This window comes from Acomys russatus, chromosome 29 (assembly GCF_903995435.1).
Source record: "Acomys russatus chromosome 29, mAcoRus1.1, whole genome shotgun sequence".
Lineage (NCBI taxonomy): Eukaryota > Metazoa > Chordata > Mammalia > Rodentia > Muridae > Acomys > Acomys russatus.
Window position 1 is genome coordinate 1838393 of NC_067165.1, and position 72089 is coordinate 1910481.

A 72089-nucleotide genomic window follows, 5' to 3' on the forward strand; every position below is an offset into this window, starting at 1 on the left:
TTACTCACATAATGGATTAATGAATAAAATAATCCTGAACCCAATGAGCTATATGAATATTTGATTAAGATAATCACGTTTCATTAATTCGGTTGGCAATGTTTTTAAAATAGGTGCATTTCGGCCTAGCAGCAGTGGTGCACGCTTTTGATCCCAGCACTTGGGAGGCAGAGGCAGTAAGTTCCAGGCCAGCCTGGTCTATAAAGGAAGTCCAGGATAGCCAGGGCTACCCAGAGAAACCCTGTCTTGAAAAACCAAAAAAAAAAAAAAAAAAAAAAAAAAAAGGTAAATTTCACATTAAATCTGAATTTTTGGCTTTTGTAGAAAGGTTTGAAACATTTGACAACATAAAGGACAGATCCTGTCACATTGTTGGGCCTCCTGTGCGTGACTGGGGTTGTTCACATTCCTATGGCTTTGCCAAAGTTACCGGCATCTACCATACAGCCCTGTGCGGTCTATAAGTCCTTCTATTATCTTTAATACAAATAAAACCGACTATAAATTCTGCCCTTCTGATGCATCTAGTCATATGCGAGGGCTGCCATATTGGGCAGCACAGAGAACTTTTTTTTTTTCCCCCAGAAAGTTTTATGCAGTACTGCTTTTGATGGTGGACTTTGCTTCTCCTGAAGTCCTGTTACACTGAAGATCTTGTTTTAAAATAATCCTGAGCCAGGTGTGGTGGCGCACGCCTTTCATCCCAGCACCGGGGAGGCAGAGGCAGGCGGATCTCTGTGAATTCGAGGCCAGCCTGGTCTACAAAGGGAGTCCAGGACAGCCAGGGCTACACAGAGAAACCCTGTCTTGGAAAAAAAAAAATCCTGAGCTTCTCTATGACTTAAGTGCTGGAATGCAGGCCTGTCCTGTCACGCTGGGCTTTGGGGCTCTTGTGGGCAGCACTTACTGCTGTTGTTTTTAGGTTAGCATAAACATCTTAGTTGTGAGCTCTGTACTTCAATTTAACGTACAGTCTGTAGTGGTGTGACTTTTTTTGTGACTCCTGGGGTTAGCGTCTGTTAAGGATTGCTTTAGGTTGCCTGCAGGAGGGGTTGGCAGTGAAGTGCAGTGGTTAGAGGGGATAGAATAAAATCTGCTCTCAGGGTCACAGAGCCCAGGGCGAGCTGGGTTAAAGTCATAAGGAAGTGATTGGCAGGACTGACTTGAAGTGACCTTTGGCCTTTTGGGTGTTAAAATCCTAGGGCTGACTGCATATAGTCTGTGGAGGATTGGAAACGACATCTAAGTTCCATGGTATATAACATGGAAAAAGTAACTTGCACATGAACTTGTGCAGCTGCCTCCTACCGTGAAAATGTCTTTGAGATCAATTATTTGTAAGACACAGAAACTGGAGGAAGGGAAGGAATTACTTTCGAGAGCTTCTGAAGCCCAGTCACACGGGGGGGGGGGGTGCATACGGGGGGGGGGGGGGGTGGGGGTAAGGGGTGGGGGGGGGCGGGGGCTGTGTCTCAGGAACTTGGAGGCCTTCTGGCGTTCCTGTGCAGGAATGGGCAGTCAGTCAATCAACTGGTCTTCCACATTCCGCCCCCCCCCCCCCCCCCCCCCCCCCCCCCCCCCCCCCCCGTTACCACGTGTGCATTCCATCTTCCTTTCTGTGTGAACGCTTGCAGAATTTTCCTCACTGGTCTAGCTTGCATTCTGTTTGCTGCAGCACTGGCTATAGACCCTACATACCCACGCCTTTATATTCGTAGGCCAGATACTTGCCTGAGGTGAAGGGTCTTTGTGGTAGGTGTCTACTGCTGCCTTGGAGGCCACTGGCTGTTAGGGACCAGCATTATTGACTGGCCCATTCCCTAAGCTGAGGCCATGCCCAGACAAATGTCAAAGCTTTATGACAGTAAATCATCAGATTTAAAGGAAAGGAAGTATAGTCATATTGGTTTTGCAGTTTTCTAGTAAAAGAGCTTACATATACTTTTCCATGTGAAACAATTCTTTTTTTTTTTTTTTGTCTTCTATCCAAATGACATAAGAATGACTTTTATGTAATTAGTCCACTGCTCTGGAATACTCTACTCTTTGTTTTTTAGAATACATTGCATTAATAAGATATTTTATGTATTTTTCCCTAATAAACTCATTTTTGTCTCCTTGATTAGAATGCTGCCTCTACAAAGATAAGGACTGTTTTCTCTTCTTCCTGTCATTTCTGTACCACTTAGCCAACGAAGGAAACAAGCTGCTCAAATACACAAGGATGACCCCATTAGTTCTCTACAGAGCCAGACACTCCTGTTGCCTAGTGACATAGTTTCTGACTTAATGCAGTCCAAAGAATTACTCACCTGTACTGCCCGTCAGGTAAAAATCAGGACCTGCCGCTGTGTATAGCACATAGCACTTGCTAATGGTAATGATGTGCTGTCTATTACTGCTGTAGATGGTATTGCTTCTGCGTTTGAAAACAGTCACTGAAAGACAGGATGCCGTGTGGTGCCAGCAGCAGCCCCACACACCTGTTCACTGCATCTCTTCAGTGTGTCGAGAGCACCTGGAGTGACTGGCCCGTGCTCTCTAGGTCTGGGGATGTGCTCCGTCTGCATGGTGAGGAGGCCTAACCGCAGTTCTCAGTCACTGCTCCATGAATGATAACATGACTACAAATTTGAAATGATTTAAATTGTTTTTATTATTATGCCACTTCTAAGCTTAGTGCCAGACAGAAGAAAGAAAGCTAAAAAGTATCTTGTTAATGTCAAGCTATTAATAGGTTAGGTTGACTATTCATTTTTAATTGGGCTACCATGGGATTAATTTTCACTTAGCCTTACCTTATTCACTTCATAAATTAATAATAATGTACAGGCATAGTGTACAAATCAGATAAAAGTACAGTCTAATAACCTTCATATTGTCAACTATGCAGCCAAGACTATTCATTAAAATTAGCAGTTTCGAAGTCCTTGTGACTTTAGGTATTAATTCTGTATTAGTAAATTTAATTGTGCCACCCCTCTAAACATTTTAAAAATATTTAGAAAAACTGAAAGAAAATGTACATATAGCCACATAGATATGATTATCAGTACATACAACATTGACTCTGCATCCTGTGTGTGCACATGTGTGTGTGTGGGAGTGCAGGTGTGTGGAGGTGTACATGTGTGTACGTGTTTGTAAGAGCACTTGGAAGTAAGTTTCATTCATGAATAGATCCTTTGACAAGTACCTCTGGTGTGTACATGTTCACTCTATAGAGTGTAAAGTATAGGCCTCCTAATGCTTTCCAAGGGAACAGTGTCAAGTTTGACATTTTCCCTTTGATGGTGCTCAGATCAAGACGGAGGTGTGAGAGCTGGTTCACCGTGGCCAGACATTGGAACTAGCTTTTGGTAAACAGGTCATTTAAAAGCACTAGCCACCATGTTGGAGACTGGAACCCAGAGTCTCACTGAAGGCGAGATGCGGGGAACAAAAGGAACTCCTTTTCTAAGTCTGCTGTGTGTGTGTATGGGATAGGCGCATATATGATTGCCATTACAAGGAACACCTGGCCGGGAGGCTGGGCAGTTGGGAGGCATTTAGATGAGAAAAAGCCTGGGCATGGACACAGGATGCCATTTCCTGTAGCTGTGAAGGTGGAGGAAGGAACCTGGTAGCAGTTGCTGCTCCACCTGTAGCAGGAGAGCGACCAGGGCTATAGAAGTTGCTGGAACGCTACCCCATCTTTAAAGTGGCAGGTCCAGAATTGGAGTTTCCTTTGGGCTTTTCTGTGTGGATCATTGGACCTCATGGTTTTGGGCTTACAGCTGTCATTCACTTTGCGTAAATTCTGGCCACAGCCCCTTTGCCATCTTTTTCTCTTACCCATCCTTGCCTCATTCGAGGATTGTAGCCACGAGGGGATTAGGCTGTCATCAAAGCCTCCTGCCTTCTCTCTCACTCAGTTTATTTTAGCTCTGGTCAGTCAGTAAGTTCACAGGTCCCTATTTCCACAGTGTCCAATTTGCTGTGAGTGTCACCCAGTGTGCTTTTCATCCTCCGTTTTGTGGTTTTATTTAGAAGGTGAAGGTAGTCTTTTAAAAATATGTATTCCATGTCTGTCTAAAACATGCTCAGAAGGTTCCTGTAGCTGCTTCGACACATGGAGTATAGTTATAGTAATTCCTTGCCTACTAATACCGCCACTTGTACTGCCTAGGAGCTAGCCTCATTTGATTAATGTTTCTTCTCCCTGTGGATCTAGTTTTCTGCTTGGTAACTTTAAATTGTATGTTGCTAAGTGTTGGATGCTTTTTGATTCTTGAGGTGTTTTGAAGAAAATCCAGGATGTGGCTATCAGAAGCACCTGGATATTTTTGACAGCTGTTTTTTGTTTTTGTTTTTCCTTAAACTTTCTTTTTTTTTTTTTTGTAATATTTTATTAATTTATTCATATTACATCTCAGTTGTTATCCCATCCCTTGTATTCTCCCATTCCTCCCTCCCTCCCATTTTCCCCCTACTCCCCTCCCCTATGACTGTGACTGAGGGGGACCTCCTCCCCCTGTATATGCTCATAGGGTATCAAGTCTCTTCTTGGTAGCCTGCTATCCTTCCTCTGAGTGCCACCAGGCCTCCACATCAACTGTTTTACCAAGCTGGTAAAGAAGCCACTCCCTGGGTGTTGTAGACTCTGTTCCTGGGGCCTGAGGGGGCAGTTGTCAGTACCGTGTTCATCCTCTAATACTGAGGCCAGGCTCTGGGGAGTTGCCCAATGCCAGTCACAAATGGTAGGTGTGTTTTCCACTTTGATTAGTGGGAGCAAGCAGTGCACCCCACCCTGCGCACTGTGCTCTGTGACTGTGGTTCTTTCAAAGCTTCCAGGGGAATTTCTCACTCACATGATTAGTAGTCCTCAGCTGAATAGGGAAGGGCTGCACGAACATTGTTGGCTCCCGTCCTCTGCCCGTGAGCTCTGGCCTCCTGGTCCACAGGAGTGCCCAGTTTCGGCTCTTCAGTTTAAGGCAATTAAGGGCCTAGTCTCTCTTGTCGGTGTGTTTGGAAACTCATCTGCTGGTTCCTTCCAGCAGTCTTGGCTTCATTGTGGGCTTGGGGTTGGGGGTCAGGGGTGGAGTGTGAATAAGGTCGGGAAGAAACTGGGAATGTGAAAAGATTTCTGGCCCAGATTGGGCGGGGTCTCTGGGGCAGTCATAGGCCCCTCCTGTTTCCCACCTTTCAGTCCTCCATTGCCTACTGCCAAGTGTGGTGAAAGTCTTGTTTTATGTATTCCATTTTTTTTGTTTGTTTTTGTTTTTTGCTTTTTTGTTTCTTGCGACAGGGTTTCTCTGTGCAGCCTTAGCTGTCCTGGACTCGCTTTGTAGACCAGGCTGGCCTCGAACTTAGAGCTCCGCCTGGCTCTGTCTCCCAAGTCCTGGGATTAAAGGCTTGCGCCACCATGGCCAGCCGTATTCCATTTTTAAGTGGCATTAAAGCCCCTCTCCCTACATTCTGATTCCAATCAAAAACCTCACAATGTTATTTGAAATAATAAATTAGAATTAAAAAAAATAACTTTTTGTAAGTTAGGCTTTTCTATCCCATTATATTCTTCTTATTGTCAGCTGATACAAATTTATTGTTGGTTTCTCTAAGTTATTTCTCATTTCCCCAAATGATTTGCTGCAAGTAAAGAAAAATAATGACATGAAAAAACTGAAGTGTTGAAAATAAGCACCCTGTAGTGACCTAGTGTGTGTGCAGCCTACTGCTTTGTCCTGTTGAAGGTGCTGCTGGGCAGAAACACAGGCGTTTCTCCTGAGATGCTTCACACACATTTCTTAAGCATTGCATTCCCAGCGTATAGATCCATATTTTCCATAGGTGCTTATGTCTTATTTTTTGTGTTCTAGATAACCAAGCAGAACCAAGATGAGTTTTCTTTATGGACTGCAGTCTGCCACAAGAAACCGTTTCCTCTCTGGCTTGAACTCACTGGCCAACAGGAGACAGTGGAACACAGCAGCAGGCTGGCCACAAGCACCGAGGCCCTTGGCCGTAAATGCGGGTCATGGACATAACACTGGCAGTCGGTGTCACTCGCTGATTTCGCTGCCTGGAGACTTTCATTTCTGTAGGACTCTCAGTAACGAAAAGTCAGGGTGCCTCCCAAGTGCCCAAAGCAGGAAAGTGCGGGTACTTACTTACAGACATACTGCATGGGGTAACGCTTTTTCAAGACAAGGAGCGAGGAAAGAGGCTGGCATCCCTGTGCTCTCAGCATCGAGTCCTCCGAGCTGCCCTGCGGAAGGAGCCGCCAGGCGGTTCCACAAGTCTCCACCGGTTCAGGCCGCCCCGGTGCCGCTCTTGCTCCTCATTCTGAAGCCAGTGCAGAAGCTCCTGGCCATCATTGTGGGCAGGTAAACATTCTTCGGGAGGAAAACATTGTTCGCGTTAAAGTTCTTGAATTTTTATATTCACATTTGTATCAACTTTTAGTAATTTTAAATAATTAAACCTTAGTATTTATAAAACTGTACTTTTAAGGAAACCTTCCCCTATACCATATCCAGCTCAGAATTTGAGTTTATAAAGGTAAGTTCTACCAGTCGTGTTATGTGTGTGATTTAACAATCTTGAAATAATTTATTGTAAATTTAGTGTATAGAAATATGGTCCTTAACTTTTGTTGGTAGAGACATGCCTAAAAGATTGCCCGTTTCTAATGGTAGGGATAGCAAGTTGTGTAATAACAGCGCTTACGAACATTGCTTTTTGATTTTGTGGAATGTTAGGCAGGAAGCATGAAATGGAGGCCTCCCTCATATAATTAGGGGCTCAGGCTTAGCCACATTAATCGTGCGCGTGCCTACCATTCTGCTTTCAGTCTTTTTGCTGTGCTTCTCTTGGTGGTCTTTTATAACTGCTCGTTGTATAGCTAAGCGGTTGCTCTCGACCCTTTCCTTATTTCATGAAGTGCAAGAAGGCAAGGCTGCCTCGTCATGAGGTTTTGATGTGCTTGGCAAACAGGCTGCCCTCCCCACCCCCACCCCCCAGCCATCTGCTTCCTTCCTGCTAACAACCTAGTCTGCTTCTATGAACAGCTCAAGAATTCCTCTGTAACCTATGTAACTCGACATGTTTGATGTTGACAGAAAACAGGTATCTATATTGGCTCATTCTTATTTGTAGGGATGTTTGCTTTGTGAGCTGTATTCCTTTAACATTTTTTTTTTTTTTATTTTGGCCAGGCATGGTGGCGCACGCCTTTAATCCCAGCACTGGGGAGGCAGAGGCAGGCAGATCGTTGTGAGTTTGAGGCCAGCCTAGTCTACAAAGTGAGTCCAGGACAGCCAGGGCTATACAGAGAAACCTTATCTTGAAAACAACAACAACAAATTGTTTGATTTTGGTGATGATTTTACAATTATAAATTTTCTCTTGTAGTATGTTGTGCAGATATTACGAATAAGTCGTAATGTTATAAGTTGTAATAGGAACTATGTATACTTCGTTGCTTTGTGGCCCCTCTGGTTCAGTTGATTTTCCCCCCATGTCCCCGTGCCAGCCTTCTGACACTGTGATGAAATAACTGAGGTAATAAGGGGCAGAGACTTAGGTTGGCTCATGCTGTCCACGGTTGCCTGGGCCCCAGGCCACTCAGTGGGATGCTTGGCAGAGAAGACTTGTCCATTTCATGGTGGCCAGGAAGGCAAAGAGAGAAGCAGGCGGGGGCTACAGTGCTAATATCCCCTCCAAGGACACACCCCAGGACCCCCACATCCTCCTTCTAGACTGTGCCTCCCAAGGGTCATACCAGCCCTCTGTCCCACAGGACAGAGACCCAGCCTTTGATATTAAATAGATAGACTTTTGGTGGATACTTCCAAATAAATGATAGCATGGGCTTAGTACAATTATACTAGCTTTATAAAGTTGCTTTACAAAGCAACTTTGTAATGGATTCTTGTCAAGGGAGTGAGAGGAGGAGGGAGGGAGAGACACACAGAGAGACAATGGGAGAGACAGAGAGAATGTGTGTGTGTTAAATTTTTATTAAGACTTAAAAAAATGTATGCACAATGAAATGTTTTTGTCCCACTGTTGAGAAACATTTCTTGTCAAAATGCTTGTGAACCTGTATTGTTTTTAAAATTGTATGTATTATTAGTATTATTTGTAGGCCCAGCTAGCAATCAATCAAGACACAGACACTTATTATATTTTAAAATAGCCTTGGCTAACCTGGGGCAGGGCAGATATCAATCTTCTAACCCACCTCCCATAGTGGGACAGGCATGGGATCCCTGTCTCAATTTTATGTCATTTGCTCTTAATAACTTTTATCAAGCTCCCTTTCATCTATAGTCCCATATACTTGGTTATTTATTTTATTTATCTGGGCCGGATTTTCCGTCCATGCCACCCATGTGCTTCTTCTTTAGCTAACCCATGCAGCCTTTTCTCTCTTCACTTCAGGCCTCTCTCCTCCTCTTGGCAGTCCTTTTTTGCTTCCCAGAATTACTCTCTCTCTCCTAGCCCCACCTATCTCCTGCCCTGCCCAGGTGGGATGGCTTTTTATTAAGCAAAAGGTGGGTCAGACAGCAAGCAGTAATTAGCATCAAAATACATCAGACCACCCCCCCCCCCCCCCGCCCGCCCCAAGAAACCCAGCCCAGCATTTGAGGGAAGCTTGCCTGCTAGCAAGGCCCTCCCCAGCGGCATATGTAGCAGGCCTGTTTCCACACTCCCGTGCTTCCATCTTCCCTCCCTCCTCATGTTCAGATGGTAGTGGAGCTGCTGCTTCTGTGCAGAGCTGCTCATCGCAGGCTGGCGCTGAGGGAGTGGCTCCTGTGCTTTGCTGGAGCACTGGCAGATTGTGCTGGAGTCACAGGAGCGCTGAGAAGTACAGTGGTGGAAGGTGCAGACTTATCCTCCGTGACTCCAAGATGCTTCTTAAGTGGTCAGGCTCAGGACTGGAGTTCCCTTTCCTAGTGAGTTTTCCTCTTGGTACCTTCGTGACCTTGGCTAGGTTGTTCTCTGTAACAAGGCATAAGAAAGAGCAAGCGAGGTGACGTGTGTAATGATTAGAGCAGCACTTTGAGTATGACAAATAGTGCTGGTTAGTGGGAGGTGTAACAGGACAACCCTTGTTCTAGTGTTTGCCTTCACACTAGTCAAGAGGGAAACTTGAGTGACCCTTAGGATTTGTAAGTATAGCTTTATAGAACTGATGACTTTTCCATCCTCTAGCTAAGAGTTTTATGACTTAAGAAGCTATGTACAGAAAGAAAACATAGGCTGAGCTGATCGGTGACGTAGAACCCCTGCACATGAGTCTGACTTTGGTGATACGTGAGCACGCGCTCACCAGAACATTCCATTTCTGATCTGTCACAGGGGCATAAGGAAATGGTGGCAAGCACTTCCTCCCAACAAGAAGGAGCTATTTAAAGACAGTGTGAGGAAGAATAGGTGGAAGGTGCTCTTTGGGCTGAGTGCGTTTGGACTGCTGTTTGTAGTGTTTTATTTCACCCACCTGGAAGTGAGTCCTGTCACTGGAAGAAGCAAACTCCTGCTGCTGGGGAAAGAGCACTTCCGACTTCTGTCAGACCTGGAGTATGACATGGTGAGTAAGAAAGAATTGTATCTAACCAAACTGCATACACACTGCAAAGCAGAAAGCTTTCTTAAATATGGAAGATGCACTACTTTTAGTTTTTGGTTTTGATAACATTAGCAATTTTTTCCCAGGTCTCAGACCTGGGAAAAGTGTTTGCACCATGTGCAGTGGTTTTCCTTGAATGCAGCCAGCTCCTGCTCTGCCCAGATCTGTTCACTATCTCCCACTTAGGAGACTGGAGCAGACAGGGTGACTGGGTCACGCTGAGGTGAGAACTGGGTGTGGTGACTGTCCCAGGCCTGGCTGCTCTGGCTTAGGTTCTAGCTTCCTTTCTTTTTCTGTATAGGAGGGCACTTACCATGGTCTGCGCCCACTTCCCTGTTTTAGATTAAGCTCTGTGGGACCAACGGTCTCATTGGTTGTTTTTTATTTTATCCTAGGAACTAACAAACCATGCAGACTAATGCTTAGTTTTTATGTCTCAAATGAGTAAATATGCTGTGAGAATTTTTATACCTTGAAATTCAGGTGTAATAAGATAGTTGTGATTTTTCTAAACATCAGTTTTGGCTTTTGAAATTTTATTGTATTTTCTGCCTTAAAAAAAAAAATTCCTAAAACAGTATTTCGCTGTGTAGCGTGGGCTGCCTTTTAACCTGTGACCCTTATGTCTCAGCCTTAAGTGTTGAGGTGTGTGCTACCATATCTCCTGTTTTCCGAATACAAAATAAAGGTGGGATTCAGAGACTCTGACTCCCTGAGAAGTGTAATGCGGATACATTTTTAACAATTATTTTCATTTTGGTTTCTTAAATCTCTCTCTTCCTTCTCCACTCTAATTCCTTCCAACACCCCAATACCAGGTAGGAGAGAAAAAAGGTTAGTGGGGAGAGGGGACATAGTTTTCTTCAGCTGCTTCCTGCTGTGTAGAGTCATCAGGTTCCTTGGGGCAAGTCCAATCCTCGCTTCTGGGTGTCTTCAGCAACTTCTTGTCAAACTGCGTCAACCAGGAGCAGCGGTGGGGAAGCACCAGCAGCCTTCCTCTTTCTCAGAGCCCCCAGTCTCTCTCTGGGTCTGGCATTTATTCCCACTGGCAAAGACTATGCCCCCACATGAGGCAGTTCCCAGCTGACAAACATCACATGCCCTCTCAGGAGGCAGTTATCAGCTGTGGACAAACTGGAACAGCCCCCATATTCCACTCCTGGGATTAAAAAAAAAAAGAAGCATGTTTACATATAAGCCAAAACTTCCACAATAGTATAGTAAGTTAGGGAGTGCCACTACACACTTTGTGCCCTCATGTGTCTTCAAGGATGGACTATCCTTGCATTCGAGTACTTACAACAACAGGGATGCACTGGATGCTGTTGGTTGAATAGGTGGTGGCCACAGGGTGCCCAGGTCTTTATATTTGTTTAAGGAAAATGAGCACAGGAGCTTATCAAAGGAACATTATCATTAATAGCAATGGCCTTTTGCTATAAAAGTTGTTCTTAGTTAAGATTATAGTCTCTTAGAAGAATACATACAGAAATTTAAAAAATCTTCTAGGATTTAGTCTTAATAGGAAGACAGCTGTGGGAAAAAATATTTTGGAACAGGGCTGGAGAGATGGTTCAATGGTTAAGAACACCGCCTGCTCTTCCAAAGGTCCTGAGTTCAATTTCCAGCAACCACATGGTGGCTCACAACCATCTGTAATGTGATCTGATGCCCTCTAATGGCGTGCAGGTGTACATGTAGGCAGAACATTGTATACATAATAAAAATAAATGAATCTTTTAAAAAAATATTTTGGAACGATTGGAACAAGCCTTGTAAGAAATTGGTGTATCTTCTACTATTCAGATAGTTTAAAATGTGAAAAACACATATATACCTCTGTGTGTGTGTGTGTGTGTGTGTGTGTGTGTGTGTGTGTGTATACTGTATATATACAGGTGGATCGGTATATATGTGTGTATGTATGTTCATATGAATAGGCATTTTTATTGCTAAATCTATTGGTCTGTGAATTTAAACATTCTTATAGAGCTCTAATTACATAGTGTGCAAAGTAGTGTGTTGTTGACTTGACACAAGCTAGAATCACGGAGGGAGGCTCAACTGAGAACATGCCTGTATAAGCCTGGCTCTTAGACAAGCCTGGAGGGCATTGTCTTCATCAGTGATTGATGTGGGAGGACCCAGTAGGTGGTGCCACCCTTGGGTAAGTGATCCTGGGGCATATAAAGAAATAAACAAATTAAGCAAGCCATGGAGAGCAGCAGAGCACCCGGGGCTTCTGCTTGAGTTCTTGCCTCCAGGTTCCTGCCTTGAGTTTGTGCCTTGCCTTGCTTCAGTGATGGACTGTGGCCTGAGAGCTGTAAACTGAAATAGTCTCTTTCCTCCCCAACTGGCTTTTGGTTGTGGTGTTTATCACAGCAATAGGTAGCAAACCAAACTAAGATATACAGTCTTTTAATTCTTTTAGGATAGTTAATAGAGGACCTTTTAAATTTGTTTACAATTGTTGAGTTCTTTAAAAATGATAATTGATACAGTCTTTTAATTTCATATTTTATGAAGTTGTATGTTTTAATGCATCTTAAAAAGTTATCAACTTGATTTATATGTTAATTAAACTATAGATGTTATGAAAATTAAATATTTGTAGAATATTCTTAATGTTTTCAGTGTATATGAAAGAATCTTTTAGAAAAATTGTTTCCATATATGAGCTGCCTAGGCTTTTTAATCAGCTTCACATAGAGAAAACGATTTGCCTATTAGCTCTGAGATCTTAGTGATTTTTCTTTCAGTCTGTGTGGATCAAACAGTTTACGCTTAGTGAGATATTGTCCCTTTTTGTAAAAGCTTAAGTCTATACTATAAATAGGATGTTCTTCCATTTACTGGATTATGAAAATAATTCATTTTCTTTGACATTTTTTTCTTTCTTACTTTCCCCCCTTGAGACAGGGTTCATTGTATCCCAGACTAGCTTGAACTTACTGTGCAGCAGAGGGTGACCTTGAACTTCTAATCATCTTGGATTCACCTCTCCTGTTTGGATTACAAGGGTGTGCAACCACACTAGGTTTATGTGCTGAGAACCAAACTGAGCCTTTTTTTTTTTTTTTTTTAATAAGAACTTTTTAATGTGGAGTCTTTGTTATCTAGGCAGTTTTGTTTTCTGAAATTCTTAGGAAAGTAGAAATTTTAAGCATTTTACTTGTATATAGATTAATAGAAAAGAAGAATAAAATTTGAATTTAATAACATTTATATAAAAATCTTATAATCTATTCCTTTGTGAGAAACCACACTGCTTTTATATGAGTAATTTAAATTTCAGAAATTTGAGTCTTTAATATATGTAAAATTTTGCGCAATTCAAAATTGAAATGTCCGATGTTAGTCAGATAGTTCTCCATGAAGCGGCATATGCATTTTGTAGTTCAAAAACTCTTAAACAATACACTTTAAAAAATCTTCTAGTGGATGGAAAAATTTAAAAGTGATCTGCTGCCTGAGAGAGACCCTCGATACCTGACTGTTAAGGAAGTGGTGAATCACCTAACACAGTGCAATCAAGACGTCCCGGGAATCCCTGAGATCAACTGGGCGATTCATGTGGTCGATTCCCCAGATGTCAATGCCTTTGTGCTTCCAGTGAGTAAATGCTTTATATTCGTTACTGTTGCTAGCTTTAGTGTCTGTAAGTCTTACTGTGGACTAATTGCTTATACCATTCTCTTTGCGTGCAGAACGGACAAGTGTTTGTTTTCACTGGGCTTTTGAATAGCGTAACTGATGCGCACCAGCTTTCCTTCCTTCTGGGCCACGAGATCGCACATGCAGTACTTGGGCACGCTGTGAGTACCCAAGTGACGTACAGCTCTTGAGTGTTGCCTTCATATTAGCAAGTTGTATCCTTTAAGGAACCCAGTCTTTTCAGGGTTTTTTCCATCTTCTTTTAATGACGAAATGTAATTGTATTCTGTACCTGAAAAAAGGTGTTGAGCTAATTTTGAGATTTCTGCAGTCTTTAGTGTATGATACTGAATAATTAGTATTTCTCTTAAATACTGTTTTTATCGCCTGTCTCTTTTGCTAAAAAGTAATTAGTCTCAACCTTTAATTATTTCACATTAAAATTTAAACTTCCATAATTATTAACATACTTGTAATCTAGTCAAAAATTAATTGTTGGAAAATGGTGCTACTGTTTAAGTGGTAAATCAATTTTATTCTTACTCATTTTCAAACTATGGTTGGAATATTGTTGAAAAATGTCTAAATAATATGTAATATGGGATTAATGCAGAGCAATAATGATACCATGCCAGATCAGTTTACTGAACCTCACGTAATATGTCCTTCCCAATCAGAGCTTTAACTTATGAGAATGTATTTATCATCCCTGCCTTATATATGAGGAAGCTGACATTTAAAAAAACTAACTGTGGCCACATAGGTCTTTAATAAGGGATGAAACATTTTTTGAACTCATTTTTATTGCTATTCATTAAAAGTATAAATGAATCTTTTGTACATACAACTAGAATAAGTATATTTTTATTTTTTAATTAGACCATGCAGATAAATATTTGTGAAAAGAATACAATATGCTAAATCATAAGTACAAATGTTATTAACTTCAAATGGAAACTATGGTGTTTATTATTAATCTTTCTGAAAGTCATTTAAAATTCTATCTATTCTGTAGAGGAACAATAAGATAAGATTGGCCAATGTAGCTCTTTTTTGAAGTATCCTGATTTCTTTTGATTTATAGGAAAAAATGTTTCCTAAATATGTACAAGAGTAAACGGAATAATGGAAATAGTCATTTAGTGTGTTCTAGTATCTCTCAAATGGTGGTGGCATAACACATTGTGATGCATTAATGAATGAGACAGAAACTTTCCCTTGGATTAGTTTTATAAGTGTAAGGTCAAATTTGATTTCTCCACTTCTCTCCCTGTGTCTTCCATCTGCCTGTAATTTGTGTATGTGTATGAGACCTGTCTGTCTCTGTTGCCTCTGCGTGCGTGCGTGCATGCGTGCGTGCGTGTTTGTATATCTGTCTCTGCCCCTGTCTATAAAAAAGGACTTTGGTCTGTATTTATGAACAATATAGAAAGCATGTTAATCTTTAAACAGAAATCTTTAATGGTTTTTAAAGAAGAGGTGACATTACTGACCACATCTGACCCAGAGTAGCACCCATTATTGCAAACAAGTGCTGCCATTCCATGTCTACATGTTACTGCCAACGATTCTGAGACATTTTTGTTCATGGCTGCTTTTAACCTATTGGCTGCTTTCAGCAAATGATCACCACAAGATATACATGCATTATTCTGGGTCAGGGCATGGAGTAGTAACATAATTTAAGATTAAAGTTGTGCATTCCTTTAGATTGTAAAAGCCTATTGCATTAGAACTCCAAGGCATAATAAGCTTGGCTACACTGTTTTTTAAGGGCAGCTTAAACTTGAGCAGGCTGTATACACAGTAGGACAGCAGGTTACGTGCATGGTGTTAAATGACCTTAAGGCATGTTCTGTTCTTAAATTGACTATGGCAGTTCCCATCAAAATTCCAACACAAGTCTTTGCAGACTTTGAAAGAGCAGGCCTCAACTTCATAGGGAAAGTAGGAAACCCAGGTTAGCTAAAATAATCCTGTACAATAAAAGAACTTTGGGAGATATCACCATCCCTGACTTCAAGCTATAATATTGAGCAATAGTAATAAAAACCACATGGTATTGGTATACAAACAGACAAGTTGATTAATGGAATTGAATCAAAGACCCAAAAATAAACCCACACACCTACTGACACTTGCTTTTGACAAAGAAGCCAAAACCATACAATGGAAAAAATAAAGTATCTTCAACAGTTAGTGCTGGTATAAGTGATGTCTTCATGTAAAAGAATACAAGTAGATCCATATTTATCATGCTGCACGAAACTCAAATTCAGGTGGATTAGAGACCTCAACATAAAACCAGACACACTACACCTGTTAGAAGAAAAAGTGGGGATCAGCCTTGAAGTCATTGGCACAGGAGACAACTTCCTGCGCAAACTACCAACAGCTCAGGCACTAAGATCAACAGTTAATAAATGGGACCTCCCTCATGAAACTGGAAAGCCTCTGTAAGGCAAAGAACATCTCAGTAGGACAAAACGGCAGCCTACAGAATGGGAAAAGATCACCAACCTTACATCTGACAGAGGGCTAATATCCAAAACAAGGACTCAAAAATTAAACACCAGTAAACCAGATAATCCAGTTGAAAAACGGGGCACAGAGCTAAACATAAAAGTCTCAACAGAGGAATCTCAAATGGCTGAAAAGCACTTAAAGAAGTGTTTAATATCCTTAGCCATCAGAAAAATGCAAATCAAAATGATTGAAATTTCATCTTATACCTCTCAGAATGGCAAAGATCAAAAGCACAAATGACAGTTTATATTGTCGAGGAGGTGGAGCAAGGGAAACACTCCTCCATGGCTAGTGGAAGTGCAAACCTGTACAGCCATTTTGGAAATTAATTTGGTGGTTTCTCAGAAAATTGGGAATAGTTTTACCTCAAGATCCAGCTACACCACTCCTGGGCATATACCCAACAAATGCTCCATCCTACCACAAGGACACTAGTTGAATTATGTTCTTAGCAGCTTTATTTGTAATAGAAACTGGAAACAACGTACATGTCCCTCAACTGAAGAATGAATGAAAAATGTGGTACATTTACATAAAATGGAGTACTACTCAGCTATTAAAAACAAGGGCATCATGAAATTAACAGGCAAATGGAACTAGAAAATATCATCCTGAGTGAGGTAACCCAGACGCAGAAAGACAACTAAGGTATGTATTCACTTATAAGAGGATATGAGTCATAAGGCACAGGATAACCATGCACCAATCCACAGACCCAAAGAAGCTGAGTAACAGGGAGGGCCCAAAGGAAGACACTGAAATCTCACTCAGAGGGGAAATAAAATAGAGATCTGAAGTTGATGAAGGGAGGGAACAGGGTGGGAGAGGAGGGTGTGGGGAGGGGAACGAGGATGGGGATCAGGTGTGGGGAGAGAGGGGATGGGTTGGGGGAGGGCTGGGAGAGAATGGAAATCTGGTGAGGGTCATCTCTGGAACTAGCTGGAGACCTGGGATGGGGAGGCTCCTGAGAGCCTATGGGATGACCTAGCTGAGACTCCTAGCAGCAGGAGACAGGGAACCTGAAGTTGCCACCTCCTGTAGCCAGGCACTTCTACTCGAGGGAGGGCACACCAACCCACCCCCAAAACTTTTGACCCAAAATTTGTCCTGCCTACAAGATTTGCAGGGATAAAGCTGGAGTGGAGATTAAGGGAATGACTCACCAATGGCTAGCTGGCCCAACTTGAGACCCACCCCATAGGAGTGAGCCAGCCCCTGACACTATTAATGATACTCTGCTCTGCTTGCAGACAGGAGATTTGCATAACAGTCTTCTGAAATGCTTCATCCAGCAGCTGATAGAAACAGATACAGACACCCACAGCCAAACAACAGGCCAAGTCTTTTGGAAGAGCAAGGGGAAGGCTTGAGGGAGCTGGAGGGGTCAAGGACACCACAAGAAGACCTACAGAGTAAACTAACCTGAGCCCATAGGGATTCACAGAGACAGAACCATCAATGAAAGGGCATGCCTGGGCTGGACCTAGGCCCCATACACAGATGTACAGATGTGCAGCTTGGTCATCATTGGGTCCCCTAACAATAGGAGTAAGGGCTGTCTCTGACTCTGATACCTGCCTTTGGATCCCGTTCCTCTAGCTCGGCTGCCTTGTCTGGCCTCAGAGAGAGGATGAGCTTAGCCCTGCTGCTTAGTCCTGATGTGGCTTGATGTTCTAGGGCTGATTGGTACCCATGGGGGAGGAGTGTCCCATTCTATTAGGAAAAGGAGAGAGGGGATATGTGAAAGTAGGAGCTGCGATTGGGATATAAAGTGAAAAAATATATAAAACAGTGAAGAAAAAGCTGAAGATGGACAGGAAACTCATGACAGAGATGGACTGGGAGTCAGGGAAGGGCAGGGTCTCAAGCAAGGTTATGAAAGATTCAAGACAGGTACCAGAAAGTAATTGTCAGTTCCTGTCAAGGCTCAGCTTCTTTGCTGCCTACAAATAAATTGCCTATCACCAATAGGAGGGAAATGCTCCTGTGTTAATATTTACTTAAAGTAGGTTCCAGGCCTTTACATGGAGTGTATTCTCACTACAATGTTCTATGTTGTTTAGGGAGAAAACACAAGCGCAAGGCTAGACTAGACCAAACAGTTAACAGTAGTATCCACTAATTTTAGATTTAAAAAAAAAGAGAGAAAGAAAAGCCATTGACCATAAGGTCTAGAAAAGTTCATTCTCTTTGGGGTCAGGAGATATTTTCAGGAAACAGTTGGCTTGATGTCTGACATCCAACCTGCGCCTTCTCAGTGTTGGCTCACCACAGCTCCAGTGCAGCATGGCAGTCTGAGATATAGGGAGCATCCATGGTGGAAAACAGCTAACATGTCTTTTTAAAAAAATATATTTTATTAATTTATTCATATTACATCTCAATTGTTATCCCATCCCTTGTATCCTCTCATTCTTCCCTCCCTCCCGTGTTCACCCTACTCCCCTCCCCTATGACTGTGACTGAGGGGGACCTCCACCTCCTGTATATGCTTATAGGGTATCAAGTCTCTTCTTGGTAGCCTGCTATCCTTCCTCTGAGTGCCACCAGGCCTCCCCATCCAGGAGACGTGGTCAAATATAGGGCACCAGAGTTCATGTGAAAGTCAGTCCCCACTCTCCACTCAACTGTGGAGAATGTCCTGTCCATTGGCTAGATCTGGGTAGGGGTTCAAAGTTTACTGCACGTATTGTCCTTGGCTGGTGCCATAGTTTGAGTAGGACCCCTGGGCCTAGATCTGCCCGTCGTAATGTTCTTCTTGTAGGTTTCTAGGACCCTCTGGATCCTTCTATTTCCCCATTCTCCCATGCTTCTCTGTCCCATGAAAGTCTTCACCTACCAGGAAAGTGGGACAGATAGGAGGACATCCTATTGGGACTCTAGCTGACATGTTTTTGATGGAGGTCTATTTTACCAGTGAAATATTTTCTCTTTTGGGAATCTTAGTTTTGGTTAAATCTGGCTTTTATGGTGTTTAAAATTATTTCTAGGCCAGGCATAGTGGTGCACACCTTTAATCCAGCACTTGGGAGGCAGAGGCAGGAGGATCTCTGAGTTCAACGCCAGCCTGGTTTACTGGGTGAGGTTCAGGACAGCCAGGGCTACACAGAGAATTCCTGTCTCAAAACACAAAAACAAACGAACAAACAAAAACAAAAAACCAAAAACAACAACAACCAAAAACCTCACAAATCAAACCAAACCAAACAAAAAAATTTTATTTTTTTAAGACTAATAACTGTTGTACTCTTTAATAATTCATAGTACGTTTCTCTTCATAAACACTTTGTCATTTTGACTTCAGTCTTTCATGGTAAAATAATTAAAAAGCTGTTATAATGTGGTAGTTTGCTTTATGAGGAGAGATGATGTTGATAAGGTCACAGTCTGATTTCAGTGTATGGTGATTAAGCTTATATATATACCTTTTACTGGAGATTTCTGTGAAAAACACTTTTTTTTTTCTTTTTTCAAAACAGGGTTTCTCTGTGTAGCCTTGGCTGTCCTGGACTTGCTTTGTAGACCAGGCTGGCCTTGAACTCACAGAGATCTGCCTGCCTCTGCCTCCCTGAGTGCTTGGATTAAAGGCGTGCGCCACCATGATGGGCTCATAACATACATTTTATATAAACCTTTTCTGATTACTGCTATGATGATGTTTGAAACTCACAAAACCCAGCTCTCAGTGAGAAATACCAAACTTATAAAATAAAAAAAACTTGTATAAATATGTTTTGCTTTCATGTACTAGTGCATAAACAACAAAACAATTATTTAAAGTAAGTTTAAATTCTTCTTTGGGTTTTCTTGTGTTGAGTACATTATCTATTATATATACTTAGGCTTTATGTGACAACATAAGTACAGTGAACACTTTTATTTGATTTGTAGAACATAGTGTCTACATTAGAAACCAAAATAGCCTTGGCTTGGAATTTTGGTCCTTTTACTAATAGGTATGTGAATTGGGGCAATCATAAAATCTCCATTTCCATTTCATTATCTATAAAATAAGCTTCATTGTACTAGAAAAATTGTTTTATTTGCTAATATAATAAACTGTAGTTCATTGTCACTGTCTGTGACAATGAATAATTAGCTCAACAAAAGTAGTAAAATATTAGTTAAAGGCATAGTGACTCATAAGTGTAAAACAAATAAAAGGGGACATTCCAGGAGATGGCATGAGCAAGAGGGAAGAGATACGGGCATTTGGTTGATGAGGTGGCTGAGCAAGTAAAAACGGTGGCCCCAGCCTGACCGCATGAGTTAGTTCTCTGGTCCCACACATGGAAAGAGGGAAATGACTCCCACAAGCTGTTCCCTGATCTCCTTGTACTATAGCGTGCCCGTGCCCCAAGTGTATGCACACGAGCAAAACACAAACATAACAAAACAATAAAAAAAATCAGATCTTGACTCATGTTGGCCAGTTGAATATACAGTTATTTATAAGTATGATTATTAATGACTGGAAAGTATAAATGTGTATATTTCCATTTACTAATTGTTTTTCCTTATTTTGATCATTCTCAGGCAGAAAAGGCTAGCATGGTCCACTTGCTGGATTTCCTCGGTATGATTTTTCTCACAATGATTTGGGCTGTTTGTCCACGAGATAGCTTGGCAGTCCTGGGCCAGTGGATACAGTCAAAATTGCAGGAGGTAAGTCTGAGATGGCCTGTGGTGAACATGCAACAGTGTTCATGTAAAGCAGCGTGTATGAAAACCGTTTTAAAGCCTACATTGAACTACAGGACTGAATTTTAGTGTCTGTTTTTCTTCTATAGTATTTAATTAAGGGATATTAATCTGCCCAGTGATTTATAAGGATTGATTGAAAGGGCTTTGGGCTAATAATTTTTGTAAAAAATTCATAGTTTGTTGATATTACAGAGAGAAAACCTAGTCATTGGTCCTTCTTTTATCTCTGGGAGTGATTTCCTAACTGATGTTTCCACAGAGAGCTCTTCCAGGAAGCGTCATGCCATTCTCCACTGTTGCTAATGCTCAGCTAACCCAGCACTGCCTAGGACACACCGGAAGGACGGTTTTACTAGGCTTGTAGTGCTGATAGCGATAAAGCCCTTAAGATGAGGTCCCACGTTACTTACTGAGGATCAGTCTTGGGGTCCTCACAACCACCTCAATCAGATTAATTATTTTATCTTATATCTTCCTTCAAATATTTCCTCTTGTTCTGGGAAGTTTGGTTACTTAGCAACAGTCTTTTGTTGGCTTATTTAATGATTTGTTGGAGCACCGTGCATGTACCATCTGGGGGAAATGGCTCCCGCAATTGGGGGAGTCATCTGCTGAGTGTTGGTGTATCATTTGGCTGCATTTTGATCGAATCAGTGGTTCTCAGATTGAAGAAGAAGGAACAGTTAGGTTCAGAGTATGGGACCTTAATTTGGAACTTTGTTCTGTCACTGACCTGCTGGGCCATTGGTGGACTTGATGTATTTTCCTCTTATGTACAAGCAGATGCTTTTTAGAATAATAGAATCTTAAGAGTTGCTGACTACAAGGGCAGTGCAGCTGTTTTTCTCTTGAAATACTAAATGATTCCCACCTCTTAAGCATAATTTTTCTATTTAGTAATTAAACAAGAGAGAACATGGAAGCCTTTAGTGTGGACTCTTTTCTCCTAAATTGACTTTATTGTCAGGAGATGCTTTCTCTGTAGGCCCTGCCGGTCGTGTTTTGAGAGCAGGAAGGAATGCTGGCAGTGCTGCGCTATAGGGTGGGAATTGCCCTCATTCCTTGCCATGCACGTATTTACTGTGCTGATTGGGTGATGCCCCAGCGCTCTGTTAACACTTCTGATTTTTTAAAAAAATATTTTATTTAATTTTAGTTTATGTGCGTTGGTGTGGGGGTGTTAGATCTTGGAGTTACAGACAGTTGTGAGCCGCCATGTGGGTGCTGGGAATTGAACCCAGGTCCTTTGGAAGAGCAGGCAGTGCTCTTAACCACTGAGCCATGTCTCCAGCCCCACTTCTGATACTTTGATCTGGGTTATTCTTGCTGTTGGTCGCGTCCTGGTATTGTAGGTTGTTTCTTGCATGTTCAGCCTCTATTCAGTCGATGTGCGTGGTTCTTGCCTGTGTTCCTCTTGCAGAGAGGACCTAGGTTCAGGTCGGTTCCCAGAACCCATATGGTGGCTCACAATCATCTGTAAGCAGGGGATAAGATGGCCTCTTGGCTTGCATGTGTACCAGGCATACATATGGTGTGCATACATGCAAGCAAAACCGCTTATACACATGACATGAAATAAATCTAAAAGGAAAAATTTTAAAAATGCCTCTGGGAGGTGGCATGGCAGCACACAACTCTAGTCCTAGCTACTTGAGAAGCTCAGGCAGGATGTTTGCTTGAGTTCATCATGAATTTGAGAGTACGTAGGTAACAACATCATGGCTTTATAACTCCAAATATTTACAAATGTCCCCAAGAGTCAAAATCAGTCAATCAATCAGTCAGCCAGTCAGTCAACCAGTCAATCAGTCAATCACACCAACTCAACCACTTTTAAAAAGCATTATGCATAGTACCTGGCACAAAGCAGGAACTCAGTGAGTAGGAGTGGCTAGTTTGTTATTGGCCCATGCCGTCCTTGGTACAAATAGAGGCTTTTGTTATGGTTATCAGCCTCATTTTGCATATTGCCCTGTGACTTCTTCTGTGAAGTTGGTGCTTTGTCAGGTTGGCACACTCTGCTGCGCACTTCGTGCTCGTATCTGCGTGGGAAGGAAGTCATGTTCAGTGCTCACCTCCTGTGACTGGAGGTCTGGGCTGCTCGTATCCATCACAAGCCGCCTGCTGTGTTTGAGAACTTGCTTCCTGGATTAATAGCTCCTGTCTCAAAAGTCTTGCTTATTGATCCAGCTCCTACAAAGTTTTAGTACTTCCTGCAAATTAGAAGTTAATTGGAAAACATGCTCATAAATACAAGTAATTAGGAAGATTAAAGTTAGGATAGCTGTTTCTGTTTTTTTTTAAAAAAACTGAAGCCAGAAGAAGATTTTATTTTCCAAACTAATCAATATTTAGAAAAGGAAATGAGGATAATTCGTCATAGAAGAGGCTCATCTCCGTGGTTACTTTTCTCACTGAAGATCTCTGCTAGTGTCGTTGGCTCTCTTACACCTACCTGTATTTTATTATTTCCCCTTAGAAATATGAGTTGGATGTTCCTTGGCCATATAGCTTGTACCAGTGTGCATACTTAGGCAGCACTTTGTTCAGCAGTGGAGATTATAAATAGAAATTAAAAGAGGCTGACGGCAATACCGGCTTTCTGGGAAGGCATATGCCTAATTTTTCCTAATTTCACGTTTAAAGTATGACTATAATGGAAGAAACAAAGGCTACATTTACAGTTTACACCTTAGAGGATAGATATTTCATACTAGATTTTTCTATGAAATTAATTTAATGTTTATCTTTAGATTCCTTTGATCATGAAATAAATCTGCTTAATGGAGTTTATCTGTCCTGTTTCTTTGTAGTACATGTTTGACAGACCATACAGTAGAACGTTGGAGGCTGAAGCTGACAAAATTGGACTACAGCTTGCTGCAAAGGTAAAGCAATCAGTAGCTGACAACACAGAGTCCTTCACATAGCTGGCAATAAGTGTGTGTTGTCTTAATGTTTGGCACAAGCACAGGCCGAACATTAAGACATGTTCTGTGTTAACCCTTTGTAGTACTTATCTTTGTATTACTATTAACAAAACGCTGGACACAGCTCAGTTATGATAAAAGATTTGTTTAGCCCACAGTTGTGGAGATTCAGGGGCATGTTGAATGCCTGCATTGGCTCAGTTCTGGGGAGAATAGAAGAGGGTGGCACATGCAGGATCATGTATAAAAGGAAACTGGTCACATCTAGAAGCAGAGAAGAGAGAAAGAAATGACAATCAGGGCGATACAGTCCCTTTTCAAGGGCATGTCCTCAGTGACATAAGCAGTTTCCTGTGTGGCTCTGCCATCTCCGGGAAGCACCATGTTGGGGCTACACCTTTATGGTCACAATGGATCCTTTAGCTTTACTTAGATTTCACCCAAGGCGTCGTACTTTTTATGCAGTTTTCACAAATCTATAATACTTGAAGGTTGTATCACTTAAAGGAATGAATAACTGAAAATATTCATCAACTCTTCTCCACATGAGGCTGTAATTGGCACTATATAACTAAAAGTCTTAATCTTTGTTAGAAATAATTTTTTTGTGTGCATGCAATTCTTGGTTATAGATATGAAGTATGCAATTTGAAACATTAAAATCATATGGCTATGTATATGCCTTAGGCCCTTACTACTCTGTGTACCTTTTGGGAGGCCAGTGCTGCCTCTGTTCTGCGCTCCTTGTCTCTCTGAGAGGGTTTGAGAAAACAAGACCATGGGTAGCTGCCTCCCTGCCTGGATAGGTCAGTCCTGCTGCCGCTGTGATCCAGGCCGAGCATCTGCGGCTGACCACTGAGACGTGCTGGGGAGAGCAAGCGGGGCCGCCTCCTGCAGCAGTTGGCTCTCCGAGCACTCCAGCAGTGGTGCTCAGGCCTCATGGGCTTCGTGCTGTTTCCCTGTTGGGCAAGACCCTTCATACCCAATTATTAATTTAGCCACCTGTGAGAGCTAAGTCATCATTATTAATAGAACATTTTTAAATGAGCATAAATTATGCAGTTTATATATTAAGTTAAAATGTTGTTTGGCCCTTTGTTGAGTTTCCAGTAGCTATTATTAAACATCACTATCATTCTAACTTCTCACTGTGAATCTTAATGGATTTGACTCTGTAAATGATATTACATATTTACAACAGAAAAAGTATTGCTTGGTGTGTTAGGTAGGATCAAGTGAATTATCAGGCTGCAGGCTTTGTTACTCACAATTCACTGGTATGGAGTTTTATATATTGATGCAAAATAAATTTAATTTTGATACATTGGTATAGAATTCAAATTTAAGATTATTATTCACATACATTATATATATTTCTACTCTAATATGAAGTATTGTACCCATACAACTCAAGCAGAATACAAGGCTTACCTCCAATAGTTTGAAGGTGCTGTTATAGGCTGTTTAGGATAAGTACATTGTACAAGTTAATTGTTAATTGATCAAACCATGGTCATGTCAATTACTAGTCTATTTATATGTCAATATACATCTTAGGTTTAACAGATAGATATGATTCTATAGATAAGGTAAAATAGTTAGATAAGGAATTCAAAAACCTCAGAGACCTACAGAATATGGCATTTAAAGATGTTTTATTATTTTAAAGATACATTGACAATGAGACAGGTTAACTCCTGGCAACACCCAGCCCACCTCAAAGAAGATGATGAGCATCAACGAGCCTCCTAATGGAGATGGCGTCAATTGTGGCAAAGCAGCCACTGGGCAAAATGGCCTCATTTCTGCCATAGACAGAATTCTGCCTAAAAATGGGCAAGCTTGGATGCAGGCAGAGTCGACAGCCAAACTCTGCCAAGACAGGGTAAGCAAGTCCTCAATAGTTCCTGCCTCACAAATATGTCTGTCAGATATATTGAGCCAGAAGGCTGAAGATGATGCTCCAATGTTACAGAGTTTTGGGTGACTGTTCAGGCAGCAAATTGTCTCTGTCACTTTTTTTTTTTTTTTTTCCATTTTGGAAGCAGCTAACCTGCACTTCCTGTTTACTAGGCAATTAATTTTATTCCTTTTCAAGTCTGTGATGGAATTGAAGACCAGGTAGTTTAGTTTTATAATGAAGCTTAGTTGTTTAGGGGTTAAGACGTTTTTAGGTCTAGATAGATGTTTTAAATTGATAATGATGAGATAGGATAGATGTTGATTTACATTCAGAATTTTAGATGCACTAAGATAGGAAAGATGTTTTCTTCAAGGCTGCCAAATACAAATAGCCAAAACACTATGAATGTAACTCAGCTTTAGGGAATCACCCTCTTCTGGAATCTGTGGGCACCTGCACCTATGTGCGTACGTGTACACACAGGCAGGCAGGCAGGCCCACACAGGCAGGGAGGCAGGCAGGCAGACAGGCAGACAGACAGATGTATCTTTAAAAATAAATCTTAAAAAATATTGTTTTAAAAAATTTTAAAGAAAAATATACTTTGTCTGTGATAATGCTTCTTGCTTAATATCTGCCTTTCTCTTTATTTTTGTTTTCATCTCCTCCCTTTTCCTACCACATTTATTTTGAGTGGTGCAAGAGTGTTGTGTGTGGGCTTAGAGTTTTCACAAACCTACTTTATTTAGGATTCTTCAATGCCTTTACCTCTCTTCCAATTCCACAACCTCAGGCAGGAGAAAAAGAAGGTTAGAAGGAGGAAAATGGGGTGTAGATCTCTTTACTTCAGCTGGCTGGGTCGGGTCATCGGGTTCTTTTAGGGCAATGCCAATCTCAGTTGACAGCAGCGAACGCAGCAGGCAGTCCTCCATTAGTGTCCTCCAAATCACTGCTGCTCTCTGCTCTCTCTTTAGGTTCTCTCCATTGTCTGTCTGTCTGTCTGTATTTTACATCCTGGTCATAGCCTCATCCATCCTTACCTCCTAGTCCCACCCTTCTTCCCTCTCCCCCATTCCCTGTTCCCTATCCCTCAGAAAAGGGGAGTCCCCCTTCCTATCCACCCCAGCTCATCAAACCACATCAGGACTGAGTATGTCCTCTTCTGGCAAGGCAGTCCCCATAGGGGCAAAGTGAGTCCATGTCAGAGAGAGAGAGAGAGAGAGAGAGAGAGAGAGAGAGCGCACGAGCACGAGCGAGCGCTCCTGCTCCCCTTAATAGAGGACCTACCTGAAGCCTGAGCTGCCCATTGGCTACATCCTTGTAGGGAGGCTAGGTCCAGTCCATGCAATGTCCTTGGTTGGTGCGTCAGTCTCAGCAGGCCCCTCTGGGCCCTGGTTAGTTGGCTCTGTTGGTCTTCTTGTGAAGCTCCTGCCACCTTCAAGTCCTTTTCTCCTTTCCCCCTCTTTTCCACAAGGCTCCCTGGGCATCGCCCAATGTTTGGCTGTGAATCTCAGCATTTGTATTGAACTACTGCTGGGTGGAGTCTCTCAGAGGACAGTTCTGCTAGGCTCCTGTCTGCATGCATAGGCGAGTATTGTTAATAATCTCAGGGGTTGGTTCTTTCCCATGGGGTGTGTCTTGATTGGGCCAGGCATTGGTTGGACTCTTACCTCAATCTCTGTTCTATCTGCATCCCTGCACATCTTGTAGGCAGGGTGAATTTTGAGCCGAAGTTTTTGTGGGTGGGTTGGTGTTCCCCTCCCTCTACTAGGAGACTTGTCTAGTTAGAGGGTGTCCTCTTTAGGCTCTCTATTTTTATGCACCTTAGAGTCCTCAGAATTCAACTAGCTCCAGCTGGCAAAGACCACGCCCCTGTGGATAAACTAAAGCTCAAACTAAAATCTCACACTTGGGATTAAACAAAAACATATTTACATAACATAACTGAATTTACAAACAACCCAAAACTTCCATTACAGTTGTGTCTTTTGCATTCTCTTGTTTTCAATCTCTCTGTGTCTTTGTATGTATCTCTTATAAGTAGAACATTCTTTCACCCTTCAATCTTTCCTTTGGGTGAGTGTGCTCTCTGGTTTGCTTTTCTTACTAATCATGATGTAGGACACGTTTCCTGTGCATCTCTGTCTTCCTTTGTGACTTGTCTGGTCAGATATGTTGCCTGTTCTTAAACTGGGTTGTGGTCTTCCTGAATTTATGTAGTTTTTAATGACTTGCCAGATACAGATCCTTTGATGTACGTTTGTATATGTGCATGTATGTCTGTGTTACAAGTACTTTCTCTCAACATGTAGCGTATTTTAATTTTTTAAATGAGTTTCTTTTGAAGAACAAAAGTTTCATGTTTTTTGTGAAGTCTAATTTTTTGATTTTGGGCTTTATTATTGTAGTTTTCTAAGGTGGGAGCTCAGATGGTTGCTTTTAGAGTTTCTCGTTCCTTAACATAGCAGTAAAGCTAAAATTTCCACTCCTCATTATTTTACCTGAACTTGAAACATTTTGATATGTGTTTTTGTCATCGTCATTTAAGTAAAAATGTTTCCTAATAGCCTTTGTAATTTTCTTGTTTTATGTATAGGTTATTTTAATTCAGTTAATGTCTAGATATTTTGGGATTGTGTAAATGTTTTGTCATTGTTTATTGCTAGTTTATTTTCTTGTAAGTCAGAGAAGGTGCTCTGCAAATCTTAATCTTTGTGCCAGCTGCTTTTATGTCAGCTTGACACAAGCTGGAGTCATCTGGGAGGAGGGAGCCTCAACTGAGAAAACGCCTGCATAAAACTGGCTTGTAGGAAAGTCTGTAATGTATTCTCTTAGTGATGTAGGGCGGTCCAGCTTACTGCAGGCAATGCCAAACATGGATTGCTGGTCCTGACTGAGAAAGCCGTGAAAAGCAAGTGAGTAAGCAGCCCTAGCAGTCCTCCCTGGCTTCTGCATCAGCTCCTGCCTTGAGTTTCTGCCCAGCTTCCTTTGGTGATGGACTGTGACCTGAGAGTGTAAGCTGGGCTGTGTTCCTCCCTAGGTTGCTTTGTCTTGGTGTTCTCCCAATAGAAACCTAACTATAGAAACTTGGTTTGGAGGAAACCCTTGGCCTGTCTTGGTGACTGCCTATTCTACAGTAACTGAGTAGATTTCTAAAAACCAATGTTAGGCTAAATTGGTTTACTGAATCATTCAGGGTAATGTTCTGATATCCTTTACAGAGAAGACTTTGAAACATTTTAACTATAAATGCTGAGTTGTCTGTAAGCTTTTGCTGAATGTTACTTGAAGTCTGTTTTAGACACATATATATTTTGGATTCTTTTCTCCTTTTGAGTTATTTGATTATTTTGGAGTTCATCTGTCTATCTATATCTGTCTGTTTGTCTGCCTATCTATCTATCTATCTATCTATCTATCTATCTATCTATCTATCTATCTATGTATTTGATTCAGGATGCTACTACTCTGTAGCTCTGGTTGGCCTAGAACTCACATGGAATGCAGTCATCCCAAGAACTGGCATTATAAGCATGTGCTGGTTTAGTCTCTAGTAATGCTTCTTTTTTAAAATTTGAAGCCACTGGATTCTTAATGTATTATTACTCAGCTATCTTATTGATTTATTTGACTTTTGTTTTTGCTGGGACTTAGAAAAGCCTTTTAAATTGGCTTAAACATTATTTGCCATGGTCATGTTTAGTTTTGCCACTTTTCTGTTTCTGTCACTGCAATTTTGGGGTCCCTTAATGGTCACCAGAAGATGAGAGAAAATTGCGCTCCCCTCTTGTTTTTCTAAGTTGCATTAATATAAGAATTTAAAGATGGACTCAAATGGAAGCTCAAGGGCAGTTTTATTAGAGTTTAAAACCAAACCAAACCAAACCAAACCAAACCAAACCAAACCAAACCAAACCAAACCCCAACTGTAGATCCAGAGTAGGGAAATGAAGAGGAGGAAGGAAAACCATGCTGTCTCCTTGGGAACAGAGACCAGACATGGTGGACAAGCAGCCACAGGGTGGGGAGGGCTGTTTCTGAGAAAGAGTAAGGAAGCCCAAACAAGAGAGAAGCCCAAAGTATTAGGAAAAGCATACTTAGGAAAGAGATAAAAAGAAGAAGAGAAGGGCTGGAGAGATGGCTCAGAGGTTAAGAACTCTGGCTGTTCTTCCAAAGGTCATGAGTTCAATTCCCAACAACTGCATGGTGGCTCACATCCATCTATAATGAGCTCTGATACCCTCTTCTGGCCTGCAGGTGTACATGCAGGCAGAATACTGTATAAATAAATCTTTGAACAAGCATGTTTACATAACATATAAGTTCTTTTAAAAAAATAAATTATGCTTCTTTAAATAATTTGGGATAGTGGGCAGACTTGCAAAGCCATGTGGCTGTGGTCCTGCTTGCCACTGGATGAGGGGGCAAGAATCCTGGGAAGGGAAAGTTTAGTTTCTCTGTAAATGGCCAATTATCTCTTTAGCAAATCAAGCCTACCTTCTTAGGGCTGACTGATCTAGGCCAACTGGAAGGAGGAACTTTTGTCTTAATCCTTTACATGAATGTCACAAGAGGGTAGGTTGTTTTTCTGGTTCTGTTGACTCAAGCCCCAGTCAGCCCTGAGCAGCCCCGTGACATGCTGTTTTCAACAGATTTCCTTTGGGGGTATTGCTTCTAAGGCTCACTGCCTCTGGGAGGTTGTCTCCGTATAGCCACTGCACCTTATGCTCACTTGTTCAGAGTCAGGGCTTTAGATGGGCCACAAAGGGGAAGTAGGGAATGTGGAAAAAAAATCTAAGGCAAGCTTTCAAATTAGCTCTGGTCCAGAGCATAGGAAGATCTTAAAGATCGGTGGATTCTGATCAGGCTTCTCAGAAAAATCATTCGCATAAAGGAGTCTGTTTCAAAAGTAGGTTTCTCATTTGCCTGATTTTCTTCCACTCCAGTCCCTCACCAGCTTCCTGTTTCTCATTTTCACGCTAGCTGCCAGTGAGGGATTTGACCGGAGTTGAGGCAGAGTGTGTCAGTCCTGTTCTCTGGCAGTAAGCATGTCTGTCCTCTGTTTGCTTTCTCTCTTCCATCTGTGAACTCTGGGCAGCTATTGCTCTAGAAGCAGGCACCTTCAGGAATGGTTAATCTCATTTCTTCTACAGTTTTTCAGTGTTAAATTCTCTGTTGGCTTCTATTTCATTTATGGTTCCCTATAATTGTTAAATAATAGCTACTTCTAATGAAGATTTTAAAATTGTCATCTGTTGTAGCTTTTGTGTGACCAGAACCTCCTTTTTCCACTCCTGGAGGCTAACATACTTTTGAAGAGTATTTTTGTTGGACACAGTTTTAAATTGGCAGGTTTTTCTCTCAGGAAGTTGATGATGACCTCTGAGTGTTTGCTGAGCTAGATGTCTCCTTTGAGATGCCATCCTGTTGTCTTTCTGTGGTTTTTAACTTTCTTTATTCATGATTGCCAAACTTGCCTTTTTGTCTTTTCTGTTGTTTGATGTGACATATCTATTTCCTATGTGTTTTCTTTGTATTTACTGTGCTGACTGTGGCTGGGTATTTTTCGTCAGCTTGAAAGATTCTCATTGATTACCTTTTAACATAAAGCATGTAGAGGAATTTTAATTTAGAACATGGCTGCTCTGGCAAGAGATCACATCCAAAGACCTTCTAGGTCTGTGTGATCCAGCTGGAATATAAACATGCCTTTAATCCAGGAGACAGAGCTAAGCAGATCTGAGTTCAAGACCAGCCTGGTATAGAGCAAGTATCAGGTAAAGAAAAGCTTAGGTCCAGGTGTGGTGGTACATGCCTTTAATCCCAAACAATGAAGGGAAAGTTAGTTTGTAGAAGTAAGCATCCATGTTTGAAAGTGGTGTCTAATTGAGAGGTGAAATCAGAGGGAAAAATGATGAATTAGAGAAAGACTTGACAGAATGGGATACACCCAACTCTCACAAGAGGAGTGAGGAGAGGGAAGCTGCTTATAGAGCAATGCAGAGAGAGAGGGGGCAGCTTTACTGGAACAGTAATAGGGAGAACTCAGGGGAAGACCAGATGAACCAGAGAATGAGAAGGAGCCAGGAGATTAGAGCAGATTGCTGGAGTTAGCTTGGGGCCAAGCAGAGCAATTCATATGCTGAGAGAAAAGCAAGATTGAATAAGTCAGCTGGGAGAGGAATTTGAGCCAGAACAGCTGAGTTGAAGCAGCCAGCCCAGAGCTCTGTAAGAGCAAGAAAGGGTGAGCTTATTAAGCAGTAAGTCTCAGAAGCTGAAAACGCTCTAGGCCTGGGATAGATTGTACAGAGGCTAGAAGCTTCTAGGACTAGACCTACATTAGCAGATGGAGGCAGTAATTCTCTGAAGCAACAACTGAAACGGGCAAATAAAAGTTCTCTTTACAAAAGCTTGTGCTCCATTCTTCCTCTCTTCTGGGACTAGAAATATACATAAATTATTTATCTTAGAGTGTCATATCTGTTTCATTACCTTTTTGGTTTATAGTTTCCATGTTTGTGAGCATAAATGCTTTCTGCTGTAGTTCACCAATCTTATTGCCATCTATATCTATTTTGCATTAAACTCAGTCAACTCCCCATGTTTGCCAGGGGTCCCTTCATCCAGCAGAGTGCTGCTGTCTGGGATAGGCCTCCCGAGGGATCACGTGTGGTGCAGTTCTCCGCTAGACCTATTCTCAGGAACAGCAGCCCTAAGCTTCACCGTCAGTGCTCACAGCACCAAGCTGCTACTTGGTTTTGGGACTATAATTTCTTAAACTTTCTTTAAGAATGTGCAGATGTTATGGTGAACCAGTGCTGTGCTTGACTCTGTGAATCCTTGTCTATTTTTAAACCTCGGTCTTCACTCTTACGAGTTACATACAAACAGTATGTAGAGTAGACACTAAGTAACCCCTTTTAAAAAGTTATCGCACTATTACTTTCTCTATAAGCTTCTACAGTAAGGGGCTTGGGTACCATGATGCAGGATGCACAGATGCTCATCACTGCTAAGTTCCTAATCAGCAATAACAAAGGGCAAAGTTACCAGCCATTGAGCCAGTTTCCAGGTCTCTAGATTTAATGCTTGTCTTCCGCCCCCCCCCCCCCCCCCCCACCCAAACCCACCTTTGCTCTATTTTTACTGTCTCTCTTGTCCCCATGTGCAAAAGTTGGAATATTCTTGACTAACACTAAACTTCTCAAACTTGGCTGCCTTAACAAGTGTAAAGTTTGGTTTTAGCCCCACAGGACAGCCACATGCTTCCTTAGCTCCGTCTTCCTCCTGGGTTCCTGCCTGATCCAGCTGTGCTGCCTCAGATGCACGGTCCTGATGGGAAGAAGCTCTGTGGTCAGACTGCTTCAGCGAATTTTCCTCCTCTCAGGGTTTTGGCATCTGTCTTGGGCTGGCATGGTGACTCTCCCACTCTCTGACCAAGTATTCTGTTTATTTTTGATATATTTTTCTAATTGTTTTTGTCAGGAACCCTAGCTTGTCATAAACTACCAGAAGAGAAAGCTCCTGAAAGCTGTCATAATGATAAGTTCAGTTATTTACAATTAATAAATATTTGGATCATTTCTAGGCATTATTAATATTGTAAGTAATTTTGGAAAGCACACAGTAGTCATGTATCCTTAAACTCCGTGAGGTTTTCCCTCCCTCCCTCCCTTCTGTATTTTCCTTCCTCCTCCTTTCCTTAGTTCCGTTCTTTTTCATGGTTGCTTTTTCCAAAACACACTAAATGTGTTGTGCAGTGTGCGACTTCCAGTTGTGATAATATGGTCTGTTTATGTCAAGCACAAAGGAATGTTGTTACAGATGTTAAATCTGTCTTTGTTATGAAACACTTAGGATGAAATATGCCATCTCTAGAGCACAAGTACTTATTTCCTGTCAAAAAGAGAAGCAGTGTGAAAGCTCCAAACACAGTGTTTACACTGCCTTTGTTCTGGGAAAGCATCCCTGTAGATAATAACACCTCTGGCTCTGCCAGTGCTGTGCTCAGTGCCCCGGGGCGGGCCTGCTCTTCTTACTGTATGAAGTGGCTACTGCTCTCATCATCGGCTCCTCTTGGCAAGTGAGGGCCCTGAAGCCCACGCGGGCTATGCTGGCTTCTTTGTTAAAGATACTATGATAAAAGTTGTGATTCAGTCAGGAATGCGACCGAGATTTGTTTTCTTCCTGCTCATTATGGAGACATTTGTTCTGTTAGGAGCTACAGTGGTCACTTCCCTTGCTGCTGTGACCAGGTACTGGGCAGGAAGTCGTCTAAGAGAGAAGATGCCCTTGTTGGCTTCTGGCTTAGGATTCAAGGGCATACAATCATGGTGGATACAATCCAGGATGGAAGTAGGAACATGAGGCAGTTGATCATACTGTGTCCCTAGGCAGGAAGCAGAGAGTGGACCGGAAGTGAGGCCAAGCTATAAAACCCCAGTGCCCACACTAATGACTTCCTTCTTTCTGTGAGACTCTGCTTCCTAAATATTTCATAACCTTCCCAAACAGCGCCACCAGCTGGGGACCAAGTGTTCTCTCTCTCTCTCTCTCTCTTCTCTCCTCCTCCTCTCTCTCTCTCTCTCTCTCTCTCTCTCTCTCTCTCTCTCTCTCTCTCTCTCTCTCTCCTTCTCTCTCTCTCTCTCTCTCTCTCTCTCTCTCTCTCTCTCTCTCTCACACACACACACACACACACACACACACACACACACACACACACACACACACACACGCACACACACGCACACACACATCTGGACCACAGTCTGGACTTTATACTGTAGTTACCTGCCTGTGTTTAGTATCAGCCTTTTATCTACTGGTGGTGTGGAGGAATCAACTGCCACCGACACTGAGTAGAGTGCTAATGTTAGCATGGCTGCTGACCTAGACCACCCACATCTGGGACTCTGCTTTGCTGGTTAGCTGTGTGATCTTGAACACGATGCTTAGTTTTACTTTTCTGCAATAGCAGCTTTCCACACCTGGGTGATGGTATATGGACTTTTCTCATGCAGTCAATACAATTCAGGTCCCTAGAGCACCAATGCTGAGGTTTACCTACTTCTGATTTACGTTTCCCCTAACAAGTGTCCCATCCTGTAATCAGTTCCTGCTTCAAATGCTGCATTCTGTCATCGGTCTAACTCATTTAAGATTTACACCCGATCTTCCTCCAAGTCATGGCAGTCCCATGTATAACTATATCCCAGTGTGTTCCTCTCTCTATCATTACATCTTTTACCGTACTGAACATCTGCTGCAGCTTCATTATGGCTTTCCTGAGTGCGTTCACGGTCCCTCTCCATCCACTCTCCACCCAGCTACACAAACAAAGCAGGCCTGGTGAGTTAGTGATGGCCTCCAGGCTTCTGCTCAGTATCTGGGCTGTGAGGCCTCTAATTCTGATGGATTCTTTTCTTTTGACATTACAGTAGTCTGATCCAGACCCAGATGGTAACCCCTGTCTATTACATGTATTTGCTGCATGTATTTGCTTTCTATCTGCCAGGTGATCGGAAGTCAGAATGTTAGTGGGACACAGATAGAGCACGTTAATAGTTTAAACAAACATTGGAGCATCGTAGTAGAGACATAGAGGCTGGTTCATCCCATGGAAGGGTGCAGCAGAATGGAAGAACTTGTATCCGTGCTTACACGGCAGCTCAGGAAAAGGACTGAGAAAGAGAAAGAATTTAAAACAGAGCTTTGTGAGTGGCAATTAAGACATTAAGTTAAGGAGTAGATTCACTAATCTACTTTTTGTCCTATCCCTATATATTTCTATATTCTCCCTTCTTTCTTTTCTATCTCCAAACCTAAGAATGGAAGATAAAGGAAAAGAGAGACATCTCTGAGTCCAACTTTGTTTTTTCTCTAAATAAGAACAATAATAATTTATAACCAACTCCTATTGAAAATGGTACTTCTTGCTGTAGGTAGCTTATTTTATATATGTGTAATAATATAAATGTATTTGTAAAGAATAAAAAAATTAATAAAAAACCCCAGAGCTTTATGGCACAGGTAGTAATTATCCTGGTGTGGTGCTGACGGAGGTCTCGGGGGAGATTTGGTACAGAAAATTGGATGTTCAAAGGTAAGGAAAACAAGGCCCATTCTGGGAATTGGAGTCTCTCTGTGGATAAAATACAGACAGAGTTCAGAAGCATCCCTGGCAAGCTGGGATGGGAAAGGTAGACAGGAACTTTGTTAGTGGTCTTCAGGACCACACCCTGAGCTAGGGATGGAGACTTAGGGTGTCACAGAGATTGCGCAACTCTGATTTCCTACGCGTGACACAGGCAGGTCACTTAACCTCTAGGTTTTCTTTTCTCTTTTTCTCTATTTACACTTTTTTATTCTTAATTTATTCACTTTACATCCCAGTTGTAGCCCACTCCCTTGTGTCCTCCTTGTCCCACCCTCCCTCCCTAACCTCTATGGTTTCTGTCAGAAAAGAGGATAATGATGCTCCTACTTACATTGTTGCTCTTGGTGTCCTGGGCTTGATTCCTATATGTGACTTGTACCCTGTATCCCGTATCTTGTACCCTGTACCCTTCACTGTGCGTCCTGTATCCTGTACTCTGCACCCTGTACCATGTGCCCTGTACCCTGCACTGTGTGTCCTGTATCCTGTACTCTGCACCCTGTACTATGTGTCCTGCACCCTGCACTGTGTGTCCTGTATCCTGTACTCTGCACCCTGTACCATGTGCCCTGTACCCTGCACTGTGTGTCCTGTATCCTGTACTCTGCACCCTGTACCATGTGTCCTGCACCCTGCACTCTGTACACTGTACTGTGTACTCTGCACCCTGTACCATGCCCCTTGCACCCTGAACCGTGTACATTCATTGACCAGGTGTTTTGTGTATGTGTGTGAAGCACTGGAGATTGAATCTAATGCTTCATGTTCGTGAGACAAGTCTCTACAGTTGAGCTAACTCCCCAACCCTGCTCTGCAATTCCCATCACATTGCCAGGTTGTGATTCCACTTCCCTGTGATTATAGCTTAGCTTCCTTTGTCACGTGTATAAAAGAGCAAAAGTGCTGACCAGGGCACACATACACAAACTTTGTGTAGTCGGCCTGGTCTGCTGTAAGTTGCCATCACAGTTCTGTGCAGGACTTGTGAGTGTGGTAATAGGAACTGATGGAGAGGCGTGTCTGTGGCTCATGCGTTGCCCGGGTGGATTCATGAGCATTTGAGGCCAAGGAGCAAATAGAATATAGGAAAGTCACTAAAATGAAGTCACTAATGAGGGATCTGTTCAAACCAGAAGCTTTCTCTCCTTAAGATCCTTTCTGTGTCTGCTCCACTATTGACTGTGAAGATGTCAATTTGACATGCTTATGTTTTTATAGTTTAAATTTTATTTTGGAGAGCTTTGAGTTATCATTATAAAAATTATCAGAATTATTAATTTAGAATTAGTGATTAACTTGTTAAGTCTGCTGTGAACTGAGCATAGAATGAATGGCTCAAATCAGTTAGGCAAAAGATATTGACTGTTTGATTTTGTTGATATGTATGTATATTCACTTGCCATTGTAAGGAAAATTTGACACTTTGCAGTCATTTGTAGAAATGACTTTTATTTTTTAATTTCACAAACAACCGAACCATCTATATTCATTTTTGAGTATCCTTACTGAAATCTAAAAAAGGAAAGCTAATTTTCTTTTAATGCTTCTAAACTGGGGGCAGGCTCCTTAGAGGGCATTATGTATGATTGCTTTTGATTATTACAGAGGCTGGGGACATGTGGATGTGGTATCTCGTTTAGTGGGTGGGGGACTAAGGATGATAAATACACTAGAGTGGTTTGGGAGCCCTCACTGGGAGGGACTGTCCAGCTGTAGAGCTGCTAAGGACTACAACAAGTGACCTGAAATAGCTGTGCTCATAGCACCATCTAGCGAGGGAACTGGGGAACAGCAGAGTCCACTTTATTACAGAAATAAGAACCTGAACTTGAGAAATTTGTATAAACCAGTAGATTATAGAACCTTAAGGTTTGGACCAGGGAGGGAAACTGGAGCTAGTTTAACTCAACTTCTGCATTTGCAGGTAGGGAAACTAGAGTTCAAAGTGATGACGAGACTTACCTACTAGCATGATTGGTTAATAGCAAGACTCTGGCCCTTGTCTTTCAGGTTAGTAGAGTCTTTGTTACAGCGCGCTGACTTTGTTTTGTACTTGGATGACTGTCTAGGTTCTTAGATTAGTCATTAAAGAGTGAATAAACAGCCAATGAAAAAGTCTCATTTCATAGATGTGTTGTAGGGGAACTTCCACAGCAGATACCTTGTGCCCAAATCTTGTTTTGAACCCATTTTCTCCAGAGAATGAACATTAATTTGACTTTTAGTTGTTGTCATTTTCATTTAGTATTGACTGTTGTTATAAAACTACATGAAATAAGAAAGAAACGTTACCAGCTTTGCTGATTGATGAACTAACACAGTCGCAATTAAAAGACACAGGCCACTTGGGCAAGGACTTTAGAGTTATTGAACCATGAAATAAGAACATCCCATTTCTCTTTTGCGTTGGCACACGCTGTGTTATTGATAAATAAAATTTTTTCATTGACAAATCCTGAGAATGATTTGGCTACAGGTATTTGTGTTACATTTGGTTGGAAAAGGAAAGTTTTAAGTTATTGACTGGAAAAACTGTTGTTTAGAGAACGAGTGGCTTACAGAGTAAGAGTGAGTGTAGGCAGGTGTGTCCTGAGCGCTGGAGGGGAGCTGGCTTCCCAGGAGGCGCCGAGGACAGTGTGGGCCGCTCCTTCACGGTTGGGATAGCTGAGCCCGTGCATGCAGACAGAGCGAACTGTCTCCCTGGAGGTGCTGAGGACAGTGCAATGACACTGATGGTGGTGTTCTCAGTTGGCCTCAGTAATATTTTTCTAGGCGCTGGGTCCTGTCCTGAGTGGGTTACGTGTAGTAATTCTTTTAATCTTCATTTCAGCCCTTGAGGTACAGGTCCTGTTGTTTTCTTCATTTTACAAATGAAATTGAACAATAGAGAATTAAATAATGTGGTGCGTCTCTCACTTGTGGTGGATTTCTCCCTTCTCCAAGAGGGGGTGTGTTCCTAGGTGATGTGGGACTTTTTTCTCTAAGCTGCTGGAAACAGTTTTTGTCTTCTGCAGTATCACTGCTTTTAAAAATGCCCATTTTTCTATCTGTTTTGTTCCCTTTAAGTATCATAACATTCTCATTGTTATTTTCCTCGCTGATGGCTCTTTTCTAACAGTCCTTTGCAATACTGTCTCAGGTTATTGACTTGCCTCTCACATGTCTGCGTGGGATGCAGAGAGGATGCCAGAACATCTGGTTCAGATGTACAGTGCTACTGGCGTTCAGAGAAGACTCAGAACTGCTAATATCAGGCTTTTCCTCTTGAGGGGGTGATAGCTAGCTAGGACTGTCCTGGGAAGGCTAAGAGTTCAGAGCCCCTTTTAGTTTATACTTGCAGTGAGCATTTTGGTCATAGGTGGGATAGAGGCAGCCTCAGCTTGGTCTCAGTGTGTGTTGGCATTGGGAAATGTTCAGACTTTAAGGATGGTTCTTACAGGACTATATGCCGTATGGATATCATATCCTCTTGAATTTATAATCAAATAGGAAAATTCACTGTCAATTAATGTCTCTTACTGCATATTCATGCATATTGTTATTGTAATCTGGATTTAAAAGATTCTTCTTTATTTATGAATTAATGACACCATCTCATATGACCAGACATAGCTTCTTGTAATTACCGTAGGCTCCTGGCTACTCCCTAGAGGAAGGGAGGACAGAAACATTCTGTTCTGGGCTCTGGACTAGTCACTTTTCATCCTGCTGATCTGCAGCATTAAGCTTCAGAGGGTGAGTCTGGTGGCCTTGGGGACTGAATTGCTAGCCCAGGACACTACTTGGGACTTGATGCAGTTTGTGGCTTATTCTTTGTACTCCTCATCACACCCCACACCACATAAGGTTGTTATAAAGAGTGGAGGAGGTGACGTAGTTAATGCTTATAGTCTCCCTTATCAAGCTCATTATTAATTAAGTAAGTAGATGAGGTTTCAATCCCACATCTTACTAGTTTTAAGCCATGTCAATTCTGCAGCATATAGGAAAATTCTGTGGTCTTGTCCTTGTCCAGTTCTGCAGCACTCTAGGACACCTTTCCCACTGACATCTGTCCCTTATGTTTCCTGGGACTTGTGATCACCACTGGCCCTGTTTGAATAATAAAATGTGGTCTAGAAAGAGCCTTACCTTTTCTTCTTGTGCTTCTACAAGCTTGGTAAATGCATTCTCTTTTACTACATAGTAGTTTTTTTTACTTTTTAAATATTTTTATGTTGAGCATGATGGTACACACCTTTAACCCAGCACTTGGACACAGAGACAGGCAGAGCTCTGTAAGTCCAAGGCCAATCTGGTCTATGAGCAAGTTTCAGGTCATCCAGAGACAGTAGAGAGAGATCCTTTATTTATTTATTTATTTTTAAGATGATTTATTTTTATTTTATGTATATGAGTTTGCCTGTATGTTTTCTATGCACTTTATCTGTGCAGTGCCCACACAGTCCAGAAGAGGGCATTGGATCCTCTGGGACTGGAATTACTGGCAGTTGTGGGACACCTTTTAAGGTGCTGGGAGTTGTTTAGTTTCCATGTATGTGTAGGCTTTTTCTTATTTCTGTTGTTGAAGTGCAGCCTGAGACTATGGTGATCTGATAGGATACAAGATATTATTTCAATCCTCTTGTATCTGTTGAGGCTTGCTTTGTGACCTACTATGTGATCAATTTTGGAGAAGGTTCCATGGGGTGCAGAGAAGAAGGTATATTCCTTCTTGTTTGGGTGAAAAGTTCTGTAGATATCTGTTAGATCCATTTGATTCATGGCATTGGTTAATGATGTTATTTCTCAGCTTAGTTTCTGTTTCAATGACCTATCCTTCAGTGAGAGTGGGGTGTTGAAGTCTCCCACTATTATTGTGTGGGGATCGATGTGTGGTTTAAGCTTCATTAATAGATCTTTTACAAATGTGGGTGCCCTTGTATTGGGAGCATGGATGTTCAGAATTGTGATGTCATCTTGGTTGACTTTACCTTTGATGAGTATGAAGTGTCCTTCCTCATCCCTTTTGATTAATTTTGGTTGAAAGTCTATTTTGTTAGCTATTAAAATGGCTACACCAGCTTGCTTCTTGTGACCATTTGCTTGGAAGATTTTTTTCCAGCCTTTTACTCTGAGGTAATATCTATCTTTATGGGTGAGATGTGTTTCTTGAATGCAGAAAAATGTTGGATCTTGTTTATGCATTCATTCAGTTAGTCTGTGTCTTTTTATTGGAGAATTGAGACCATTGATGTTGAGAGATATTAATGACCAGTGACTGTTAAGAGTCTTAATTTTGATGTTGGTTCCAGTAGAGAGTTTGTGTGGTTGTGTTTTTGCAATGGTGTAGTTATCTATTTCCTGTGTAGTTTTGGTTGTGGCTTGTCCCTTTGGGGTGGAATTTTCCTTCTAGTAATTTCTGTAAAGCCGGATTTGTGGAAAGAATCTGTTTGAATTTGTTTTTGTCATGGACTATTTTGTTTTCTCCATCAATGGTTATTGATAGTTTTACTAGGTGAAGTAGTCTGGCCTGGCGTCTGTGGTCTCTTAGGGTTTGCAGGACCTCTGTCCAGGTCCTTCTGTCTTTTATGGTCTCTGCTGAGAAATTGGGTGTAATTCTGATAGATTTGCCATTAAATATTATTTGGCCCTTTTTCCTAGCAGCTTTTAATATTTTTCTTTGTTCTGTATATTTTGTGTTTTGATCATAATGAGTGAGTTAACGTAGAAGCAAAAAGAGTCAAATGGTATATACTCACTTATATCTGGACACTAGCTCAAGGGGCATGTCCCATGAAAGTCTTCACTTAACAGGAAAGTGGGACAGAGGGGAGGACATCCTATTGGGACTCTAGGTGAGAGAAGCATGGGAGAATGGGGAAATAGAAGGATCCAGAGGGTCCTAGAATCCTACAAGAAGAACATTATGATGGGCAGATCTGGGCCCAGGAGTCCTGCTCAGACTATGGCACCAGCCAAGGACAATATGTGCAGTAAACTTCGAACCCCTACCCAGGTCTAGCCAATGGACAGGACATTCTCCACAGCTGAGTGGAGAGTGGGGTCTGACTTTCACACAAACTCTGGTGCCCCATATTTGACCACGTCCCCTGGATGGGGAGGCCTGATGGCACTCAGAGGAGGGATAGCAGGTTACCTAGAAGAGACTTGATACCCTATGAGCATATACAGGGGGAGGAAGTCCCCCTCAGTCACAGTCATAGGGGAGGGGAGTAGGGGGAAAGCAGGAGGGAGGGAAGAATGGGAGGATACAAGGGATGGGATAACAATTGAGATGTAATATGAATAAATTAATAAAATAAAATAAAATAATACAGCAGGAAAATAAAATAAGGTGCTGGGAATGGAACCTGGGTCCTCTGTAAGAGCAACAAGTGCTCTTAACCACTGAACAATCTCTGGCCCCCTAGGTATTGGTTTATTTATTTACTTGTTTGGTTATGTATCTGCTTGCATCTTTATTTGCTCATTTGTTTATTTATGTATCTGTTTGTGCATACATATTCCATGCTGTACATGTGGAAGTCAGAGAACATCAGTTCTCTTTTCCTGCCACATAATTTCTGGGGGAATTTATCAGGCGTGGTGGCAAGTGCCTTCACCCACTGGGTCTTTTTGCTGCCCTCGTCCCTCTTTTTTTTTTTTTTTTTCTTGTGGTAAAAAATTCAACCTAAGATCTGTTCACTTGCAAATGTAAATGTGTAATACGGAATGACCTCTGGGAACAGTGTCTAGAACCTACATTCACTGAAGAGTGGCTCCTCGTCACCTCCCACTGCATCCTTCATCACTGTCCTATCCTGTGCTGAGTTGACCTATCTTAGAATGTAAGTTGAACCAGGTGGCCGTTGCCCTTTGCCCACTCTTCACTTTTCTTAGCCTGGTGTCCTCGCTGCTCAGCCAGGCTGCTGTATGTAGGATTTCCCTCTTGGGTAAGGTGCGTGTGTGTGCATGTGTGTGTGTGTGTGTGTGTGTGTGTGTGTGTGTGTGTGTGTGTGTGTGTGTGCAGCCCCACGTCTTCACTCACTGCTGAGTGAGCATTTAAACTGTTTCCAGCTCTTGCCACTGTTGTACTGTAGTAACGAATGGGGAATGCTAGTTTATCTTCACGACCCTCTTTGTAACTTTTGTGTAAACACAGTGAGTAGAATATTGCACCTCATGAGGTTCCATTTTTAATGTTTTTGGAGTACTCTGTATCATTTTACATTCCTATGAACAAAATGTAAGTTAAAAATTTCACACACTGGACAATAATAATAATTATTACTATTTTTGTGTTAGCCTCGCAGCAAGTGGGAGGCGATATCTCATGTGGTTCTGGGGCGCATTTCTTGGAGGTGTTTTGATGTTGAGCTTTTTCTCATATGCTCATTGTTATTTGTATGCTGTTTTTCAAGATTCTTATTTAAGTCTTTTGCCCGTTTTTAATTAAGTATGCTTTGTTATTGTGTTGTAGGTTCCTTTGTATATTTTGGATATTACTCTCTTGTCAGGTGTATCGTATACAGATACTGTCTTCTGTCCTATTTGCTGCGCAGACGCACTTGTGTATAGATAGAGTCTCAATCTAAAATTGCTGAGCTTTGATAAGTGCCCTAACGTATGCCTTGGCTTGGGAGAACACTCCCTCTCTCTCTCTCCTCTCTCTCTCTCTCTCTCTCTCTCTCTCTCTCTGTTCTGTAGCTATTGGATGGAGTGCTCTGTGTGTCTATGGGGTGGGTATATTTGGTCTAGAGTGATATTCATCCAGCGTTTTCTTACTAATTTTTCATCTGGATCACCTGTTGTTGAAGGTGTAGGGTATTGGAGGTACCATTGCTGTTATATTTCAGCTTGTTTCTGTCTTTAGATCCTTTCATTGTTTATGTATCTAGAAGTGCTTTGATTTGGATGCACATATTTTTACAAGTATTTTATTCTGCTTGATGAGTTGACTTATTTGTCATTTTAAAATGTCCTTTATCTCTTTTTGTAGTTTGTTGCTAATTGAGCTATGCTGCTTTCTTTTGGTTTTTGAGTCTGTGAAGTAAATCTGTCATAAGAAGCATACAGTTGGATTGTTGTTCTAAAAATTTATTAGTAGCTTTACGTAATTAATTGGAGATTTCAGTTCGTTACAGCTAAGGTAATAATTGGAAGGTTAGAACTGATTATTGGGCTGGAGAGATGGCTCAGGGGTTAAGATCACTTGATGCTTTTATGGAGGTCCTTGGTTCAGTTCTTAGCACCCAGTTCTAGGGGAGGCAGCATCCTCTTCTGATGTCCTTGGCACCAGGCACACATGCGCTATCATACATACATGCAGACAAAACATGGATACACATAAAATAAAACAGATACATATGAAAAATTCAAAAAGGGCAGATTCTTGCTGTTTTGTTATCTTCTGGTGGTCTTGCAGCCCCGTGGTCTTCTTTCCGGCCTTGCTGTCTTGCTTGATGCTGATGAGTCTGTGTAGCAGTTGCTTGGCGTTCGCTCCGTTTGTGCTCTGTATATCCACTAACACTTTTGCTGTGTAGTTACTGGGAGGCTTCGGTAGACTCCTTTCTGCATGGAGCAGCTTGTTCAAGCCGATAATCGTTTAACAGAGATTACATTACTTACGTTTTCTGGTTTGTGATGTACTGCCGCTATTCTTGCCTGTGGTGGTTCTTAACTCTTACCATCTTCTGACTCTAGGATTAGAGGTTACCTCCGCAGCAGCCTCGGAACCCTAGGCTTCCTGACCCTGGCTTCGCTTTACATATAACACTAAGCTTTGACTTTTCTTTGTCTCATGTTCTTAACAGCTACTTGAATTTGTATTTCAAATTAAATAAATTCCTTTGCAATTCCTGCACGGTGTCTGTGTGGCCGCCCTCTCTCCACCTCGTATGCTGGGGTTTTAGGTGCGTGCTGCTGTTCTCCATTCTTCCTGTAGCTTTTGTCTGTCCCAGAAAGTTTTCATTTCTCCTTCATTTATGATAGACAGCATTGCAGGAAAAAAGGAATACATTGTCGTCCCACACTCTGCTGGGTGGCAGGGTTTCTGCTGAGAACTCTTCTGAGAGGCAGTGTTGAAACAACAGCCTTTTTATAAGAGAGGTGTCTCCTACTGTTCGTTACTCTTGGGATCTTTCTTTTTTGGATTTGGCGTATTACTTGTGGTATGCTTTCCTTTGGATTGATTTTTGGCTGATGACATCTGTTCTTCCTGCCCTGAGTGATGGCATCTGGAAGTTTCCAGCACCTGTTTGCTCTCTTGGTGATGTGTCATTATGGACACAGGTGTCTTTTTCATCCTTTTTGTTCCCCTGGATAATTTCAAATGTGCTGTCTTTCAACTTACTCTTTTTTGCCCAGTAGAGTTGCCACTGATGATTTTTGTTGAGTTTTGTAGTTTAGTTATATTTTTAGTTTTCAATATTTCTTTTTAAAAAATAATCTGCTTGTTAGACTTCCTAGCTTTTTTCTTAATTATTAACTGAGTTTTATTTTTTATTTTTTTATAGTTTACTGAATTTCTTTTCTTTATGAGTGTTACTCTGAATTCAGTTGCCAATCATTTTGTAGATTTTAATTTCTTTGGGGTCTATTACTGTAATCTATCAGTCTCCAAAGTGCTGTGGTATTCTTTTGTTTTTATTTAACATAGGGACTCATATAGCCCTGGCTAGCCTCAAACTCAGTGTGTGATTAAGGATGGCCTTGCGTCTGACCCTCCTGTGCCAGCTTCCCATGATGCAGGACTGCAGGGTGGCCATTGTGCCCAGTTCATGAGCTGCTGGGGATCAGGTCAGGGCCCGAAGCCCTCTTCTAGCTGAGTTACACCCAGCCCAGTGATCCTCTTAGTCTAAGCTATACTGCGTCTCTCTTTCGATGTCTGTGCTTCGAGAAGCACCCCTCCTGGCTTTCACAGTATCCTTTGATGCATTCTGAGGGTCAGCTAATGACAAACACAGTGGGGCAAAGCTATTTTAGTTTGAAATATTTTAGTTATCTATCATGATAATTTCCTCCCTATTTCTACATATCAAATGTTTTAACTATTGCCTTAAATTATGTTACCTAGATTGAACAGGTACATATTTTACTTGTCTTTCAACTAACAATTATTAGGTAAAAATCCCCATTAAAGTATGTTTTTTGTTTTGTTTTTTGACACACATTAGTGTGAATGCTCCTATCTGCTTAGTAGGAAAATGCTTTGGGTTTTTAAAACTTTTTAAATTGATTTGTGTATAGATCTGCATTCATGCAGGGGCATGCTTGTGCACAGGCACACAGGTGCCACTGTTAATGTGGCCATCGGGGGACAGTTTTCAGCAGCTGGATCTGGATCCCCTGCTTCCGCTGCAGTGTTGCCTGTTCCACGCCAGCTGCCCATACATTTCCAGCTGTTTTTTTTTTTTTCCTTTTTTCTGTCTGCAGTGCTGGGATTACAGATGATGCCACTGCATACGGCTTTTTCTGCAGGTTCTGTGGCTCGAACTCAGGAAGTGAGACCTTCCTGCTAGCACTGTCTCTCTCTAAGACTTTTGTCCAGCTCTACCTTGGGTTCTTTTAAACTTGAAGCACTTACAGTACTTAAAAAACTACACTGATTTGAACATTGAATAGAAATTGAATTTCAGGTCATTCCTTCCTCTTTATTTCTGAACCTTGAAAAACGCCTTATTAGTGTTCCATGAACAGAGAGGCAGCATAGATGTTGACTGTCTATTGAGTGTGTGTTTTGACTAGGCTTTTTTTTTTTGAGATAGAACATCATGACCAAAAGCAACTGGGGGTGGTGGTAGAGTGGCATGGGGTAGGGGTGTGGGTGTTCCAGCTTACAGCTCCATAGTCATCACTGAAGGCAGTCAGGACAGGAACTCAAACAGGGCAGGAACCTGGAGGCAGGAGCTGATGCAGAGGCCATGGAGGGGTGCTGCTCACTGGCTTGCTCCTCATGGCTTGCTCAGCCTGCTTTGTATAGCACCCAGGACCTCTAGCCCAGGGTTGGCCCCACCTACAATGGGCTGGACCCTCCCACTTTAATCATCAACCAAGACAATGCGCCACAGGCCAGCCTGGTGGGGACAGCTTCTCACGTGAGGTTCCTTCTCCCCAATAACTCTAGCCATACCAGGTTGACATAAAATCAGCAGCACAACATGTGGCGTTTGTCTTGCTTTTTAGGTATCACAGTCACATAATTTAAGGCTTTTGTTTCCACACTTTGACCAATCTAATAGAATTTTGTCCTTAATTTATTTAAAAATAAAATAGAAAATGTAAACACTTGTTTCCTAGTTTTTATAGAAAGAGTAAGTTAAGATTTGAAGAAAATTGAACAGACTTTTAAAAAATGTCTAAGTCTTCTTATGGAGGATTTAAAAAGACTTTTTATTATAAACATTTTAGTATTGTTCACAATTATCCTGTTACTTCTTATCTACCTCAGGTTCTTAAGCTCCTAGCACAACTACTGTTAGCAGTTAAGTAGCGTTCTGTGTATTGAAGTGTATGCACAGCATGTATATATGAGTTTGTCATAGCATTGTGTTCCCTTCTACACTAGATCCATATACATACTTTAAAAAATAGTGTGTTTTGAGTGGCCTCAATGTGATTTTTCTCATGTAGTTGAGAAAATTGTACAGGTTGATATACATTAAAATTAACTATTTTCTTAATGTTTATTAAATTTTTCTAATTGTATCATTAGATGTTAAATTTCTTTAGTGCAGTTTAGTAGCATATTACTTTTAATAGAAAAGTTAATTTATATGGAAGAGTTTCCTCTTAATACATGTTTTTAATGTCCACTGTGCTGAAAATAGTGGAATTATTGGAAATGCTTGCAGGGTCGAGGCAGTGCGGCAGGCTGTGTTGCTGCAATGCTTTGTGTTTGAGCTTTGCTTTTCTCCTCGTCGTCCTGTTCTGGAATACTGAGGATCAAACCCAGAGCCCAGTGCTGCTAGATATTTTACTCTACCATTGAGTTTAATCCCAGCTTGAGGTTTTATTCTTGTAAATAGTGAGCATATCACCATTTATTAAAATGGTGATAGAAAATTAGAGTAATTTTGGAACATGTAATGACACAAAGTAAACGTAAAGATATTTTCCTTTCCTCCCTCTTCGCTTCCCTCCCTCCCCCTCCTCCCCTCCTCCCTCTCTTCCCCCCTCCTCCCTCTCTTCCCCCCTCCTCCCTCTCTTCCCTCCCTCCCTCCCCCCCCCTTCTCTCTCTTCCCTCCCTTCCTCTCCCTCTCTTCCCTCCCTTCCTCCCCCCTCCTCCCTCTCTTCCCTCCCTCCTCTTTCCTTTGATTCTTCCTCCTTAACCCTTTGAATACCTGGCTGAATTAATTTTGTTAAAGTTGAAGTAACTAAGCTCATTGTGTGCTTTTTTTTAACTGTGTGCCTAGGCATGTGTGGATGTAAGAGCCAGCTCCGTGTTTTGGCAGCAGATGGAGTTGTCCGAGAGTCTTCATGGTTACCCCAAGTTGCCGGAGTGGCTGTCCACACACCCTTCCCATGAGAACCGAGCTGAGTATTTGGACCGACTCATACCACAGGTGAGCTAGCCCTGCTAATGCTGTTACTTCTTTGGGATAGAAAAAGTGAGTTACTATGCAAATATTTTGGGTACTGTAATTGCTGACTATTGGTTTTCAGAGAGTTGGACTGCAAGGGAACAACATCCTGTTTACTCACAACTACATTGATAAGTACAGCTGAGTTTTCTGCGTGCAAGGTCTAACTCATAGTGTCTGACTTTGAATTGCAACTGTTTGGTTATGTTTTAAAATTTTAGGTGGGCCCAGAGATGTAGGTCAGTTGGCGAGTGCCCGCCCCAGCATATGGGAAACCCTGCCTGCAACTCTAGAACCTGTAAACTGGGAGTGAGGATGCACACCAGTCAGGACAGCTCTTGGGAGCTGGGGGACAGGAAAGTCAGGAGTTCAAGGACTTTCCTGCTTCCACAGTAAGTTTGTGGTCAGCCTGGTCTATGTGAGACCCTGTCTCAAGGGGAAAAAAAAAAAATAAGAAAAAAGGAAAAGAAAACCACTTTAGGCATTTTTTTCAATATATTGATCATAATTTGGTCTTTCCTTAACTCTTGGTTTTAAATGTCTGTTGATAAGTTATATGTAAGTTTTGGGTTAAATGAGTATCAACTCCAGTTTTGCTGTTTTTTGTTTGTTTGTTTTGTCTTGTTTTTTGTTTTTTAATTAGCCAAGATCACACTACATAACTCTGGCTTGGAAGTTCCTGTGTAGACAAGCCTGGCCTAGAATTTACAGACATACTTCTGCTTTCGCCTTTGCCTCCCAAGTGCTGGAATAAAGATGTGCTTCCTCATGTCTGGCTCTTGTCAGTATTTTTCATTGTTTGTCTGATACACACTTTTTGAGCCTAGGCTGGCTGCAGACTTCTACGTAACTGGGGCTGGCCTCAAACTCCTGAGTGCTGAGTGTATAGGCCTTTGCTGTGTACCTGGTTTTGTACAGTGCTGGGGTTACAACTCAGTCTTCATGCATGCTAGGCAGGAATCTGCCATCTGAGCTACATCTGTATCTCTGAGTGGGAATTTGTTTCTGAATTTAGGAACTGGGAATGTTACAGTAGACTTGGTGTCTTGTAAGAACCCACTTTCCAGTTCATTGGCAGCTGTCTCCTAGTATGACCTTATATGGCAAACTAGGAAGTGAGGTCTCTGGAGGAGTGAGTTTGTCTGTCCATCATCCATCCAGCATTCCTTTATTTATTTATTTGTTGTTGTTTTTAAGTCAGAGTCTTACTGTGGAGCTGAAGGTGGTCTTGAACTTGAGATCTTCCTACCTCAGTTTCCCCAGTGTTGGACTACAGGCAGGGGCCACTATGGTAAGAATAAAGCCTATGTAATATGGTGCTGATCCCATTGATGAGGGATTGACTTTCATGACCTGATCACGCCCAAAGGCCTTGTTTTATGAGGCTCTCACATTGGTGTTAGCATTCCAATGTGTGAATTTTAACAGGCACAAATGTGAGTTGATTAGCACTTTTTATCGGAATCAAATCTTATTTAGATCCTTAACGTGAAGGAAAAGAATAGCAAAAATAGTAGTGAAGTTTACCTCCTATAATTTGTAGTAATTACTTACCCAACAGGGCCATGCATGTGTTTCACTAGTAATTGATTATCGTGAGGGCCAGCGAGGACCCGGATGTTAGAAGCCCTGGAGAGGCCATGGCTTGTCTCTAAATTCATGACACACACAGTGGTTTTCATTTTCACTCAGCAAAGCTAAACTATGTGGCTTATTTAAACTAGACAGTGAATTCTACTAGCCAGCTGTGACTTGAGCCTACCCTAAATTCTGAAGCTGTCGGTTCACCAAATCACTGAGGATCTTCAGACGGGGTTTTTAAAAAGTGCTTTAGGGAGGCCTGTGAAAGAGTAAGGAGCTGACTGAGAGCCCAGGGACCCCGGCTGGAGAAACAGATGCGATTTGGGAGCCAGTGAGGAAGGAAAACAGGAGAGGCCTTTTTTTTTTTTTTTTCCTAAAAATAAACTATCCCAGTTCAGAAATTTAATTTGAAAACTGCAGGTAAATTTCTTATATTTTCCCCCCAAGTGATTAAATTCAATTTGAAAGCAATAAAACTCTACTACAACACTGGGAATAATTCAGTGGTTGAAGTGGGAATGATAGTTAGTACCGGGTATACTGTTAATTAGAGCACATAGTCATAAAGATTGCAGTGTGCTGTTCTCCTCAGTCTGATTTCTGTAATGGAAGAAAGCAGCCATGTATGGAAGATGTGCATGTACACCCCACTAAAGACTACATTCTGTCTGTTTGTTTGTTTGTTGTTTCTTTGTGTAGCCTTGCTTGCCCTCAACTCACTTTGTAGACCATGCTGGCCTTGAACTCACAGAGATCCACCTCCCTCTGTCTCCCGAGTGCTGGGATTAAAGGCGTGCGCCACCACCAGCTAAGACAACATTCTTTTTATTTATTTAATTTAAATTTTTTTTAAAATTTATTTTTATTTTATGTACATTAGTATTTTGCCTGCATGTATGTCTCTGGGTATCAGATCTTTCAGTTACAGACAGTTGGGAGCTGCCATGTAGGTGCTGGGAACTGAACCCGGGTCTTCTGAAGAAGTAGTCAATGTCCTTAACCTCTGAGCCATCTCTCCAGCCCCAAGATAACATTCTTAACATGATCTTGTGTTTGGGATTTTTTTTCCTAAACAGAGTACAGAGTTGATATTTACTAATGGCTTCTGTCCCCTGACGCTTGGGTAGTCAGACACCCTGTACACCTGTACGTTTCTAAGGTCTAGAGTGGTGGTGCTGGCTTATGGCAGACACAGTGCATTCAGTGTTGTCCTCCAGAGGTGAAGTGAGGAATAGACAAGGTCACCTAGGGACCGAGTAGAGAGCAAGGCGAAGGGCAGAGCTTAAATCTATAGTAGGCATCCTCTGCTTAATTGTAGAGCCTGCTGGGGATCAGATGTGTGGGGAGAAAACCAAGAAAGCAAGAACCATGTGGTTCTGTGATAGGAACATACATTTTGGTGACTTTAATGTTTAATCTCATGTGCTAAGTCTTTATTTTATCAGATTCTTTGAATGCCATTATAACATATTTCTTTTTTTTTATAACATATTTCTTACTATAGCTTATCAACATTATAGACATTTTAAATGTTTCACACATCAGCAGGTGTTGAATCACTGTAACTTACTGTGCTGTAGATTTTGTGATGGCAACTTGATAGAGCTCTGCACCGCCAGCAAGCTTGCTCTCTGTGAAGGAGCTGGGCAGCAGGGGAGATGCGGGATGTGAGGCTGTCGGTGTAAAGACCCTAGTCCTGTTGGAGAAGGGCTCACGTACTTATGACCCAGTTTATCCTTAATTACCTCCTTGTAGGCTCTGTCCCCAAATATGTGCATACTGGGGGCTAAGGCTTCAAAGTATGAATTTCTGGGAAAAACAATTCATTCTCAGGCAGATAGCTAATATTTGAGCAAAGATGGGAGGGCTATTGGAAAAGTGGTTGAAAATGGCATGGCCAGGATTGCAGAGATGGTTTTGTGGGTCAGCTTCCTGTCATGAAAGTGTGAGGACGTGCGTTTGGATTTCCAGAACTGATAGGAAACTGGCCATGTTCTGTAATCCCAGCCCTCCTACAGGGAAATCGGAGGTAGAGACAAAACAGAAGAATCCCCAGAAACTCAGGCCAGCTAGCCTGGTGTACAACGCAGTGAACAAGGGGAGGCCCGGCACCTGAGAATGCCCTCTGCCCTCCAGACGGTGCCTCTGACTACTTTCATGAACATGCGTGTACGTGTGCACATGCGCGCGCGCACACACACACACACACACACACACACACACTCATTCACTCACTCACTCATTCACTCACTAGCCAGGAAGGCTAGAGGAAGTGGTTGCAGTAAGGACTCTGACTCTGCTCAGAGTGAGATGCTAATGGAAGATTCTGAGCAGAGATGGAGGATGTGATGTCTTGACTTGAATGTTCACTTTATTCTAGAGGAATTTGGCAGAGCGTATTGTTCAGAGAATAAACTGCTTCCTGTCATGTTTTGTTTTTGTGTTTGATATAGCGTCTCCCTATGTAGTCCTGGCTATCTTGGAATTTACTCTGTAGACCAGGCTGGCCTCAAACTCAGAGATCTGTCTGCCTCTGGGTCTTCTTTCCCAGTCCTGAGATTAAAGGCCTGTACCACATTGATGGCCTTTTATTTTGTTTCTAATGAAGATAGAACCCCCAAATTAAGGGATAAAATACCCTTACTATTTTTTAAATGTGAATTCTGGAGAAAAAACAACATGTGTAAATGTCTAGTTAGATATAGTCATGTGATCTACTAGCATTTGAAAATGATAAATATAGGTTTGTAGTAATAATATTACTTTGTTGTTGATAAGCTGATACGATATAATTTTATTTACTTGAAATAATCAGTTAGATTTAGGAAACATATTCCACATATTTTGGTTACCATAACAACTTGGGTGAAAAACTGAAGAACAGATGTTGTGTCAACCTGTTGATGTTTCATAGCGTGAGCTTCAGAATTACAGCTATGCTGTTTAGACTTTGAGTTTATGTACATCATAATTTGCCCTTGAAAGAAATACCTTATTTAAGTATTTTATAAAATATGAATCACTATGAATAACAGAAATTTTGTTGAAAGGGTTATTTTAAAATCAAAAGCCTTCAGATTATTATTTTTTTCTGTGTTCTTGCTGGTTTTCTTTCTCCTGCCATTGCTCTTCGTGAGAGCGAGAGGGGTGGGAAATGATGGAAGAGCTAGAAAACATTTAATTTGGAATTATTGTTTAAGGTTGTATAATTATAATCATAATTTGAATGGAATTTGTTTCTAAGTATTTTAATTGTAAACACCATTCCATCTCTAGGCGTGAGAATCACTTGGTAGCAGGCTGCAAATGCATTCATTTTAACCTCATTTTATTTTTAATCCTTTAAACTTTCAGGCAGCTGGGAATTTGAACTCATGTGTAAATCATCCTTATGCATTTGTAATTGGATAAAACAAATGAATAAATCATTAATATTGTGCATCTCATGAGCAGAGAATATAAGTGTTTGGAATTACCATGAAATGTCACTGTTGGCCATGTGTAAAAACATACACGGTTCACCTTGCTGAATCTCATTTTGTCTGACATGGAGAGTGTTGAGGAAGCAAACAGCAGCTACAATAATTGAATCGGCCTCTGTATCACATGAAGCCAGAAAACCTGACAGTAACATTTTCTAAAACCTTAAAAACACACACACACACACACACAACATTATGGTTGAATGGACTGTTAGAATTGCTTTGAGGGAAAAAGCAAGAAAGAGTAATGATACATGTTTAAAATGGAGGTGATCCCCCAGCCCCCCAAATATCTTGCCTTCTGTTTTTAGTGGAAGCTTTTAATTTAATCACAAAGCCCTTCTGGCATTCCCCCCCTTTTCTTTTCACTTAGTTATCACTTATATTTAATGGATAAATAATTTCTGTTTTACTTGATGTGTAGCATGTAGAAAAATCTCCCAGTGTATGCCAGCAGTTGGTTCATATTTAGTTGTTACTGGAAATAAATGTAGCCAATGCCTTAAAAAACAGTGTACTTATTGCTTTTAACCTTTTGAAATATTGTTTATGGGCTACACGATACGTGATGCTTGTACACATTGTGGAGTGGTCAGGTCAAGCTAACAAGCAGATCTATCACCTCACAGTTTTGGAGGGTGACAGCCATGTCCTCACTCTTAGCATTCCAGGTGTGCACTGTTACTGGTTGTGTTGTCTGAGGCACAGTGACATTCAGAACTCCTTTCTTTACCTCTCTGAGATGTTGGCCCCTGACCAGTGTCTCCCATCTCTTCTTCACCCTGGTGGTCACCATGCCCTCAGCTTTTGTGAGCTGTTTCAGTAGATCCCCATGTGAGATCATGCTGTGGCCTTAAGATTCATCTGTGTTGGGTCGGAGGGTAAGATTGCATCGTTCTGTTTGTCTTGTTTTCTGGAACTTGGCTCTGAAGATGAGGCTAACTTTGATCTGTTCTGAGTGCTGGGGTTATAGGCCTGTGCTACACTGTCCAGCTAGGATTTCATCATTCCTTTGGCAGGATGCGCTGATTATAGAAAGCTTTGTTCAAAACCCTTACCTTATTTCTCATTCCTGAGAGCAAATCACCTATGTCAAAATAGCCTTTTGTTTTTTTTATGTTTTTTTACTGAAATGTTTCAGTTACTTATAACTTACCAACTTTTGGCCATTTTAAAAACTAGTTAGATTTCAGTCTCCATTATAGTTTGTGAAAAAAATAAATGTTTGAAAGATAAATTGTATTTTTGAGATGTAATCCCAGTTCATATAAATATTTAATGAACACACCTTTATGTAACTTATTAATAAGGAAAATGGGAAAATATTATAGGTATTATAAAGGAGATTTTAACAACCGTAAGGTAAAGTAAGAAATCCTATATGAGATGTGAGCATGATAAGCCTAAAGACAGTTGTCTAGACTTGCGGATGGAAACACATCTATACCCAGCTGAAGTCTACTGAAGGAAAAGGAGACTGGATTTGATCAAATCCAGTTACTGGGAACTGACACCAAATAGGTTGGCCATAAATTCCATGAGTCCATGGTGTGGTGCAGGTGAAAAGAAAAAGATTTTTATTCTAGCATTTTTCAAACCTTGCATGGTGTTGTTAAGTTTCAGAAAAATGTTCCCTCTGGCAGATTCGGTTCTTGACTTGATCTTCCTTCTGTCGGTAGACCTCTAAGCCTTAGGAAAGGATTTATCCATCCTTTCTCCCATTTCTTCTTTCTCCCTTTCTCTCCTCACGTTCTTTAGCCACTTTGCAGTCATTTTGATGCTTATCAAAGTCTATAAGAAACACCACTAACTGTAAAACAGCTCTACTCATAGGTCAGTAAGCAGCTGCTTCCCACTGGGCAGAGTTCACTTTCATTTTCATAGGCAAATATAATTTTCATTATTATTAATTTTAAAATAACAAAATGAAGGCAAATATTTGGTGAGGATTTTTAGCCAAGCGATATTAGTAGCTCAGGTTAAAACTAGAATTAAAATGTATATATAGGCATCTAGCCTGGTCTCAAAAATGTATGTGTTTTGTATATATATATGTTTATGTGTTGACTGTCACATAAGGTGCAGCTAAGTATAAGAACTACAGTAAAGTAGAATGAGCCTCCTTAGCTAACTGTGGAAAGAGGTAAGGTGTCAGTAAGCCAAATAAACTTTATTTTAGAAACATGTAGAGTCACAGCAAATTAGCCAAGCAACAATAGAGCTTTACTTTAGTCTTTGTCCACAAGTGCAAAGACAATTACTTAGTGACTAATTATTTCTAGCATCAAAATATAAAAAGGGATATCAACTATCTGATTCATTTTTTGAGCATGGATGACTTTGTTTCAACAATTTGATTAAAACGTCCTTAAAAAATTATGGACTGGGATCATTAACCAGCAAGCAAGGCAGGGCTTTATCACAGTTATTACTTCCCACAAGCAACTGCATTGTTCTCAGATTCAAAGGTGGAAGGGACACGAGAGCAGAATCTTCCATTCCTCTTTCCTTTTCCTCTACATCCTGTCCAGTTGGCGAGCTTCTTCTGCTGTGCATTAGGAGGCTCCGTGGTCCTTCACACTGCCACTATCTAGACCTAGCTCCTCAGTTCTCTCCAGGTACAGCCAGTTACAGCCTCCCTGCGCTGTTGTTTCTATCAGTGGCCTGTTTTCAGCCTAAAACATTCCATTATATTTCTTATCTATCTATCTATCTATCTATCTATCTATCTATCTATCTATCTATCTATCTATCTATCTATTGTAGCTTAGAATAAGATCTTGTTCCTTTCTGTTGCTGTGATGAAACACTGACCAAAACCAGTTTGGGGAGTAATGGGCTTATGTAGCTTACTGGTCACATGGTCCATCGCTGAAGAGAGCCAAGGCAGGGGTCTAGAGTCAGGGACTGCAGCAGAGGCTGCAGGGGATGCTGCTTGCTGCCTTGCTTATCATGGCTTGTTCAGCCTGCTTTCTTATAAAATCCAGGACTGCTAGCCCAAGAATAGGTCTGTCCACAGTGGCCTGGACCTTCCCACATCAATTATTAATCAAGAAAGTGCCCCCAGAGGCATAGGCTAATCTGATGGATTAGCCTTCGTTGAGGTTTCCTCTACTAGAGTGACTCTAGTTTATGCCAAGATGACAAAAACTAACCAGCACAGCCCAATAGTCTTCCAGTCACGGAGTTGGCCACTGTCTTACATCTGCTTACACCTGTCTTGCTCCAAGGTTTTCCGCAGTTCTAGTCATTTCACACCAGGCCTGCTTGTTTCCTCCCACTGGTTGCAGGCATCACCTCCCCGAAGAGGCTTTTCCTGGTCCCCTAGACAAATAGCTTCTCTCCCATGCAGTCATCCTCCCTGTTCAAATTAGAATGATTTGTTTACTCTTGACAGATTGTTTTCTACCTTGAAATATATGGCCCCTGTTGCTTGTGGTCTCCCTGGCGACGCCCACAGCTTCTGAGATGCCTAGTAAATACTTAAATGCCCCTAGGATATATACTAATAGGAAATATATAATAGCTAAAAATAGAACACTTTGCAGGGGCACTGAGTAGTGCTTGTCCTGCTTAGACAATATTAGCTGTAGGAAATTATGGCCAGTAATGAGAAAAAGACGCTCACAGGAACTGGCAACGTAGGAACAGTGGTGAGCTTAGGTGTCTTTGCCTTAGTTCTGCATAGGAGAGCTTAGTGTGGTAAAGTCTAACCTTCGCTTTTCTCCATTCGTTGCTAGACTTGTCCTAGTTCTGCTCCTGTGTCTGTATGAGTAAGGCCCTGCCATCCCTTCCCTCCTCAACTCTTCTTGACACTTTACTAATAAAGTGGTTTGCATTATAGCATGTGCTGAGGTAATGTTTGTAAATTACCAGTGCAGAGCGAAGCACAGAATGAGTGGTGCGTGTCGTTTGCTCTGGCAGCAGCTGGAATATTGAAGGCTGGCTGGTTTCCCCACTTACCTCTGCTCTTCCCTAGGATTCTCAGAACTATATATTCCTTCTATTGGATTATCTTTCTACTGTCTCATAAATTGTAGCATCTCCCTAATATTTTTACAGCATTTATTAAAATGGTTGTTTATAGTTTAAAATCCAGCCTGTGTTTATGAAATGCCTATTATATGCAATTCATAGAGTCAGACAGAAAATAAAAGCAATGTAAGGCATATATTAGGTGCACATGGGGGAAATTCTCACTTTGGAAAAAAAACTGAAGATTTATTTAAGATGATAGATTTGAATTTATAAAAGGGAAAGGATGTCAGCACACTGAAATGCTATAAAACATATAGGAAGAAAGCCAGAAATCTAGAAAAATATTTTACCAGTATATTAAATAAATCTTATTATTCAAAAGATTTTGCATATATATTATACATAATATATTTTTTCTTGAGAGGAAGTGGAATGCAACAGTTCACACATGAGGAAACAGTGATAGGGAATCTTTGTGAAGACTACAGTTTTTCTGCTTAATAGCTCAAACATTTCCAAAGTGCAGGCGCTTGCTAGAAAATTCATTCAAAGAAGCATGTGATACCAAATTCATTAGCGTAAAAAGCATTTGAGACAAAAGCAGAAATTTCCATCTTTTTATTTCCAAGCTAACTTTACTTTTTAAAAAGTAACAGACTTTTTATATTTAGTAAATAATATATGTGTGTATATATATGTGTGTGTGTGTGTGTGTGTGTGTATAAGTTTCTTTTTGTAGCCTCAAACTGATTGTGTAGCTGAGGATAACCCTGAAATTCTGATCTATCTGAGTCTACTCCTAGGCGATGCAGTTATGGGCACTTAGTTCTACACCTGGTTCATTCATGGTGGTATGCATACCACGTGTTATGCTGTGTATCCAACTTTATAGGACATGGAGTTTTCCTCTGTCCTGAAACATTCCTTGCCTGTTTATCTCTCTTTCTCCCTGTCCTGTACAGAGCTAAGTTGTCCATTGGGCTGGTTATGTGCAGCAGCAGTCCAAGAGCCTGCCCTGTGTTTTGGTAGTGGCTCTATGCTATTCCATGCTGTTTTGGGTTTTCCCAGAATCTGTAAATTACATGCTTATGTTGCTGCTTCCTAATGTTCCAGTTTTAAGCCTTCTGTTTATTTTTCACTGCAGAGAACTAGAACAAGCTTTCTTTTCACCACTATCACCCTCCCCTACACACACACACACACACACACACACACACACACACACACACACACACACTGCTCTCTCCTCCCCTAAATGATTAAATTGTGACTTGGGTTGATTCAGGATTTGGTATTTTAAACTATAAACACCACTTACAACCAAGTTACACAGTGCGTTATAATTGCTCTTCCTTTCCCCACACATTTCATTCTCCGTAGAGTTAAAAATTATTGACTTTGATTTTTTTTTTTTTTTTGCTCCTTCTGTCATTAGCATCTATTTCACCCTAGAAGGTCACAGCTGTGAACAGCTTTGTTGATGCTGCTGTTTTCTTCAGTGTCTTTAGACATGGACATTTTATCATTTTTCTCGTGGTGAAAAAGTATCTTATAGAATCCTCAGAGCCTCATTAATCTGACGTTGTTCTCAGGATCTGCTAAGGGTGACTGCAACTGGTTGCGTCTCTGAGGTGGCTATTGTTCCACATAGAGCTGCTGATTTAAAAGTGATAGTTATGGGGTCAGAGCATGGAAAGTGATTACACATCTTCCTGTGGTTCTTTTTCATGTCCTATACTTGAGCTAATTCCTATTTTAAACACACAGGCATGCTTGTTTACTTTTGGTTGCCTTGTGAGGAACTGCATTGTATGCTTCTTTGTAGGCTCTCAAACTTCGGGAGGTCTGTAATTGCCCCCCACTCTCTGGACCAGACCCTCGCTTACTGTTCAAACTCACTGTGAAGCGTTTTCTTGAAGACTTGGAGACAGAGGACCTAAACATCACTGTCAAGAAGCAGAAAGTGGATGCTGTGCCCATTCAGAAGCAGGAGCAGATACCTCTGACATACATAGTTGAAAAAAGAACTACAAGTTGAACTGTAATGTATGAACTTGGAGTATGTGAAGACTACAGTGATCCTCATCATTTTTATGCAACTCTTGAAAAATGATGTTTTAAATGAAAAAAAAAATGGATATCCAAGGTCAAGTCATATGTATTACAGATATCTGAATTTTTCTAGATTTTTATCTTTCATGAAATATTGATATATTCCAACCTATTTTAAAATGTTGCCAATGAGGAAACCATCACAGAATAAATTTATATTATTCCCTTCACTGTCATCCGTTCTTGCTTTAGATTTGGAAGGAAGGCCTCTAGTATAGTAATTATTATAAAGAGCTTCCTGCTTAACCTACACTGGGTTTTGGAGTCTCGGTGGTTATGAAATGGGAAACTTAGAGTCTGAACGTTATGTTCTGCACTGGGGTGTAGGGGAGTGTGGGAAAGGGGACCCGAGGGAGAGCTCCCAAGGGAAATTGCTCCCGACAGATGCCGGAAGCTGCTTCTGTTCAGAGGCACAGGAACAGCTGCTTGTGGCCCAGGTGACAAAGTGAGCACAATGCAGAAGCATTGTAGGAGGGAGGGTGGTCCTCATGTCGTGAGGATGGGGCTTTTGGAGGTTCCCAAAGGACACAGCTCTGTTCCCACTGAGGCCTCGCCTGCAGAGGCAGCAGTGAGCGTGGCCCTCGATTTCACTGGCTGGCAGGCAGGGCCCAGTTGCTGCCAGAGAACGTGGGCGAAGGTGTTCAAGGCACATCCCTAGGGAAGCCAGAAGTTGATGACCGTGTCGTGTAGGAATGGAAGTAAATGTTAAAACATGAGTTATTTAGGCAGTTTCATTTGTACTCTCAAATTGGTGAACATAAGGTTTCATCTTTTAGGTGGATGGTTTCTTGAAAGACATTAAGTAGATACTTTGTTGGAGAATTAAAAGTGCGAGACAGTACTTTTTATGAGTAGCTGCTATGAGCTGAGCCCTTAAAGGTTTGCTTTACGTTTAATTAACTAGATGAGTGGGGAGTATATGCAGGTGCGTGTGGTGTCCACAGAGGCCAGAAAGGGCATCAGATCCCTAAAGCTGGAGCTGTGGGTGGGAGGGGACCATCTGACGTGGGTTCTGAGAACTGACCCTGGGTCCTCTGAATAAGCAGCAAGCGCTCTTAACCCGTGAGCAATCTCTCTGGCCTCTTTTTACGTCAGTTGTTTCAAAATCATAGGTAAGCTTTATTTTCATTTTATGTTTATAAATGGGCTTGGAGAGGGTTAATAATGTGTCCAATGTATCTTTTTTATGTTTAAAGACACTTTATTATATAATAATACATTACTAGAACAAAGGTATGCGTTGTATGTCTTTTTAATTAATTTGCCAATATATATTATAATATGCTATCCTAATAGTACAGGTCATATAATTTTTCTGTTCATATATGATATACACACATCCATATGCCACTATGTGTGTATGGCAATTGCTTAGATAAAGTAAGTAACAGTAACTTTAGATATCAACCCCAATATTAATATCTAAAGAACATTGAGAGAAAATACAGAGACACATGATAGAAAATATAGAACATGTAATATTTGAATCAAGTGTCTGTATTATCATAAAGTGACAAAAAGAAACCATTGATATATTTCTATTACAAGGTTTAAAAGTTAAACTTAGAAAAGATTCATTTAATTTAATAATAACATTTGATTCATAACAATTATTTTATTAAAATTAAAATATTAAAAATATGTGATATAAAGAAAAAAAACACCACCAATTAAGCAAAGATATATAAGATAACTGGTGGCCACTATAAAATAATTTGTACATGTAAATCAGGGAAAAGAAACAAGCCCATTGAAAGGTTTTTGTGTGTGTGTGTGTGTGTGTGTGTGTGTGTGTGTGTGTGTTTTATAGAATGATGCTAGATTTTATTTCCCTTTGCTCCTGGTTTTATTCTGTAATTTTTATTTATTTATTTATTTTTACATGTACATTTATATTATTACACATATATACAATAAACTACCTATAGCAAGAAGAACCATGAAACAACCAGGAATTATATAAATGTTTTACATTCTTAGTGTTTTGGCTATTTGTATTTGACAGTCTTGAAGAAAACACCTTTTCTATCTTGTTGCATATAAAATTCGGAGTGTGAATCAATCTCTAGCACTCATTGTCATTATTAACTTAAAACATCTACCTAGACCTAAAAACATCTTAACCCCTAACCAACTAAGCTTCATTGTAAAACTAAACTATCTGGTCTTCAACCCCATCAGAGACTTGAGAAGGAATAAACTTGAGTACCTGAGTAGACAGGGAGTGCAGGTTAGCAGCTTTCCAAATGAGAAGATGGCAGAGACAGTTTGCTACCTGAACAGTCACCCAAAACTCTCTATTATGTTGGAGCATCTTCTTCAGCCTTCTGGCCCAATATATCTGACAGACATATTTGTGAGGCAGGAACTTTTGATGTCTAATATATATCTTAACCTAGAAAGAACAAAAGTATATCTCTAGCTCCAGTTTGTCCATTTGCACAACTCTCATGTACCAACAATAAAGCTATAAAAAGACAAGGAACAAATTACATTCTCCATCATCTGTTAGTTTGAACACAGGTGAACATCACATAAGTAATAGGATCAGAGACCACTAGGCTGTCTGCAGGGTGGCTTTCTAACTCTTCTTAGATCATTTGTCAATCTCCATGAACAACTCGGGGTAAGGCAAAGTGGCAGATCAGGTCCCCTGCCCTAGAGTTTGTGAAGTCTTACTTGGTATGTATGCTGATGCTTAGTTGTCAAGAATACAGGTTTGAGCCTATTTATGTTTTTCTGGGCTTGTTATGTTGTGTTTATAAAGTATTTCTTGATCTGCACACAAAGCAACAGCTATAAGAGGAGTTTCATAGTAGCTGATCCATGTTGTCATTTCTTACACTACTGTAAAGTTTTATAAGCGGCACCCTATAATGTGCCACCCGCGGGTAAACTGTAAAGAATACCATCCGATTTCCCTGAGGAGTGGTTTCTAAGAAAATAGTGTACTGCAATCCCTAGTCTTGTTTTTTTTCTTCTGTCCTTCTGGCAAAGCTGATCGCACTGTTCAGACTTCCTAGAAAATGCATGCAAGCTGAAACCATGTCAGAAACAGCATGGATAAATTAAAGATAACGTCTTTTTGTTTATATGAAAGTTTTAAAACTATAGAATCCGAGAAACGTTTGATTTCCCTGCAGGATGTTCTGGAGTAGCTTAGGAGAAATTAAATAGCAGTTGATTGTAAGATCCGTTCAAGTTCTTAAGTGTTACGTGCATTTCATCATGTAACTTCTCGCACTACTGCCTGTGCATGCAGACGTGGATGTAGCTGGACTTTTGGCTACTTTATTGGGTTCTTCTCCCTACTTCCCTACACCACCCTATACCTTGCAACCCTCCAACACTATGTTGGAAAGAAGGAATATTAGAGGGGCATTGATATTGTTAGACTACTTTAGCTGATAAGAGGCAATGAGTTCCTTGGGGGTAAATCTGATCTTTGTAGTCAGGATGTCTCCGACCAGCAAACAGCAACAGCCTCAGAGGGAGCAGTGGTGGCCTCCTCTCTCGGGGCTCTGGCATTATGTACCCTCTGAAGAGTCCCCAGAATTCCAAACATAAGCTATCCTCAGCTGACAAAATCACGCGCCTGACAGAGCATGAGGCTAATCACAGTCAGCTGTTGTGGACAGTTTGAAGCAGCCCCATACCTCACACCTGGGATTAAAATAAGAGCATATTCCCATAACATTTCTATGTTTAAACAAAACAAAACAAAATTCTCACTACATGTTAGGCAGTTAGCTCGGCTGTTAGGATCATGAAGATAATAGATCTCTGGTACACACTTAATCTAACTTCTCCTATAATCCCAGATGTTTATACCTAATAGTGCTTGGCACATTATAGGCATTCAGTTAACATTTTATTTCCATTATATTATCAATATAAATCAGCTTTTTAAAAAAGAATTTTTAAAGGAGAAGGCACTGTACTTTGAAGTTTCTGCTTGGGACCCAAGAAGTACCTGCAGGTCCCAAGAAACTTCTAGGCTTTCATTTCTTCCTTGGTAAAACAGGGACAGTAAATCCGCAGATGCTCACGTAGCTATTCAATGAGAGCATAGAGCACATAGAGCACTCAGTGTAGTCTAGAGCTCGGAGCACAATATGGTTCACATACCTTTTTAAAAATTTAATTTAAATTTATATATTCACTTTATATCCTGATCCTCTCCTCCTGGTCCTAGCCTCCCACCCTCTTCCCCCTAAACCCTCTGCCCTTCTCCTCAGAAAAGGGAAGCCTCTCCCACACTTATTCACCCCAGCATATCAAGTTGCATCAGGACTGAGCTCATCCTCATCCACTGAGGCTGGACAAGGCAGCCCAGTGATTGGGAGGTGATCGATAAGCAGGCAACAGAGTCATAGACAGCACCCAATTTACTAGGGGACCCACATGCAGATCAAGCTGCTCATAGGTTACATATGTGTAGGGGGCCTAGGTCCAGTCCATGCATGTGCTTTAGTTGGTGCTTCCATTTCTGTAAGCCCCCATGGGTCTAGGTTAGTTGACTCTACTGGTGTTGGGGGTGTCCTGCCCTAGAGAATGAATCATGAGTGTAGTTAGTGCTCTTTACCAGCCAGTAACTGAGCTAGAAGCAATAAGTGGCCAGACTGGGCAGTCAGAAAGAAAGAAAAGCAAATATTTTTGCAGGGGCAGAGTTGTTAACCCCCCCCCCCCGCTTTTAAGAGAAGCAATGGGCAAGGCATCTTTGCTTGGAATCTAAACCTGAAGGTCTTGTTTGTTTATATATAGCCCATGAGATGCTGGCCCGACATCATTGAGTGACACCGGTATTTCTTCCCTTATAAATATCTCATGGAATGAGTTGTTTAATATTTTCATTATTTATGCTGCTGTTATTTGGTTATTCTCTTCCTTGCATAAAGGAGTATTTGTATGGATGAGCTAATGGCCATACAGTTTCATTATACAAATGAGAAAACCAGGCATTAAAAGAAGCTATTAATTGTTTGACGTGTATCATACATTAGTAGGTGTGAGGGCTTCAGAGCAGGTCTGCCTGAGCCTAAGGTCTTCCCACCACTTGTTCTGCTAGGGGCAGTCCAAGGTCCAGGAATTATATACCAGGGACAACTGTGTGGGTCAAGCAAATAAAAACCATCTCAACACTGGGCAGCTTGATAGAGTGGGCAAGTCTCAGTTATTGTAACTGTCCAAGTAAAGACAAGACACCCATCTATCAGGCTTGTTGGAGAAGGGACTCAGCCTCTAAAGGCAAAGGGTATAAAGAGAGCCCAAGACTGATAGGTAAACACCCCATAAATCTGGTCTGGGGTGGAGTCAAATGAGCTCAAAGAAGAGGAGAAACAAAGTTGCCATCTTAGTTACTGTTCCATTGCTGTGACCAATGCAACTTATAAAACAGTGCATTTAATTGGGACTTTGCTTACAGTTTCAAAGGATGAGGTCATGACCAAGATGGCAGGGAGCATGGTTCTGGGGCAGGAGCTGAGAGCTTAAATCTTATCCACAGGTGTGTGTGTGTGTGTGTGTGTGTGTGTGTGTGTGTGTGTGTGTGTGTGTGTGTGTGTGTGTGTGTGTGTGTGAGAGAGAGAGAGAGAGAGAGAGAGAGAGAGAGAGAGAGAGAGACACACACACACATACACACACACAGAGAGAGAGAGAGACAGAGAGACAGAGAGAGTCAGAGAGAGAGACACAGAGACAGAGAGACAGAGACAGAGAGACAGAGACACTGATTGGGCCTGCCATTGGCTTTTGAAACCTTAAACCCCGCTCCCCCAGGCATACAGCTCCATCTTGTAATGCTTCCTAAACAATCTATCAAACAGGAACCGAACATTTAAATATATGAGCCTATTGGGGTGCATTCTCATTCATACCCCACAGCTACAGTCTTCCACAACTATAATGACACAGTGTTTAGGCATCTTGAGGAGATGGGTCTGATGTCTCTGTTCCTGGACCACAGAGGGCAATGGCATATTGAATGTAAGCTTCAGGTCTGGGTCGCCACTAAAGTGCCAGACTAGCTACTTTCTCGCTGCAAACCTTGGCTCCCCACTTTGTCAGATGGGAAGATGGCCTCAATGTACTTTCCGGCTCCTCTGTGAAGAGAAAATGAGGTAGTGGCATACTTCCAAAGGTATGTGTTAATGAACTATTGTGTGCCTTATTTTATGCTCACACTTTGTGAGCTGGAGAATACTCCCCAAATTAAAATTACTAAGTAGTCTGTGTTTTAGAAGAAATTCCAAGTCTTCTTCCCCTTCCTACCTCAGCCAGGGAACAAGGCAAAAAATCCACAGGACTTCATCTATCTATTTTGAAATAAATTGAACTCTTATCTAGGAAAGTAGAAGAAATGGCTCCAATGGACAGACTTTCCAGCAAGACAAATCCCCCAATGGCCTCTCTCTGCCACTGCTCAATAATGGTGTTTGCTATAAATCAGAGAGCTTCTTTATCAAGTGCCTTGGAAGCACTCGGGACCGATTTAGTCCCGGAGTGAGATTAATCACAAATGCTGCTTTAGCAAGAGTGATGGGCATGAATGAGAAGGTTTGGTGAGTCTCCGCTCGTGAGAGCTGCAGTTTACAGAACCAGAGCTTTACATTTTTAGGCATTTCTCAGCTTGAGAACAAGGATTGGTTCCAAGAATAGACTCCTTTATCCTAAAGAATGCCTCAGTGCTTTGGGAAGCAACTGGTGTTTGCCTTGCATATGAGAAAAGTGAGGCCACATCAGTGAAATGACTTGTACAGGGTTGTGTAGTGGCTAAGTGGCTGAGACAATGAAATGCAGATCTGAGTGACATCAGTGCTTTACCATAAAGTCTCGAGAGCTGACCACAGATCCTTGGCAGCGGAAGCCTACACAGATATCAATAAATGAGCGGAAGTGTCTTGCTGAGGTGCTGGTCCTAGAATTGATGACTGGTGTATTCTCTTATGGCTCAGTTTGAGTGATACTGTTCTGCTCAAACTTTCTCCAACTTGTCATCTTAAAAAGTATAGAGAATGAAGGGAGGAAGGAAGGAAGAATGGAAAAAAACTCACTAGGAAGAGTGAATTTCTGTTTGCTCTCTGTCCCCGCACAGTACGGCAACTATGAAGTGGACCTGACAGGGTGACTGTTCAGGAGGACGCTGTGGAGCTATGGTTGATGAGTGCCCCGCCACTGCACTTTTCATCCTCTACAGTGCTTTACCTGGGTGGCTCCGAGCTAGAGGCCAGGCGTGGCTGTTGTGCCATCGCTGTAGTAAAGCACTGTTTACTTGTAGATTCTCCATCATATTGGCTGAGAGTTTATGTTATAGAGCTATAGCAGACAAAGCTTCTTGTCTGATCTCTTTCCTTCCTGCTTGCCTATCAGACATGGCAGGTCCACAACTTGGTCTGAAGCTCAGCCCCTCCCCCCACCCTCCATTATTTAAAAGAGTTTCCCCCGAAGATACTTTGCATACCTAATGCCATCCTGGTATCTGCATCTTGGACGATATTAAATGACAGACATAATAATGGTTCTGCTACCCAAAATAAATGTTTGTCGTCAGGAAAGCAGACCAATGCTGCAACACTGTAATGCTACCAAATACAAATGTAGCCAAGAAAATGAATAAATTAGAGATAGTGCAAATACATCTCAAGGACAAAATGTCGAGCAATAACCCAGGTGTGGTGTGTAGTGTACCGGCTGTAAACACACACACAGATATAATAAAAGTACAGAAACACACTAGGGAAGGCAAATACCCAATTCAGTAGCGAGGTTACCAGTGAGCAGAGGAAAACAGGTAAAAGGTGCGGATCTTAATGCTATGTGTTGCTTATTGTACCTGTGCCTTTGAATATGCCTGAGGTTTTTCAGAATAAAAGAAACCCAAACCTTATGAAATCATATACAACAAACTACTTCTGGTGAGAAGTGAGAAAACGATTTGAGGTTGGATATGTTTTTAGAGCGTGTCGAATCTGTGTTGTCCCGCGCGCCAGCCGTTGAGTCTTTGTCTAGTGTGAGCTTTTACTGCACTGAGCAGCAGTCACTTCTGCTCATCCTCCTTTCTCTTTTCCGTCCCTCTCTCTGACCTCCACTGGAGTACGAGCTCCACAAAAGGAGGCTCTCTTCATTTCTGAATCCCCGGTGGCGGCGGTGGCAGCAGAACAGCAGTGCCTGCGTATTGTGGCTTTAATAATCAGTGCGTGAGAAAATGGACTGGCAAGAAAAACAGAAAGCAGAGCAGCAGCGGCCATTTCTCCAGAGCAGCCAGAAAAGGAGGAGGCTCTGTCCTTCGGTGCTATCCACTTGGGTGAGAGGCAGGTCTGCTGCGGCCGAGGCCAGCTTGGGAACAAATGACACCTTTGAGTTCCTGTTTCTGTGGCTGTTGCTTTTTAAAATACTACAAATGATATTTCTAAAAAAAAAAAAAAAAAGTCTTCACTGTAACTTAAGACTTGGGCACTGTCCCTCTTTTTGCAGATATTTAAAGGAATGCTCATCAAACCTGCGAGTAGCCAGAGTCCCTGGCCCACTGACTGCCAGCGCTGGCTCACAGGAAGTTCTCCCTTGAGGCACTGTGTCCAGGGAGAAGGCTGTTCATTTGTTTACTAGTGTACCGATCGACTCGGGCTTCTTACATTCTCGGGCTCCCGGCATCAGTCACTCGAGTGCAGTGATAAAACATAAAGGCTAAGACCCACCCTCGAAGATCCCCTAGCTAGCTGCAGTACAGGCTCAGAAGTGGGTACCAGTGCGTTTGATGGGGGTGTAATGGTTAGTCTTCATTGTCACCATGCCTGAATGCAGAATCACCTAGTAGACACCTCTGCGCATGCTGTAAGGATGTTTTCAGAGTGGTGTATACCTGAAGAGGGAAGACCAGGCCCGAGCGTGGGCTGCGCCAGCTCACAGATTGGTGTAGGCTCAATTTTCTTAGCAAATATATTTTATTATCAACTTATTAACCAAGAGAACCTCACTTATAACCCGACTAACCTAAACAATAGGAAAAGAAGATTAAAGAATACAATAATGAAACCGTAAGGATATCAGTTCTGAGGAACTATTGTCCTTGCATAATCAGCAGGGTTTCTTCTGCTGGAACCTGGAGCAACCAGAACCTGGAACCTCAGCCGGAGCTGGAGCCCCGAGGGAAGGCCGAGCAGTTCGCTCTAGGAGCCTCTCAAGGTGGAGCGATGAACAGCCAAAACTATCCCAAGCCTCTTGTTTCTGGCTCACATTTATATTTTCTCTTAGAATTTGCTCAAGGATGTTTTTCAGCTGGCTAATAACCAATCTCCCCCACATGGTGGTTCGACTTCTAAGGAGATAAACATCACCTGCTTTTTCACAAGTCTTTTTCTCATCCCCTACTTGCGACCTAAACGAAAAACATGTTTATCTCTCCTTCAGGTTGGGGATCCTTGACTGCATAGGAGGGAAAAAGGGAGAAAGCAAGATGGACACCAGCATTCGTTTTTGCCTGGTTCTTGAATTTGAGCCAAAGTAAATAATTTCCTTCTAAGCTGTTTTGTCAAGTACCTTGTCACGTAATCAGAAAAGTAATTAACACAGGAGTTTTGTTACGAAGGATCGAGGCCGTTGCTGTGATGAACCTGGGCGTGTGTTTGGGGGCCTTGGGAGTTGGTTTCCAGGAGGGATACGGAAGAGTTGATAACTGTGGACTAGATATGGCTTAAGATACCATAAGCAGAGTTTGAGGCTCCTTTAGTGGGAAGACCAGAGTGTTGAGAGAAATGCAGTGAGCTGGCCTTCTCAAGGGGTTTCAGACTGCAACAAGGATGCTTTTAAGACCTTGATCAGAGGTCATTCATGTTACATTCTGGCAAAGAATGGCTACATTCGGCCATCTTCTGAGGTTTTGCGTGAGCCTCAGTTCAATGGACACAGACTACCTTGTTTAATGGGCTCAGTGGTTAAGAGCACTGGCTGCTCATCCAGAGGTCCTGAGTTCAATTCTCAGCAACCGCGTGGTGGCTCACAACCATCTGTAATGAAACCTGATGCCCTCTTCTGTCTGATGCTTTCTTCTGTCATGCCGTCATACATGCGAACAGAGTGATTATATACACAAATAAATAAATCTTAAAAAAAAAAAAAGAAGGGAGTGTCAAGACAGTAGCACTCGGGCTGTTTCCTGGTTATTGCTCACTGAGGTTTTGAAAGAGAACCCAAGGCAGGAAGATAGAGGAAATAGAGAAACTGTTCAGTGTGGTGGGGGAAGGGAGTGGTGTGAGCAGGGTTAATGATACGGACAATGGAGGTCCAGACACAGCATCTGAGCTGGTGAAAAGGGGGTAGCGCCATTGAGGAGGGAGCTTCGCACTCTGTACTAGGAAAACAAGAAGATTTATCGTGAAGTGGCAATAATGTTCGCTTTCTATTCCTCACCAAACTGTACTTTAAAAAGACACTTTTGTCCTGTTGCTGCTGTCTCTCACTTCGGCCTTGACACAGGCGCTGAGCAATAGCCGTGACCCTGCCCTGCATGTTGTCTTGCCTTGAAATTTCCTCTGGCAAGTGCATGAATCCATCCGTTCCTTTAAGATCCATCTGCACTCAAGTTCTCAGGACATCAGCAGAACACACAGAGGTTATTTGTCTGAATATAACCTGAGTGTGACCTGTAGCCCAGTTCCTAGGGGAGGCCTTGCTTCCCCCTGAAACCCAAGAGCTGAGCCTGTGCTGTCCACATTCTCCTGGCCTTCTGTTCTTCCAAACTCTGCCTAGGGCAGCCCATTCAGCCCTGCCTACATAATCACTGGGGAGATGCCAGACCATAATACACTCCTCCTACCACTAGCTCCCAAGGCCGTAGGGATGGCAGGGTCAGGTTTATCACAGCCAGTACCCCTACTTCTTGGGACCATTTTATGAATTAGTTACTTATCCCACCGTTGTAATAGACATGGCAGATAAAAGCAACTTAGGGAAGGGAGAGTTTACTTTGGCTCATAGTGTGGAAGTTACAGTCCATCGTGGTGGTGGCAGGAGCGTGGGACAGCTGGTCACAGTGCATCCACAGGAAGTAGTGACAGATGAGTGGACTTGCTCAGCCCTCCCCACTTCGTCCCAGGACCCTGGCCCACAAAATTATAATGTCCACATTTAGAGTGACCATTCCTTGGACATTAACTTTATTTAGATAGTCCTCGTCCATATACCCAGAGGCTTTTCTAATCTACATAATCTCTTGCCACTGGCTTAGTCTATATTCTGTCAAATTGACAATCAGTGTTAACCAGCATAGCCAGGAAGTCACGGCCACTCCTGCCACAGTGAACTGTATCCCTTCCTAACTATGAGCTAAAGTAAATTATTCCTGACAACAGCTTTATTTTGTTTTATTCAGGTATTGTCATAGTAACTAGGATAGTAGGCAAAGATTAGGGATTACAGCAGCACAAACAATTAGAGTGTCTCCCCATGTGTAGTGCCTGGGTCTTCTGAAGGAAAATGATTTCCTCTTGAGACACAGAAAGAAGCAGGGGAAGGGAAGGGAAAGGGGGGGGTGTGCTGAGGGAGAGAGGTTGTCACCTCAAGACAGGACAGTCTCTCTGTGGCCTAAAGATGAGAGTGAAGAGAGGGCTTCAGGTGACAGCCACTCTGGATGTCACTCTCCTTTCCAGGCTCAGACTCGTGGGCCTCAGGATACCCACCCTGAGTATGCTTGTACATGACCTGCGTGCCCACCTGCGTTAGTCCATGTGCTCTGAGAAAGCACAGGCTGAGACAAGCCTATGAGGAAAGAAGAGGAAACCCGAAGAGGCCCAATGCAGGAGTCTGTCAAGCACCCTCACACACCAATGAAGAAGAAAGAAAACAGTGCACATGAGAGTATGCCTCTATCTCCTCCACTGACTGAACATGGCCAGAGGCCAGCACAGTGCTGGTACTGGTCTGGGCAGTTTTGTTCCCTGAGATTGGAGATCTCAGAGCTATATTCCACCATTCTCACAGTTGTTCCTCCCTAAAGCTCAGGCATCTGCTCTGGCTCCTATTCCTGCCTTCTGACAAGAGAGGCATGCCTGGCCAGAGGGTGTGCAGCCAGTGTGAGGAGTGAAGCCGTGAGCAGCAGTTCCCTGCCTGGCTGTTTATCAGCTGGGTGCTTGAGGTAAGTTTCCTTGTATGGACCCGAGGATGAGGACACTTCCTATCACACACATTTATGTATGATTAGATGAATTAAAGCACACAGTTTGTTTGCTATCTAAGTGGAGTTATATCTACTATTAGAAGCATTAAAATAAAAATTAAAAGCCCCATCCCCCCCCCCCCCCCACAGCTTTGTGCTGGCTAGCTTTATGTTCCCTTGACACAAGCTAGAATCATTTTGGAAGAGAAACTTCAGTTGAGAAAATGCCCCTCCCAGATTGGCCTGTGGGCAAGCCTGTGGGCCATTTTTCTTGATTGATGACAGATGTGAAGGTCCCAGAAAACTGTGAGCAGTGCCAGCCCTGGGCTGGTGGCCCAGGGTGCTGCTGAGCAGGAAACAAGGCATGTAAGCCATAGGGAGCAAGCCAGGAAGCAGCATTCCTCCATGGCTTTTACATCAGCTCCTGTCTTGAGTTTTCGCCCTGACTTCCCTGAGTGAAGTAAGCCCTTCCTCCTCAACTTACTTATGGTCCTGATGCTTCTCCTAGCAACATAAAACCTAAGTAAGGCAATCTTCATCCCTACGCCTGCTGTCCGCCAAACATACCTAAACCACTCAGCGCGCTCTTGGTTCTTCAGCCATCTTTTTGCATCGGTTCTGACTGTGAGGCATGATTTAAGGTCCCCTGTTCTCCACAGAATGTTTCACAGGGGTTTGTGTTACATGGCTTTTCTTTGCAGTGGATCCCATTGCTTCCACAAGACAAGAGTTCCCGTAG

The 72089-nt window shown here is 41.9% G+C and overlaps 1 protein-coding gene across 1 annotated transcript; it reads left to right on the forward strand.

Moving 5' to 3' along the window:
* Positions 1-5863: 5863 nt before the first annotated feature.
* On the forward strand, positions 5864-59372 carry Oma1 (OMA1 zinc metallopeptidase). Its single transcript, XM_051171536.1, has 9 exons — positions 5864-6365; positions 9346-9574; positions 13052-13225; positions 13321-13428; positions 20330-20458; positions 23311-23385; positions 25097-25312; positions 47882-48031; positions 58916-59372. The coding sequence occupies exons 1-7, from the start codon at positions 5878-5880 to the stop codon at positions 25103-25105; spliced, it is 1212 nt and encodes a 403-aa protein (XP_051027493.1). The 5' UTR covers positions 5864-5877; the 3' UTR covers positions 25106-25312; positions 47882-48031; positions 58916-59372.
* The last annotated feature ends 12717 nt before the right edge of the window (positions 59373-72089 follow it).

Bases quoted from the DNA above. Each gene is read 5' to 3' on its own strand.
- Oma1 (XM_051171536.1), top strand. From the start codon at position 5,878: ATGAGTTTTCTTTATGGACTGCAGTCTGCCACAAGAAACCGTTTCCTC. The intron at 13,226-13,320 runs GTGAGTAAATGC...CTTTGCGTGCAG, and splicing joins TCAATGCCTTTGTGCTTCCA to AACGGACAAGTGTTTGTTTT. The intron at 13,429-20,329 runs GTGAGTACCCAA...GATCATTCTCAG, and splicing joins ATGCAGTACTTGGGCACGCT to GCAGAAAAGGCTAGCATGGT.